We start from the raw sequence: 72,089 nt of genomic DNA, 5'->3' as shown, positions 1-72,089 counted from the left end.
TCAAGAAGATATAGCAGATTTATTGTGTCAACATCAAGTGGCGGCTAAAGGGCTTCTCAAACTTTAAACGCGTTTTTCTCTAAACATTCATTTGCGAATGGCGGGCACGATATCTCAAAAACTAATGACCCAATCGATTCCAAATTTTTACACGTTTCTCTGTGAGTGTATAGCTATCGTATGAACTAGGATAAAGCCAATCGGTGAAGACTTTCCTTATTATTTTTTTAACTTGGTTTTTGGTGAAAAATCAGCGATTTTTCAAAAAGGTCCGCCATTTTGTTAATTTTAGAGCGAAGTCAATAATCCTAGTTCATACAAGAAACAGACATGTACTCTTTCTAACACCGTTGGAATTTTCAGATTCCGATGTTCCAGTGGGGAATTATCATGCCCGCCATCAAAAATAATGACTTTTCTTTAATTACATTAAATATCAAAGCAAATTGTTGTAAATTTTAATTCGCCTTAAATAAAAAAAAATATATATATTTTTAATAACAGTTGAATATCGTGAATTTTTCCAATTGTACTTCGAGAAAACTCGGTAGTAAACATGTATTTGAGATTTTTAAAACAAAATCTTGGTCAATTTCTATATCTACATGCAAAATCTCCAGAATTCAACAATGGAAATTATTGAGAGATGCCGACACAGAAAATTTGTTTCCAGATTATAGTTTTATATCAAAACCGTGTAAAAACAGACTTAGGTGTACTTATAACATAGAGGTATAGGGAATAAAAACATTTTGTTCTGATTGGCTGAATGTCTAAATTTTGAAATGTCAATGCGAAATGAATTTTATTTGCCTTGTTTACAAATTTTGACATATAATGTTATCAAAAAAAGTTGCTTTGTTGTAGAAATTCGCCGATGCGACTACCTAAAATATGTGCCTTGGGTATACCACGTTAGCATAACTTACTCTAACCTGCAAAAGTCCCGTCCGACTTTTGTCTTTTCCTTATTAGATTTTTATATACAATAGTTTTGATTTAGCTATTGTATTTACCAAAACCCAAAATAAAATATATGTTTAAAAACGTACATTTGTTTGAGCACTTTTCATCGAAAAAAACAGCCCAACTAACACAATAAAAACCAATAAGGAAAGTTCAAAAGTCGGACGGAGCCGACCCTTCACCTCTTTCGGTACCAATCTGAAATTTATGAAAAATTTAATGTCAATCATCGAGCAAAATATATAAAAAGATCTATGTAAAAGGATCTATATATAAATTGACTTATTTGAGCAACAGTGGCATCCACCATTTGCTATGCTGCAACACAGTGCACTATCCAAAATTTATCTCGACACAAAATCCAAAACAAAACATTACATGCATCAATCTAGAACTAGTTCAGTACGCTGTGAAAAATTTTATCTCAATCGGATAATGTAAATAGTGCACAATTTATATGAAATCGGAGGAGTTATATCAAAATCTGAACCGATTCCAACAAAACTTCGCATACATAAATTTGGAGCTAATAAAGTACGCTGTGCAAAACTTTGTGCCAATCGGCCTAAATTTTACTCTTTGGTGCTCCATTTAAAAAGAGTCGGATGAAACTATATATGGGAGGTATATCTAAATATGAAATGATTTCACCAAAATTTGGCATGCATCAATTCAGTACTCTGTGCAAAATTTTGTCTTAATCGGACAAATATTGGGAGTTTGGTGTACCATTTACCTAAAATAGGACGAAACTATATATGGGAGATATATCTAAATCAGAACCGATTTTAAGAAAACTTTGCATACATCAATCTGGGCCTAATTCAATGCTCTGTGCAAAATTTTGTCTCAATCGGACAAATATTGTCAGTATTGTGCTCCATTTACATAAAATCGGACGAAACTATATATGTGAGCTATATCTAAATCTGAACCGATTTTCTCCAATTTCAATAGGGTTTGTCCTTGGGCCAAATAAGTGACATGTGCCAAAGTTCATTGAAATCAGATCATGAATGCGACCTGTACATTGTTCACAAAAATACATGTACGGACATGCGTCAATCGACTCAGAAAGTGATTCTATGCATATTCTGAAAAGGAACCATGGGTCTATCTCGATTCCTTTTGCCTATTACAAACATACGCACAAAGACATAATACCCAGTACCACAGTGTGATGACGGGTATAAATATTTCCAACTATGTCATGAAAGTTCAAATAAGTTAATTGACGTTTGTATGCACCTACATATATTAACTTCAAGAGAATACGTGAACAAAAACAAAAACAATTAAATAAAAATATTTTGATCACGTCTTCCTTGTTAAGATGATACATGTTAAGTGGACATACCCTTAAACGAGGGGGAAGTTTTATATTTATCAAATAATTGATAATTGTATTTTTTAAGAAATTCCCTAGTATTTTATTATTAATCATTTTTTTAACATTTAAATTTAATTTGAAACTATATTAAATCTGAAACCTCTTAGATAAAAATATAAACCTTATATAAAACGAATAATTAAACCTGTGTGTAATTCGAAATACCTCCGCAAACTATAGGCAAAGGGTATATATCTGTCGGTAACACCGACTGACACTTTTGTGCTTATTTTACATATTATTTGTTCGCTAATTTTTTCGGCATGGTATAGTGCCATACGTATTGTATCTGATGGAATTAAAATGGAATTAAAAGAGGATAATATAGTTATTGATGAATAAAGGGTTATTTTTTAATCAGACCTCATCGGTTATTTTTGACCAGACTTTGTATATGGGTATTATATTTAAGTCTGAATCGATATTACAGACGCTAAATTTAAAAAAAAACTACGCTCTTGCACATTACTACAATTAGTGATGACTTCTGGGGAGAAGTATTTTCTTTACCAAATACCAGTAATGCCAAATTACTCCTTTTCGGTTGAAAATGATACTAAAAACCTTGTACATAGCTGCACTTTGGATTTAGCTGCCTAAAATAAACCTCTTTGATATTTTGTCTCAGATTCCCTCTAAAATATTCTGTTAAAGCGCACAATTCATACCTACACAATTTAGATAACAGCTCGGAATCTTTGTATTTCTTCCATCAACTTACCTAAAAGCCTCAACAATTTTTGGGTAGCGACTTTGAATATACGGGCTATGTCAAAACATTGCCCTATAATGATAATTTTCTGCGCAGATGTATGGCAGCGTCAAAACACAGAAATAACAAATTACAACCTTTAAATATTAGGTCAATGGCAAAAAATGCACCTCTAATAATCATAGAGGAATTATATTTAATATTTACTACAAATATGTTTTAAAATTTTCTATTTTTTTTATATTTTCAGATTTTTATCTGCTGTCTGTTATTTTTAAATGAAAGTTATTTATTACTTATTTATTTTTATTTATATTATTATTATTTTATTTTATTTATTTACTTATTTATTTATTGAAGAAATAAATTCCAGAATCCAAATATTGCTTTTAGAAAAATAAAAATTTTCAAATACTTATCTTGAACTATATTTAATAGTATAGACCAAATAAGAAATATTGCATTTAAACTCAAAGCTTTTATTAATTTACTACAGCTACAGCCTTAAAATTACTTATCATTAACAATTTTGAGATTTTGCACATCGGTTCCCAATTTTACATTTACAATTTAATTTTGTTCGCGTAGTGTGGCGCGTATCATAATCTTCGTCATCACCATCAATATAGTCGTCGTCATAATATAATTCTTCCTTATCCAAATTTGTATTACTCCATACAGCTCGATTACTGGACACTTCGTTACTAGAATGGTCCTTCGATAAAGAATTATTTATTCCACCATAATTCCTTTTCATTATGTTATTATTATCAATAGCAATATTATTAACCACATTACTAGTTTTTGTTGTAGTTGTAAAAATTTTTGCGTTCACAAAATTTCGAAAACTCTGTGAAATATTTTGCTGTTGTTGTTGCTGTTCTCTATTTGTAGAATTTTTAAAATATTCTTCAAGTTCTGTGGGAAATATTATCGCATTACTTGGATATGCATAATTGAATTGTTTGTAATTTATCAGCACCAATACGAGAAGCACCGGCATTTTAATGCAATTTATTGGTCTCATTGTTTTTTGTATTTCGCAGTAGATATTGTTGGATTTTTATTTTTTTTTTTTTGTTTTTTTTGCTATTAAACCGGTATGATAAATGCACGTGTTCCTATAGCGACTGTTGATCTCAAACTGCAGACTCACTCAATCAATGTTACAAGCCTAGTCGTGCGCTTGAGATCAATTGCAAATCCAAAGAGAGAAAATTCAAGTTCACATTGAGTCAGAGTGAGTTGAAGATATAATTACGAATAATTTGTTTCCATCTATTTAAAAAAAACCTGACAAATTGTTTGCAATAAATTGAATAAATTATAAAAAAACTGGCGGAATGGGCCGACTACTGATGGCCTTACCAATTTCTGGAAAAATTGACATTTGCCGAAAATATTCCCTTAAAAGTATATGCATATAATCCTTGTTGGAAAAATATTCCTTTATAAACCAACGCATATAATATATGAGAACAAATATTCTTTTAAAAATCTAGAACTATAATCCTAAAGGAAAAATATTACTTTAAAAATCCACAACTGTATTCGTTCGCAAAAAAAAAAAAATATTACTTTAAAAATCCATGACTGTATTCGTTCAGAAAAGAATAATAGTCGTCCACACCATCAACCTTGTCGTCGTCATAATATAGTGCTTCTTTATCAAATTTTGTATTACTCCATATAGCTTTATTACTGGACACTTCGTTACTTGGACGGTTCTTTGATGTAGAATTATTTTTTACGGTCACAAAATTTTGAAAACTCTGTGAATTATGTTTCTCTTGTTGTTGTTCTCTATTCAAAGAATTTTTTAGATATTCTTCAACTTCTGTGGGGAAAAATTATCCCACTTCTTGGATAAGCATAATTGAATTGTTTGAAACTTATCATCGTCAATACGAGTATCACCGGCATTTTAATACAACAATTTATTGATCTCATTGTTTACTATATTTCGTAGTTGTTGCATTTTTTACTATTAAACCGGTATGATAAATGCACATGTTGCTATAGCGACTGTTGATCTCAAACTGCAGACTCACTCAATCAGGGTAATAAGTCGAGTCGTACGATTCAATCAAAATCCAGAGAGAGTACATTCAAGTTCACATTGAGTCAGAGTGACTTAAAGATATAATTACGAATAATTTGTTTGCATCTATTTAAATAAAACCTGACAAATTGTTTACAATAAATTGAATAAATTATTTAAAAAGTATGAGAATGTGCCGTCTACTGTTTGGCTTACATTTTGTATGAAAATAAATAATATTTATATTTTGTTTTTGCAAAATAGTCAGGCTGAATCCCAGTTTGTTGATTTTTATAAAAAACAACTATTTATTAGTGGGGAATGTATGGCACTGTTTGCCGAGGGGTAAGGCAGGGAAGACTATAGTTTCGGATCACGCCACTGATCCTCATCAGTTCCTTTAGTTTTTTGTTGGGATATTCTCCCCAGAAGCTATTGCTTCTATACAAAAAACCTTTCATACCCAAATGTCTCTTGTAACAAAGCGAAGTACTTAGCTGACCAACGACATAAACTGCATGAGAATTTCGCTGGAGCCTCACTTCGAGGTTAACAAGGCATTTACAAACAATACCACACCTTTCCCACTGTTGTGTGTTGTCACATCGCGACAAATGCACACAACGACTTTGTTGGTGTTGCTAGTGTACAGCAACAAACCAAACAGTTTAACCGTGCCTGCGTCTACAACCATTTGTACCATTTTGTTTTTGTATTTTGTTTTTGCAAAATAGTTAGGCTGAATCCCAGTTTGTTGTTTTTTATACCCCTCGGCAAACAATGCCATACATTCCCCACTAATAAATAGTTGTTTTTTTATAAAAAACAACAAACTGGGATTCAGCCTGACTATTTTGCAAAAACAAAATACAAAAAGTATCCCAAATAAACCGCCAACACTACGGAAATAATATTTCTTTAAAAATCCACGACAATAATCCATGAGGAAAAGATATTATTGAAAAACCCACGCCTACAATCCATGAGGAAATGATATTCCTGAAAATCCACGCAATTAATTCTTGAGGAAAATATTCTTGAAAAATCCACGCCTACAAACCACGATGAAATGATATTCTTGAAAAATCCACGCCTTTAATTCTTGAGGAAAAAAATATTCCTTTAAAAATCCACGCCTAAAATCCTGGACAAAATCTTCCTTAAAAAACCATTGTTTTGTTCAGCCCACTGTGTCAATTATCATCTTATCTCTTATACTTAATTTTGTCCATTGTAAGTGGTCGTCATTTAGAGAGACTAGTTATATTGTTGCGTTTTCCTGATCTTCTTTGTTACTCAATTTTTGCACGCATTCCTTGCTCTTTGGTATTACGTTTAATAATGGGAATGTTGAGTTTGCTGTTGGATCTTTTTGGTCTAAACGAAGAAGCCATACACCAACGACGTTAATTGTGTTTGTGTTAGTATTGTTTGTAAACCACTCTTTGTTAAGCTTTTTTTTTTTTTGAGGGGATACCCTCCTCCCATTTACGATTTAACATTTGTAGATTTTTAACCGACTGTGAAAACATTAAAAAAAAACAACTAAAGTTGAGAAGCACTTCTGACGTCGCTTGATGGTGACACAATCGATCGGCTATATCTTCAAGAGTTATTGAGATTTTCACTTGAAATTTTAAACGTTGTAAGTTCGAAATAGAAAACAAAAAATAATTTTGTTGAAACCTAAAACCTTCTTATTTCTCTTGTTTTTGGATCAGTGCTTTATATTTGTTGATTTATTTTTTTTTTTATATTATTGTTGTTAGGGAAGATGTTCTCGCTCTACAAGATGACTGCCGAAGACCGTCAAAACTAACGATTTTAAAAGTTCAAAAGTCGGACGGACCCGACTGTATGATACCCTTCACCACTTTGGGTTCATACAAGAGATGCTCATATATACAATATCATTTAGATAGAATAGACATATAATCTTTGGATGACCATTGAAATGGAATCTAACAAAAATTAAATGCGCGAAGTTGCAGATACAGATACAATCTGAAATCTATGAAATCAATCATCAAGCAAAATATATATAAGATCTATATATAAATGAACGTCTTTGGACAACCGTGGCATCCACCGGACGAAAATATATATGGGACCTATATCTAAATCTGAACCGATTCCAACAAAACATCGCATACATCAATCTGGACCTAATTCAGTACTCTGTGCAAAATTTTGTTTCAATAGGACCAATATTGGCAGTTTGGTGTTCCATTTACATAAAATCGGACGAAACTATATATGCGAGCTATATTTAAATCTGAACCGATTTTCTCCAAATTCAATAGGGTTCGTCCTTGGGTCAAATAAGTGATATGTATCAAATTTCATCTAAATCGGATCATAAATGCGACCTGCACTTTGTTCACAAAAATACATGGACAGACGGACGGACGGACATGCATAAATCGGCTCAGAAAGTGATTCAGTGCATATTCTCAAAAGGATCTGGGTCTATCTCGATTCCTTTTGCCTGTTTCAAACATTTGCACAAAGACATAATACCCTGTAACACAGTGTGGTGAAGGGTATACAAAATATTTCTTAACAAATCCAGGTCTAGAATCTTTGAGAAAAAATCATTTAAAAATCCTCGCCTAGAATCCTTGAGAAAAAAATATTCCCTTAAAAATTCACGCCTACAATCCTTAAGAAAACACATTCCTTTAAAAATTCATGCCTAGAATCCTTGAGAAAAAAAATATTCCTTAAAAAATCCTCGGCTAGAATCCTTGAGAAAAAATATTGCTTTTAAAATCCACGCCCATAATTTTTGAGAAAAAAATATTTTTTTAAAAATCCACGCCTGGAATCCTTGAAAAAATCCATTTAAAAACGACGCTTATTATCGTTGAGAAAAACATTGCTTTAAAAATCCATGACTAAAATTTTTGAAAAAAAGTATTCCTTTAAAAACCCACGCCTATAATCCACGGGGTAAAACATTAATTTAAAAAACTCCTTGAGGGGATACATTTTTTTAAAAATCCACGCCTATCAAAGCCTAGAATCCTGCATAAAAATATTCGTTTCAAATTATATTGTTAAATTGTTTTTAACAAATATTTTTTTTTAGTTTCGAGTATTTAAAAATGTTTTTATTACACATTTTATTTATTAGCAGTTATCTTTGCAATTAACAACTATCTGGATCGGCACATCTATTTGCTATTTTACATTTACAATTCGAACGTACTCGAGCATGCCTCGGATCATAGTAGTCATCACTGTCATCATCATCCACAATTTTTTTAGATGTCTTTCTTTGAATTGTGGTTTTGATCAATGATTTATTGTCGAGGGTTTCTTTCGGCTTCTGTATCGTTCCAGTAGTTGTTGAGGTTAATTCGCCATTTTGATCTGATGACTTTGAACTTGTGGGAAAATCATCAACTTCTTTGGGAAAAATAATCGCACCACCTGGACTTGATTGGGCCTCGGAAAATTGTTGAAATATTACACACACAAATACAATGCAACACAAGCAATTTATTAACAACATTTTGTTATTTTAATTATTTTTTTATTATTGTTAATCAATGGGAAAAGGTTGAATCGCTTAGAACACTTTTGTTAAACAACGAACGGTTTTTGTGAGAACGACATTTTATATAAAATCAGATTCTAAAAGCTCTAATTGTTGTTATCCGACGCATTTACATTCAACGTTTTGAATTTTAATATGCCAAATGTATTGCGGTATATCACCAGTTGCAAAAGGGGATTAACTACTAGATATTAGCCAGTAAACTATGAATTCGATTAGCTGTGTGTGGGAATCGATTGAAAAAGATATGTGGGAAGAACTGTATTTTATATAAGCCATGAGAAAATTAGCATATGAAATCCATTGCTATAGCTCGAAAAACAATATATATATATATAAATATCTCGGAACTTAATACGCTACGCTATAAAAATATAAATTTTATTAAAAATTATCCAATTTTTTAAATATTACAAAATGTTAACCCTTTCAGTGTTTTTGTCGAATATATTTGACATTTAAAATTACTCTCTTCCTTTGCAATTTTTCGATTATTCTATATACCGTTACAATTGATGTCTTTGTTTTTGCTGAAAGACAGACAAAACTGGCCGAGGGTTAAAATAGGAATTCATTTTTTTTTAAACTTTGCGCCTTCATATGATTTTAAGTACAAAATTTTAGATTTTTATTCCGACAAAATTTTTTTTGACACTGAAAGGGTTAAATAATTTTTGCACAAGTTTTAAAAACATTGACCATTTGCATTGAATTGGCAGTTAAGTCGAGTTGTTGTTATAATTCCAGCTCTACCATCAACTGGGAAGGACCGTGGACGCCTGGGCAAGGGTCTTCTTCTGACATTCTTATTTTTGTTTTCAATTGCATCAGTTTGACTTATTGTCCATATTATAATGATGAAGACAATTTTTCCAAAAATACCAAACTGCATTTTGCTTCAAACCAAAAAAGGAGCAAAAATTTTTTTTCACTGATCAGAGAACTTTACTTTGTAGCCAACGAAATATAACTGCATATACAGGCGGTTAATATTTAGATGTCTTCTATAAATTTTCTATAATTGTTTATCATCTTTGCTGATTCGCATAAGCCAAAAAAAAATTCAATCTTTGGGTTATTGTTGTTAGGTCCTCTGTATACAGCTTGTGGTCGGGTTATTATTCAGTTTCTTTATTTACAAAAAATCTAATTTTATTTTATATAAAATGATATTTGGTATATAATATAGAAATTAAAGGAAATACTAGAGTACGAGGCTTGTTTTCATATATATATATATATATATATTTTCGTCCGATTTAAGGTAAATGATGCACCAAAGTCCCTAAATATCTTTCGATTTGCACGAAATTTGGCACATCATATTGAATTAAGCCTACAATGATGTGTGCTAAGTTTCGTAAAAATCGGTTCAGATATATTTATACCTCCCATATATATTTTCGTCCGATTTAATGTAAATGGTGCACCAAATACCCTATATAATCTTCGATTTGACGAAATTTGGCGCAGGGTACTGACTTGAGTCTAGAATTATGTGTGCTAAGTTTCGTGGGAATCGGTTTGGATTTAGATATAGCTCCCATATATATCTTCGTCCGATTTAAGGTAAATTGTGCACCAAAGTCCCTAGATATCGTTCGATTTGTACGAAATTTGGCACAGCGTACTGAATTAAACCTAGAATGATGTGTGTTAAGTTTCGTGAAAATCGGTGCCGATTTAGATAAAAGTAAATGGGTTCACGAAAGTCCCTAAATATCGTTCGATTTGTACGAAATTTTACATAGCGTACTGAATTATGTTTAGAATAATGTGTGTTTACTTTCTTGAAAATCGGTTCAGATTTAGGTATAGCTCCCATATATATTTTTGTCCGATTATATGTAAATGGCGCACCAAAGTCCCCATATATATTTTTCGATTTGCACGAAATTTTACATAGCGTACTGAATTAAGTCTAGAATAATGTGTGCTTAGTTTCTTGAAAATCGGTTCAGATTTAGATATAGCTCCCATATATATTTTCGTCCGATTTTACATAAATAGAGCACCAAACTCATAATGTTTGTCCGATTAACCCGAAATTTTGCACAACGTATCAAATTGAGACTTGAATGATGTTATTGGGTTTTGCTAAAATTGGTGTAGACCCAGCCATAGCTTCTATATGTATTTCGAACGGGTGTCTGATTGAGATTAAATTTTTAAAAGTACGGCGAACCGAATAGCGTGTATCAATTTTGCTATAAATCATTTTCCGTAAATTTGTCCCATGGTACGCAGACGACTTTAGGTTGCAGAAAGACATAAGTATATTCCTTGGAGGGAACATTGACATACAATTGTAAGGTTCTAGGACAATTTTTCCTACAGACCACATTTTCGGATTTTAACCTGCTTTTGGGGTCATATTTTGACCCCTACATTTTGTTGTTTGAGAAATAGATCCGAAGTACGTAATAAACAAATAAAAAAGTCTCAGAAGATATTGTCGGCAGATGTATGCCGTCAGCCTATGACATATCGAATGTAGTACACACTGAACCTGAATTTTGTGGAGAAGGTACCAGAGATAATGGACCTATATATTCGAGAGTTGTATAAATATATATTGTTAGTTTAAATATAAAGGTCTCCTAGGTTTTGACCCCCAGGAATCGGTATATATTATGGTTTTACCAAATCGTAGATTTCACTCCTATGGGAGTGGATCCATATGCCCAGAAGGAGTGAATCCATAGGTCTCAACTTTGACATTGGTCAGAGTTTGGTAAATATTTTACAATGTGTATATAACGGATCAAATCGGATACTCCATTCGCTTCATATGAAGCATGGAAGCACTAGAAAGAGGTTTGTATAAATATAACTACTGGCAACGTTTGGATCAAAGAAATGGGCCGATTATTCCCGTCTTCGGACAAGATCTAGGTTAGGATTAAATCTGAATTCAAATCGATTGTTTGAATGGATTTACAAGTTTTTAAAATGTTTGGTATTTTAAGGCGAGGTGCCAGAAGAAGTGGACAGATGGCTCATTTCTTCGAACTTCATGTAAGTTTGGAAGAAAAAATATGATGCCCAAAATGTTGGATCAATTTGGTTACTTCCTTCCAGATAGACCGACATTTTTTAACTAATTTGGCTGTAAATAATAATAAATTTGGCTGTAATAGTACGTTTACATTTAACCGAATTTCGTTAACCCAGTGGGTTTTAATTGTCAATTCCTTTGCCTATATGTCAAATAAATCCTCAATAATAATAAATTTGGCTTCTAAATTAGGGAAATTTTTAGTGTTTTATCTTCCTACCGAAAATTATAATTGGCCCACTTTTTAGAATAACCTCCAATATCTATATTTTGGAATTTACAGGATTTAAACATTTTAAGCGATGTTGGCAAGAAAAAATATGATGCCCAAAATGTTGGATCAATTTGTCAACTATTTCTACCACATTGAAGAGTCTATAGATTTCAGATATTTTGAGTGGACAGAAAAATTGTTCGGTTCAACAGAATTTAAGGACATTTTACTTGTTTGAACACTTCCTTGCACAGATCGAATCATGACTTTTAGGCGATTGTCAAATTTTGCGGGATCCACCCATATGGACATATTTAAAAAAAATTCAAAGAAGAATTCTTGCCTCAAGGAACATGTGATGCCCAATACTAGCCCCTTTCGAATGGAAAATGAACTTATGGCCATAAGTGTTTATTATCAACCAATATACCGGGGTACTTACATAAAATCGATTGGGACCCGAAACCCCCCTGCGATAACAAGCTGACTAATATGGAAATATTTCTTGAAAAATACAGACACGTCGCTTGGAAATGCGTCAAAATACCTTAAAAGATGCGGGTGTTTTATACGGTTATGTCACACATATTCATAAAAAAATGTCCTCTTTAAGAATCCGATGATGCCAAATATTCCGCATTTTCGACGAATGTTTTAGGGTGTGGCTAACGGAATAACATAATGGTGTAGCGTATATTGTATACCGGTATCGGTCCACTGTTTTCTTATTTCCTCTTTTGTTCATTTTTCACCACATTAGCAATTTGAGGCCTGCCCTTTAAAACATCATATAGTAAGTCAAGTTGAACATTTATTGCAAATGAACATTTGTATCCTTATGGTGAAACGTATTAAAAGTTCGGTCAGACCGAATTGTTATATTATTTCTCATTCTCTCTCCCAATTGTGCAATTGCAATAACAAAACAAACCGGTTCACCCCCAACATTATATTTTAATACTTTCTATAACGACTTTGAGCTTTGATCCGCCATAAGTGTGGCCACATTTTTAGTAATAAAACCAATTATGAAACAGGTGGCGGTTTGTTTATTTACAGCATTTATTGTGGCTACTATAATTAAATTGTAATTTGCACTCTTTCAACAATCGTCTGTGTCAGCACAACTACTTAAAATTTTACATTTACAATTTAAACGAGCTTTGGTGGTAAATCGTGGGTCATACTCCTCGTCATCATCGGACGTTACATTTCGGTTTATTGATGCCGCTGGTGAATTTGTAGAACTTATAGATGATCGTCCCATTATTTCTGATACTGGAGCTATAACCGCTTCCGTCTGCGTATCTTTAAAAACAATTGTTCCTGAGCCGTTACGTTTTTTTGGGATATTTGTCATCGTTGGGTTTTGGTTATTATCGACTGTTGCCCACCTACTCTGGAATTCCAATCTGACTGTTGGAGTCATCACCTTTTCTGACTCTGATTCTTTAAACACAATTATTCCCGAACCATTTCGTTTCTTTGGAACCGAATTCCTTTCGGTAATATCATATATCCCCGATCGACTTTGCAACATTGTGGTGTGGCTGTTTTCTTTGGCGTTATTAATTGGATACTTAGGATCATCATTATCTTTTGGAAATACTATAACTGCACTTCCTGCTGCTGGAAACCCTTTACAGTGCTGACTAATATTTATGATGATTGTTACCAATAGCGTTAATGTAAATATTTTATCCATCGCTCACTTCGATTTTTAGTTACGTACAAATTGTCCTACCGATACAACCCGATATTTATGACTGGCCATATTTTTCAATCAATCATTTATCTGTTCGAATAATTGTTACAATGAGTATAGTTGTAATAAAGAAAAACTTGTAAGTCTCTCTCTTTCTCGATAGAGAAATGCATATATTTAGTTGTGTTTATTGAGTGGGGGCATACAAAGTAATTTACATGTTTACAATTCTAGCGGTTACGTCATATACAACAGATCTTACAATTAAAATTAACTATATGGTCACAGGCCACCACAAGAAACTGCCATTATATGTGATAAAATTACATAAGGGGAAATCCCATAAAATTGGATGGATAGATATAACAACAATTAAAAACCTGGTAATTTTTGGCAACGTCGATAAAAGGAAATTTTTCCTAAAACAATTAATGTGCATAAATTGGGGTCGCTACCGTTATGAAGCTGCAATATATTTTACAAGAACGCTGAAAGACAAGAAACATTAAAATACCTACAATAGGGCAAGACCTTTATATGGGGGTTATGTTAAATATAGGTCCTTGATTTAAAAATTTAAAATTTTCTGCGAACAACGCAGAATGTTAAATAACAACAAATTTTGTTTGATATGGCGTTTAGGTCATCAAAAATATCTAAAATGGGGCGGGTTCCTTATATCGCTTGGAAAATAGATCTACAACCAACAATGGGAAGGACACTTATATCTAGGCTTTATCAAAATTTGGACCTAAATTAATAATAGTCGGCAGTAATGAATACCATATTACAATCACTTTGGAGTACCGGACTGTGATACAGGGTATTACGTCTTTGTGCATATGTTTGTAACAGGCAAAAAGAAAAGAGATAGACACATGGTTCCTTTTGAGAATAGGCATGGACTCACTTTTTGAGTCGATTTATGCATGGCCGTCTGTCTGTCCATGTAAAATTGTAAACAAAGTACAGGTCGCATTTATGATCCGATTTGGATGAAATTTGGCAAAGCTCATTTATTTGGCCCAAGAACGAAAAATCGGTTCATATTTAGATATAGCTCTCATATATAGTTTCATTCGATTTAAAGTAAATGGTTCATCAAAGTATCTATATATCTTTCGATTTGGACGAAATTTGGCATAGCGTACTGAATTGAGTCTAGAATGATGTGTGTTAAGTTTCCTGAAAATCGGTTCAGATTTAGATGTAGCTCGCATATGTCTTTTCTTCAGATTTTATGTAAATTGTGCACTAAAAACCCAAAGTTTGTCGGATTGGCACACAATTTTATACAATGTACTGAAGTTAATATAAATTAGTCTGTCCGAATGAAATGAAATTTAGCATATGTTACAGAAAGGCATGTGTATGGGTTGGTGTTAGTCGGTTCACTTATATATAAAGGTCACATATTTTAATTCGTTCAATTTCCCTCGAAGGAATATGGACATGAAATTGTTAGGATACATATGTAGAATATACCCAACATTTTGAAGGGTTTCATATAGTTGGCCCAGCCCGAATTTACTACTTTCCTTACTGGTTTGCAGATTTATTTGAGCTGAGCTAATGATTTGGATCGGACTGACCTAAATATTATATAAAGGATTTCCGTTATGATATCTAGGGGTGAATTAAAAAATGTATTCAAAAGTTATCCTGGCATGGATTTTTTAAAATAATATTTTTTCAAGAAGTTACCGAAGCGTATAAAATATATTTTTCATTTATTTGATATTTTGAATAATATTTGTTTGTTTTTAATATAATGTAAGTATTCGTATTTAAATTTGTTATACATCCACCATAAACGGAAATATTCCCCGGAGACCCCGTACATTTAATCATGTCTATATTCTTTGAAATTTTGCCTATATATTGCTACTTTTTCTAGAATGTTCAGTATTGAAAATATATTATATCGGTCACTATATACCCTATAATGGCAAATTTCAGTTTTATGTTTTTCATTTGATAATTATTGTGAAAATCTACTTTATAAAAAAAAAAAAAATTTTTGATAATTATATTGGGCTAAAAGTAGAAGAGCTGTGTATCGGCATTTTAAAAGTTTACGTCGTAAGGTAACCTAAAAAGGCATAACAATATCTCCCATTTCTAAGACATTTGAAAATATTCAGATTAAGATTTCTCGAAAAACTTGCATTTTAGGTATATAGTGACTTTGGCAATATTACTGATATATAGGTGAGGAATATTTTTGTCTAATTCGTTAAACCTCAGCCGATATTCTTAAGAGGTCTATTCGGCCACCTATTCCAGAAATTATTGAAAACTCATTTAAAATGAGCTTCTGATCTGCTAGAATATTCCACAAAAAGTCTCAGAATGAACCAAATCTCGAAAATCATTCTAAACGTAAAAAATCTTAAAGCTGTGAAAACTTATTTTAGGGTTAAAACCGATCTCATTCAGCTACATACCAATATAGACCGATATCGACATCCTAAAGTATGTATATCCAAAACTACTTCCATATCTCAACACTATCCACCAATTCTAAACGCAACTATACTACATTTGGTACCATTTATTACCTTTTGTACCCTAGTTGTGTATATTTCCAAACCTAATTCCAAATTTCAAGATTCGAGTTCTGTTTGTTTACCAATAAAAATCATTAATAAAAAAGAAATCTTATTTCCCAATTTCAAGATTCCAATTCTAATGGTTTACGCAATTCCAAATTGTACCAAATTTAGTGCACATTAATATAAATTTCCATTTATACCTTCCTCAACAATCCAATACAAATCATATGTCCAAATTTTAAGATTGGTACACATAGGTACGCATTTTCAAAACTTTCTACATCCTCAATCCTACACCCCATCAATGGTCCTAACTCAAAATTTCAGTATTCCAGCACCACCGATTTACCCACAAGTCAAATTGTACCAAATTTAGTACACATAAGTATGAATTTCCAAAAGTTGAACCAAATCCAAATTGTAACATTTAGTACACATAGGTACGCATTTTCAAAACTTTCTACATACCTCAATCCTACACCCCATCAATCCTAACTCCAAATTTCAGTATTCCAGCACCATCGATTTACCCAAAAGTCAAATTGTACCAAATTTAGTACACTAAGTACGAATTTCCAAAACGTCCTACATAACCCAATCCTGCATCTCAACAGTGATCATAACTCCAAAATTCAAAATTCAACGCTATCGGTTCAACCAAATTTTGTACCATTTAGTACCAATTTTAAGAATTTCCTATATACACCACAACAGTGGACCCAACCCCAAATTTCTGATTTCCAGCTCTATCGATTCACCTAAAATTTAAATTTTACTAAATTTAGTACACATTAGTACATATTTCCAAATCAATCTACATATCCCAATCCTACACCCCAACAGTGATCCTAAATCCAAATTTCAGGATTCCAGCTCTATTGGTTCACCTTAAATTCAAATTGAACCTAATTTAGTAAACTAGCAACATACCTCCATACTGCAATGCAGTAGTAATCTTATGTCTAAATTTCAGTGTTCCATTTAGTACACGTTTGTAGTAATTTCCAACATTCCTACGTATCCCAATCCTACACCCCAACAGTGATCCAAAATACAAATTTCAAGATTCCAATAGGTTCACCCAAAACTCAAATTATACCAAATTTAGTACACATAGGTACGACCTTAATTCGCATTCAAAATTTCATTTTTTTAGCTCTAACCATTCACATACTACGAAATTGTACCAAATTTAGTAAATTTTAGTACTGTTCGGATACTTATAGTTCGAATGTCCAAAAAACCCTTTGCTACATCTATTCTACACTGCATCAATGACCCTCAATCCAAAGTTCAGAGTTCTAGCTGCATCGATTCGCCAAATACAAATGGTACCACATTTAGTACTTTTTGGTACTTTTCGTGCCGTTTTAGAACGATTTTCCAAAAAAAAAAAAAAAAAAAAAACAGCCTTATCTGTCACCTTTGGACCAAGAGTTGCCCTCTCCCTCTTCAAGATTCTAGCTTCAGCCGTTTCGTCTGGACGTTGTTGAATCGATAAATTAGTCAGTCAATCACTTTACTCTTTTAGTAGTAATGCTTATATATATTTTTAATTTGTCTTTCCAGATTTTTATGAATTATATATGCTCGAATTTCCGTATGATGACAATCGAAAACGATACACAAATTATTTGAAAATATGGCAGGTCCGCCGATAACGATCTATATATATTTTGGGATTATCCTCATCTCTCAATCACAAAATTCCACAAGGAAGGATTACAATAGAATATAGTCCAAATAGGTAGGCTAAGTTGTTAAGAACATTATTTCTAAAATTATTTCCCAATTTCAAGATTCCAATTCTAATAGTTTACGCAAGTCCAAATTGTACCAAATTTAGTGCACATTAATATAAATTTCCATTTATACCTTCCTCAACAATCCAATACAAATCATATGTCCAAATTTTAAGATTGGTACACATAGGTACGCATTTTCAAAACTTTCTACATCCTCAATCCTACACCCCATCAATGGTCCTAACTCAAAATTTCAGTATTCCAGCACCACCGATTTACCCACAAGTCAAATTGTACCAAATTTAGTACACATAAGTATGAATTTCCAAAAGTTGAACCAAATCCAAATTGTAACATTTAGTACACATAGGTACGCATTTTCAAAACTTTCTACATACCTCAATCCTACACCCCATCAATCCTAACTCCAAATTTCAGTATTCCAGCACCATCGATTTACCCAAAAGTCAAATTGTACCAAATTTAGTACACTAAGTACGAATTTCCAAAACGTCCTACATAACCCAATCCTGCATCTCAACAGTGATCATAACTCCAAAATTCAAAATTCAACGCTATCGGTTCAACCAAATTTTGTACCATTTAGTACCAATTTTAAGAATTTCCTATATACACCACAACAGTGGACCCAACCCCAAATTTCTGATTTCCAGCTCTATCGATTCACCTAAAATTTAAATTTTACTAAATTTAGTACACATTAGTACATATTTCCAAATCAATCTACATATCCCAATCCTACACCCCAACAGTGATCCTAAATCCAAATTTCAGGATTCCAGCTCTATTGGTTCACCTTAAATTCAAATTGAACCTAATTTAGTAAACTAGCAACATACCTCCATACTGCAATGCAGTAGTAATCTTATGTCTAAATTTCAGTGTTCCATTTAGTACACGTTTGTAGTAATTTCCAACATTCCTACGTATCCCAATCCTACACCCCAACAGTGATCCAAAATACAAATTTCAAGATTCCAATAGGTTCACCCAAAACTCAAATTATACCAAATTTAGTACACATAGGTACGACCTTAATTCGCATTCAAAATTTAATTTTTTTAGCTCTAACCATTCACATACTACGAAATTGTACCAAATTTAGTAAATTTTAGTACTGTTCGGATACTTATAGTTCGAATGTCCAAAAAACCCTTTGCTACATCTATTCTACACTGCATCAATGACCCTCAATCCAAAGTTCAGAGTTCTAGCTGCATCGATTCGCCAAATACAAATGGTACCACATTTAGTACTTTTTGGTACTTTTCGTGCCGTTTTAGAACGATTTTCCAAAAAAAAAAAAAAATAGCCTTATCTGTCACCTTTGGACCAAGAGTTGCCCTCTCCCTCTTCAAGATTCTAGCTTCAGCCGTTTCGTCTGGACGTTGTTGAATCGATAAATTAGTCAGTCAATCACTTTACTCTTTTAGTAGTAATGCTTATATATATTTTTAATTTGTCTTTCCAGATTTTTATGAATTATATATGCTCGAATTTCCGTATGATGACAATCGAAAACGATACACAAATTATTTGAAAATATGGCAGGTCCGCCGATAACGATCTATATATATTTTGGGATTATCCTCATCTCTCAATCACAAAATTCCACAAGGAAGGATTACAATAGAATATAGTCCAAATAGGTAGGCTAAGTTGTTAAGAACATTATTTCTAAAATTATTTCCCAATTTCAAGATTCCAATTCTAATAGTTTACGCAAGTCCAAATTGTACCAAATTTAGTGCACATTAATATAAATTTCCATTTATACCTTCCTCAACAATCCAATACAAATCATATGTCCAAATTTTAAGATTGGTACACATAGGTACGCATTTTCAAAACTTTCTACATCCTCAATCCTACACCCCATCAATGGTCCTAACTCAAAATTTCAGTATTCCAGCACCACCGATTTACCCACAAGTCAAATTGTACCAAATTTAGTACACATAAGTATGAATTTCCAAAAGTTGAACCAAATCCAAATTGTAACATTTAGTACACATAGGTACGCATTTTCAAAACTTTCTACATACCTCAATCCTACACCCCATCAATCCTAACTCCAAATTTCAGTATTCCAGCACCATCGATTTACCCAAAAGTCAAATTGTACCAAATTTAGTACACTAAGTACGAATTTCCAAAACGTCCTACATAACCCAATCCTGCATCTCAACAGTGATCATAACTCCAAAATTCAAAATTCAACGCTATCGGTTCAACCAAATTTTGTACCATTTAGTACCAATTTTAAGAATTTCCTATATACACCACAACAGTGGACCCAACCCCAAATTTCTGATTTCCAGCTCTATCGATTCACCTAAAATTTAAATTTTACTAAATTTAGTACACATTAGTACATATTTCCAAATCAATCTACATATCCCAATCCTACACCCCAACAGTGATCCTAAATCCAAATTTCAGGATTCCAGCTCTATTGGTTCACCTTAAATTCAAATTGAACCTAATTTAGTAAACTAGCAACATACCTCCATACTGCAATGCAGTAGTAATCTTATGTCTAAATTTCAGTGTTCCATTTAGTACACGTTTGTAGTAATTTCCAACATTCCTACGTATCCCAATCCTACACCCCAACAGTGATCCAAAATACAAATTTCAAGATTCCAATAGGTTCACCCAAAACTCAAATTATACCAAATTTAGTACACATAGGTACGACCTTAATTCGCATTCAAAATTTCATTTTTTTAGCTCTAACCATTCACATACTACGAAATTGTACCAAATTTAGTAAATTTTAGTACTGTTCGGATACTTATAGTTCGAATGTCCAAAAAACCCTTTGCTACATCTATTCTACACTGCATCAATGACCCTCAATCCAAAGTTCAGAGTTCTAGCTGCATCGATTCGCCAAATACAAATGGTACCACATTTAGTACTTTTTGGTACTTTTCGTGCCGTTTTAGAACGATTTTCCAAAAAAAAAAAAAAAAAAACAGCCTTATCTGTCACCTTTGGACCAAGAGTTGCCCTCTCCCTCTTCAAGATTCTAGCTTCAGCCGTTTCGTCTGGACGTTGTTGAATCGATAAATTAGTCAGTCAATCACTTTACTCTTTTAGTAGTAATGCTTATATATATTTTTAATTTGTCTTTCCAGATTTTTATGAATTATATATGCTCGAATTTCCGTATGATGACAATCGAAAACGATACACAAATTATTTGAAAATATGGCAGGTCCGCCGATAACGATCTATATATATTTTGGGATTATCCTCATCTCTCAATCACAAAATTCCACAAGGAAGGATTACAATAGAATATAGTCCAAATAGGTAGGCTAAGTTGTTAAGAACATTATTTCTAAAATTATTTCCCAATTTCAAGATTCCAATTCTAATAGTTTACGCAAGTCCAAATTGTACCAAATTTAGTGCACATTAATATAAATTTCCATTTATACCTTCCTCAACAATCCAATACAAATCATATGTCCAAATTTTAAGATTGGTACACATAGGTACGCATTTTCAAAACTTTCTACATCCTCAATCCTACACCCCATCAATGGTCCTAACTCAAAATTTCAGTATTCCAGCACCACCGATTTACCCACAAGTCAAATTGTACCAAATTTAGTACACATAAGTATGAATTTCCAAAAGTTGAACCAAATCCAAATTGTAACATTTAGTACACATAGGTACGCATTTTCAAAACTTTCTACATACCTCAATCCTACACCCCATCAATCCTAACTCCAAATTTCAGTATTCCAGCACCATCGATTTACCCAAAAGTCAAATTGTACCAAATTTAGTACACTAAGTACGAATTTCCAAAACGTCCTACATAACCCAATCCTGCATCTCAACAGTGATCATAACTCCAAAATTCAAAATTCAACGCTATCGGTTCAACCAAATTTTGTACCATTTAGTACCAATTTTAAGAATTTCCTATATACACCACAACAGTGGACCCAACCCCAAATTTCTGATTTCCAGCTCTATCGATTCACCTAAAATTTAAATTTTACTAAATTTAGTACACATTAGTACATATTTCCAAATCAATCTACATATCCCAATCCTACACCCCAACAGTGATCCTAAATCCAAATTTCAGGATTCCAGCTCTATTGGTTCACCTTAAATTCAAATTGAACCTAATTTAGTAAACTAGCAACATACCTCCATACTGCAATGCAGTAGTAATCTTATGTCTAAATTTCAGTGTTCCATTTAGTACACGTTTGTAGTAATTTCCAACATTCCTACGTATCCCAATCCTACACCCCAACAGTGATCCAAAATACAAATTTCAAGATTCCAATAGGTTCACCCAAAACTCAAATTATACCAAATTTAGTACACATAGGTACGACCTTAATTCGCATTCAAAATTTCATTTTTTTAGCTCTAACCATTCACATACTACGAAATTGTACCAAATTTAGTAAATTTTAGTACTGTTCGGATACTTATAGTTCGAATGTCCAAAAAACCCTTTGCTACATCTATTCTACACTGCATCAATGACCCTCAATCCAAAGTTCAGAGTTCTAGCTGCATCGATTCGCCAAATACAAATGGTACCACATTTAGTACTTTTTGGTACTTTTCGTGCCGTTTTAGAACGATTTTCCAAAAAAAAAAAAAAAACAGCCTTATCTGTCACCTTTGGACCAAGAGTTGCCCTCTCCCTCTTCAAGATTCTAGCTTCAGCCGTTTCGTCTGGACGTTGTTGAATCGATAAATTAGTCAGTCAATCACTTTACTCTTTTAGTAGTAATGCTTATATATATTTTTAATTTGTCTTTCCAGATTTTTATGAATTATATATGCTCGAATTTCCGTATGATGACAATCGAAAACGATACACAAATTATTTGAAAATATGGCAGGTCCGCCGATAGCGATCAATATATATTTTGGGATTATCCTCATCTCTCAATCATAAAATTCCACAAGGAAGGATTACAATAGAATATAGTCCAAATAAGTAGGCTAAGTTGTTAAGAACATTATTTCTAAAATTAAAATTATATTTATATTTAATATATTTTTTAAATGTATGTATATATTTTTTACAAAGAATATAGAATAAAGAATAATGGATTTACTAAAAATACTAGTTGTTTTTATTTACGGATACAACACCTATGGTAAGTATACATGCCCCTACGCATGATATATAATTTGTGTGATGACATCACAATTTTTCATTCACCTGGTTGTATGCATTTTTTTGCGCAAATTTCATAAAAATACCAGGCGCCCAGAAAAAAATAGAAAGTAGCCCGCCAAAAAAAAATTTAAAAAATTGCATCTGGCAATGCCGTACAAAGAAATTACAAAAATTGTAGCATACTTTTAGGCGCTCGAATTTTTTCGCTAGGCTAGGGTGTTGCCAGACTAAAATTATTCGAAATTTTTATTTTTTTGGCGGGCAACTTGCTACTTCATTCTGGGCGCCTGGTATTTTTGTGAAATTTCCGCAGAATTGCACAATTTTTTGGGATTTTTTTTTTTCAAATTCATTGACAGCCATTATTGTGACATTGGGTTATTTATTGTTACTATGAAACTAATATTGTGAACCCCCACTAGAGATTTTTTAGACATCCATAAATAGACACAAATTTTTAGTATTTTTTTAATTTGTTTTATTTCAATAAACGAAGAAGGTACATAAAGAAATAACTCAACTACATACACTATTTACTTAATAGTAGTACTTAATACAATGGTAGTGTAGAGGAATCAAATTGATGAACGTTGTCAGGCTCAGCTGGATATTTTCTTTCAGAAATTGCTCAAACCTACCAGGCATCCAGAACAGGAAGATAGAAAATTTAACTAATTGGCCAACTGCGGGCTTTTAGCTCCGTAAAATGTACCAGATTTGATATTCGGAACAACATTTTTGGGTTTATATGAGGAAATAGATTTCAAAAAAATCAACACAACTGATTTGGTAGTTCTTAAAGAAAGATGGCTGCTATAAAAATGTACTATGACTGCTTATTTAATATTTAAAGAAATGTTAAAAAAACGTTGATAGTTCCCATTTTCATCGATAATCTTACCTCGGTTCAATGTTTATTGAAATAGCCGCATGAAACAAAAATATTAAAAAATCCACAATTGTATATTAAAAACAAAAAAAAAACATTTTTTCAGGAAGCTTTACAAAGACTGATTTTGTTAAAAATATTTTTTCGGGAATTACATTTTTTCATATTTCCCGAGTAACACATATTTTTTCAAGTAACACATAAAGTCGTGGGTTTTTAAACATGTTATTTTGGGGACCAAATATGGGCGTGGATTCATTCAGATTTTCCTCTAACCATAATTGGAAACTTTATAAAAATCGGTTTAGTAGTTGCCGAGATATTTGTATTTCAATTCAACGGTGGTCCGAAATACACCTCCTGCTCGATTCTGGTCGCCTATTACCTGTAAATGAAAAACCTCACAAAAATCGCTCTTTTAAAAAAAGCAAAAATTGTTTTCATAATGTCTGTTGTTGTATGAAAATTATAGCATACTTGTAGCGGCAAAGGGCAATTCGAAGTGCAATTTCTTGTTGCTTGATATGTAGGTGTGATTGTATGTGATTTATGCACATATGCAATGTAAAAGATATTTACTTACACATACACACACTGCAGCTGTATGAAGAAAAAAATTCCATTTTTGCAAGATCGATTTTTGTGGTGTTTTTCATTTTTGGGTAATAGGCGCCCAGCATCGAACAGAAAGTATATTTCGGACCATGGTAAAATTGAAATTCGAATAAATCCGGAAATACTTAACCCATTTTTATGAATTTTGCAGCAATGGTTAGAGGGAATTCTGCAGTTTTATTACACAATGACATTATATATTTATAACACCTATAAAGATATTTTTTTAGCTACTATCTTTTTGGTAACACTGTTTTTAACAATTTACACACATCCCGTGTTTTGTTTTTCTGTCATACATCTTCAGTTTGGTCCATAATTTTGTGGTGAATCGTCGTAGAAACGATCAACGCTTTTAAATCATTGAATTTCATAACTAAAATGTGTGCTTTGAAGAATGTTCATTGCGCGTGTCTTAAATTTTATGGCTGTATAATCGATACATTGAAGCGGCTATTTTTTACTCCCTTTCATATAGATATATACCGATTTAAATTTCCTTTACGACAATACAATTTGGCTAACGGAGCGCCATATATTGATGCCGTAACCAGAAATTTCATATATGTAGAATTTAATATCCTGTTTTTTGTCTCATAACTTTGGAACTACTGGAGGTATTGTAATAAAATATGTGTCATATGAAAGGTAGGAAGTCAGAAATGTGAAATATTTTATTTGAAAAATTATGTAGGAGGATAAATTTGTATGTTTTCAAAATATGTCAAAGACCAATATTTATCCAACAGAAATTCGAAAACATGACACTAGGCTTCTACTTGTACGCTGGTAAATGCACATTTGTGCTGCTACAGGCGTCATGTCACATAGTGAACTTGAACTTGACGGCTATAGACGCAACTGTCTGTCAACTTGTTAATAGAGCCATGAAAGACATTTCTGAAGCAAAATCCTTTGATAAATGGCGTTCATGTAGGGTCTTGTATGATGATAGGCAACGTCTTACAGACACCAATAGATGTCGCGGACGATGGGTTTATAAAAATTACATACCTCATTTAACACTAGAAAGACTGGCATTTTGTATATACCTATATTGCCTAAAATCGGTCAAAATTACCTCATTCTGAAAGAATTTTTATTGTGTAAAGAAATTTTTTTAAACTTATTATAGCCTACACAACTATGTTGTCAGGGTATTATAGCTTTGTGCACCCCCAAAAGTTTGTAACTCCGCGAAATATTGGTCCTAGACCCACCTTTAGTCTAGATCGACTCAGCTAGTCGAGATATGACGATCGGTATCATATCTCGACTAGCTGAGTCGATCCAGACATGTGTGTCCGTCCGCCCGTCTGTCCGTTATAATTTGTAAACACGATACAGGCCACAGTTATGGACCAATCTTCACGAAATTTTGCATGTAGTATGGGTTCTGGCCAATGAAGACCCCTATTGTTTTTGATACTGATCGGTTAATATTTAGGGGATGAAATGGACCAAAAACTTTATTTTAGTCCAATTTTCTGGTCGCTCCAGAGGGCGCAATTAAGGTCCGAACTTCGCGAATTTTCGCATGGAGAAGGGGGTCGGGCCAAAGAATATTTAGCGGGTCAAATGGACCATGATTTTTGTGTGAAAAATTACAAAATTTGTATTCTATGGCGTGTATATTTACTCCTGAAGGACATGGACCCGTGATAGAAGAGTGGTTGACCTTTAAATTAATACCAATCATATTGTCGTAGGTACTCGGATGCGGGAGTTACACTTAAATATTTACAAGTGCTTATGTATTCACACTTTAGGGTGGATATATAGCCTGATCGCTTTGAAATGATGTTCCAGAGCTATCTCGCATACCGATCAGACATATGTATATATATATATATATAATATAAATAAATTAAATTTATAGGTAAACAGTTATGTAGAAAGAAAGTAATAGCATTATTTTTTTCAAAATAAAATTGCCGATTCTTTAACAATGACCAATATTTAGCCATTAATATGATACCTTGGCTATATAATATGATACAATGTAGAAAATAATTGTAAATATTGGTCTGTGACATATAATAGGCAAATTGTATTTTGAAAAAAAAAATAATGCTGGTACTTACAAACATATCTTTCTACATAACTGTTTACCTATAAATTTTATTTATTTAATTTTATTTATTTAAAGTTGAAGATACGCGCAATGAACTTTCTTAACAAAGCACACATTTTAGTTATGAAATTCAATGATTTGAAAGCGTTGATCGTTTGTATGACGATTCATCATTAAATTTTGGACAAAACTGAAGATGTATGACAGAAAAACAAAACACGAGATGTGTGTAAACTGTTAAAAACAGTGTTGCCAAAAAGATAATAGCTAAAAAATCACCATTATAGGTATAATAAATGTATAATATCATAAAACGGCAGAATTCCCTCTAACCATTGCTGCGAAATTCATAAAAATCGGTTAAGTATATCCGGAGTTATTCGAATTTCAATTCCATGCTCCGAAATATACTTTCTGTTCGATGCTGGGCGCCTATTACCAAAAAATGAAAAACACCACAAATATCGATCTTGCAAAAATGGAAATTTTTTCTTCATACAGTTACAGTGTGTGTATGTGTAAGTAAATATATTTTACATTGCATATGTGCATAAATCACATACATTCATACATACATATCAAGCAACAAGAAATTGCACCTCGAACTGCCCTTTGCCCCTACAAGTATGCTATAGTTTCAATACAACAGCAGACATTATGAAACAATCTTTTGCTGTTTTAAAAGACCGATTTTTGTGTGGTTTTTCATTTTCAGGTAATAGGCGACCAGAATCGAGCAGGAGGTGTATTTCGGACCATCGTTGAATTGAAATACAAATATCTCGGCAACTACTAAACCGATTTTTATAAAGTTTCCAGATATGGTTAGAGGAAATTCTGAAGTTTTATTACACACTGCCATTCCATACTTTTACAATTATAAAGGGTGATTATTTAGCTATTTCCTTGTTGGAAACACTGTTTTTAACAGTTTACATATATTTCGTGTATTGTTTCACTGCCAAACATCTTCAGTTCGGGCTATAATTTAACGATGAATAGTCATACAAACAAACAACCCTTTCAAATCATTGATTTTTTATAAAAATGTGTGCTCTGTTAAAATGGTTCAACGCCCGTTTCTTCAATGTTATGGCTATATAATGGACCCACTTAAGCAGCTATTCCTTACTCTTTTATTAATATAGATATATACCGATTTAAATTTCCTTAACGACCTGGTAATTTAGCGACCACTGTTGTAGTAGTTGAAAAATCATAAATGAAAAAATCATAATGAATTTAATGTCGTGGTCATTTTGTCATAACTGCTAAACTACTGCAGATAGTATAAAAAAATTGTGCCATATGAAAGGTAGAAATTCTGGCTATTTCGTGATTTAATTATAATTAAAATTTAAAAAATATGAAATGTTTTATGTGAAAAATTATTTAGAACGTTAACTAAGTTTCGAAATAAAATTTGCCGTTTCCCTATTTTTGGTGGACCAATTTTTACTAACGTGTACCAAATTTGGTACAATTTGGATTTAGATGAATCGGTAGAGCTGGAACACTGAAATTTAGACATAAGATTACTACTGCATTGCAGAATGAAGGAAATTCGTATTTATGTGTACTAAATTAGGTACAATTTGAATTTAGGGTGAACCAATAGAGCTGGAATCCAGAAATTTGGATTTAGGATTACTGTTGGGGTGTAGGATTGGGATATGTAGGTAGATTTGGAAATATGTACTAATGTGTACTAAATTTAGTAACATTTAAATTTTAGGTGAATCGATAAAGCTGGAAACCTGAAATTAGGAGTTAGGGTCACTGTTGGGGTGTAGGATTGGGATATATATGAAATTCTTAAAATTGGGAGTAAATAGTGCCAAATTTGGATTTAGGTGAACTGATAGAGATGGAATCTTGAAATTTGGAGTTATGATCACTGTTGGACATTTTGGAAATTCGTTTTATGTGTACTAAATTTGGTACAATTTGACTTTTGGGTAAATCTATGGTTTAGGAAAACTGACATTTGGAGTTCGGATCACTGTTGGGGTGTAGGATTGAGGTATGTAGAAAGTTTTGAAAATGCGTACCTATGTGTACTAAATGTTACAATTTGGATTTAGTTGAACTAGAATCTTAAAATTTGGAAAAAGTATTTCTATTGGATTGTCGAGGAAGGTATAAATGGAAATTTATATTACACCATTAGGGCTGGAATCTTGAAATTGGGAAATAAGATTTCTATTTTATTAATGGATACTGCATTTGGAAAGGTTTGGATTTTTGTATACATATAGAACTCTAATCTTGAAATTTGGAATTAGTTTTGGAAATAAATACAACTAGAGTACTAAAGGTAATAAATAGTTGCGTTTAGAATTGGTGTGTAGTGTTGAGATATGGAAGTAGTTTTGGATATACATTATTTATGATATATATATATATATATATTAATTGTTCTACATTTTGGTCTATTTAAAGGAGTTTGGGAACGTTTTTTTCTAAACGGTACATCCCTTAATTTGGTAATGAGGTCGTTTTGAATCAATTTGAAAATAATTGTGTACTCTGGTTTCACTCTTTAACAAAAATGTACAATATTCGTCAATTTTTTGCTATAATGCCCCTATTTTCGGTATATTTATTATTACGAAGTGACTGTATCATGACATTTCGGTAACATAGTGCATAAATATCTCCACAGGACATATTTCATATATGATGAATTCACACCAATTTTACACTAATTTAACATCGCCATGCCATGGGTAGCTGTGGGTCTACCTTGTTTCATCCGGCATGTTACATTCAAATTCGCAAGGACATAATACCATGTACTATAGGGTGTTGTAGGAAATAAAAACATATTTTTTCACACTTAACAATTATTTATTTATTTTTTTTCTATTTTTCTACCACATTTTAAAAAATAAATCAAAATACCTTTTTAATAATAAAATAATAGCAGAGTTACTTAACCATTATAGTCTCCCATATAAACATTAACACTGGTCGGTGTCTGCACATACACTTCCAATCAAACAACGACAATTTGGCATTGTTCTAAAAAGAAATCTTGGATCATAATCCTCTTCATCACTTTCGTCAAGTACTCTTGATCGCCTGACTGAGGGAGGCTGAGTAGAATTTTTGTTTGCTGCAACTGATGACGTCGTCTGTGGTTGTAAATTCTGAAAATGAATCACTGCTCCCCCAAGTCCATTGTGCTTAGGGTTATTTATAGCTGAACTCTGCGGTATATTATCAATCATTCCCGATCGACTGTGTATTGTGTATGGGATTGTTGTATTTTTACGCCATCTAGATCCATAATCATTATTGTCGTCTGTTGGAAAAATTATGGCACCTTTTGCAGGATATCCGTTACAAATGCCGATGGTGGAAGTTATTATGCAAATTGTCAAAATATTGACTCTTAAGCACATTATTTAAAACAATACTTATTTATGTAAATTTAATTGCTGCAGCGTTCAAGTGATTAACGCAACTGTTCGATTCTGACTGTGGTAATATTCTAAAATTGTTTTCGTCGAAAGATTTTTTTCGTTTTTTAAATAAAGCGATAAGAATTGCACTAAAGAGCATATATTGCACTGAAGAGTATTTCTCTCACAGCTGTACACTTTGATGCTATATCTATCTAGCAACAACAACGTGGTCATCTCTATAGCTCTATGAGAAATTTCGAAAATATTTTTGCAGTACATACATATTGAGTATAAAAAGAGTCATATAGAAGAAAAAAAATTTCTAGACGAGTTTTCAATAAGAGTGTGTACCTCAGTTTGTTTTCATTATACCCTTCACCATTCCGTGGTACAGGGTATTATGTCTTTGTGGATATGTTTGTTAAATCCGAAAGGAATCAAGATAGACCCTAAGTCCTTTTGAGGATAGGCATAGAACCACTTTCTGAGTCGTATTGTGCATATCCATATGTTTGTTGATGTAAAGTTTTATATCTTTGCAAATACGAAATCATTTCGAAATAGCTGGACTTCTCAGTAATTTAGATCATTAAGCTCAACTCCAAAGAGTATAAATAACTCACTTAAAATTTAATTCAAATGATCACTGCCACTACAAGGCAAAATTCAAATAACAAAAAAAATCAGCTGAGCACGGCTGGGTTCGAACTTAGGTCCTCAGAGCAACAAAAATGTTGTCAGACCACTTAACGTTCTGAGCCATCAACACACTTCCTAAAAGGTTACGCAAAAACATGTGTACACTATGGAAGCAATTGTAGGTGTTGTGGATAAATTATTAATCGCTAAAACGAAAATCTGCTTTAAAAAGGACTGTTTCAAGGATGAAGACAAATGTCGAACCTTGACAAATTTGAATTTAATTCGCATATGTAAGTTTCGTATCAGGGCGAAATAAATACAAGTTATCAACATACGACCTTTGTAAAGCCACATAGCCCAATATGGCTGATGATCCGCTTAACCAACGGCGAAACGCGTCGTATAATGGTGAGTATTTAGGTTTTTCTCCTGGCTTTCCTTTTCATTGCAAAATTTAGATCATTAAGCTCGACTCGAAGAAGTATAAATAACTCACTTGAAACGTAACCCAAACAGTACAAAATTTATGGCACAAAAACCATAGCCTTACATTTTTCATTTTCGACATTTCAACTACTGTATCAATAGATGTCGTGCGGTCGCAAAATCGTCAGGTAAGGTATTGGTCAAATTGATATAAATATTGAACGGATTGTGATATTTGGAAATTAAAACTGCTATATGCGGTTTCCCTAAAGACCTGACGATTAGGCGAATGCAGCGCCATCTATTGATTCAGTAGATTGAAATGCCAAAAATGAAAAATCTATCCATCTGTTTTTTGTCGCAAATGTCCAATGGTTCGGAATTTAATGCACAATTTGCTGTAATTGGAAAATAAATATACATAGGAGCTATATCTAAATCTGATTCGATTTAAACGTTGTCTTATTTCATATTTTGGTGTAAATTCCTTATTTTTAATTATAGCCTGACACGTCAAATGGCATCTTAATCGAATAATAAATGTGAACTGTACTTTATTTACAAAAATTCATGGAGAGACGAATGGACGGACATATATCCACTCCGAAAGTGATTATACAGCTGTGTTCATTAAAATAGTAGTGCAGTTGGTTTGTAAGTACTGAACTGTAAAATTGTTTAAAAACACTAAATTTTTTCTGACTAAATTGCACACAACCCATTTATTCCGGAAAAGATATTTTTTGGTATTAAAAAAAAATAATAATAAAATAAAATAGTCAAAATTTGTTTTGTTCAAAAAAATAGTAATACGTAACTTCAAACGAAAATAACTCAAAAAATGTCGGATAAAAGCAATAGTTTGATACACGCATAGCGTTGTATTATTTTATATTTTAGTGTAAATTCCTTATTTTTAATTACAATGGAACTAGAATGGAACTAATCGAGAAAAACGCGTTTAAAGTTTGAGAAGCCCTTTAGCCGTCACTTGATGCTGACGCAATATTTTATATCTTCAAATTCCTTGTAGATTTTCTCTTGAAATTTTGTAGGGACATTATTTCATTTGTTTAGATTCGAATTAAATAAAAAAAAAATTGATCCCGAGATTGGGGGGTCCCTTAAAGCCAACTTTATACACGATATATACAGTGGTGGCCAATACATATGCAACTGGACATCACATATTGTAAAATGACTCATAAAAGCAATTTTTGTTCCAAGCAATACGTTAATAATACATCTATATTCCTCTGCAGTAACTTAGACACCGATCATATGTACCAGAACAAACATCTGGTTTTGATTTTGTCGATTTTTTTATGTTTATCGATAATCTAAAAATCGATATGGACAAAACATATGCAACTCTTCGATCATTTACGGATAACGGTATTTTTACCACTTTTTCTCACGTGTTTTCATAATATATTTGTTGTTAAAAGTAAAAAAAGATATTTAATTATGGCGCGGGATAAGTTCGGAATCGAGCTAAAAAAACGTATTATGGCCGATTTTTCCGAAGGAATGTCACAAAAAAATATTTCACTAAAATACAAGGTGCATAAAAGTTCGGTTTCTCGCATTATTGCGAATTTTAAAAAGAATTCGGATGTTACGGTACAACACCGCGGAGGTCGACCTCGCAGAACAACTAATCGTACGGACAATTTAATAATCCAAAATGTGAAAAAAGATCCTTTTATTACATCCTCAAAAATTGCTGCAACACTCCCAATACAAATTTCTGATCGGACTATTCGCAGACGTCTAAATGATGCCTCCCTTCCAGACCGCCGCCCAGCAAAAAAACCTCTTATTTCCATACGTAATCAAAAAAAGCGTTTGCAGTTCGCAAAGGAGCATTTAAATTGGACAGAAATGAAATGGAGAACTGTATTGTTTAGCGACGAATCCAAATTTAACATCTTTGGTAGCGATGGTATGCGTTATGTACGGCGACCACCTAATAAGCGGCTCCAAGCTCGATACTGTACAAAGACAGTGAAACATGGAGGAGGCAGCGTAATGGTGTGGGGGTGTTTTTCTGCTGCAGGAGTTGGTCCATTGCATAGAATTAGTGGAATAATGGGTCAGTACATGTACAAAGACATATTGGAAACGGTAATGCTACCATATGCAGAGTATGATATGCCATTGCGATGGATATTCCAGCACGACAACGACCCCAAACACTCTTCAAGAGTTGTTAAATCGTGGTTAGCACAAAATGATGTTGCAGTAATGCAATGGCCACCGCAATCACCTGATTTAAACCCCTTTGAGAACCTTTGGGAAATCGTCAATCAAAAAATCAATCGTGAAAATTGTACAAATTCGAATATTTTGTACAACAGGTTGGAAGAGGCCTGGAAATCGATTTCTCAACATTTTATTGACAACCTTATATCGTCCATGCGTCGCCGATGTCAGGCTGTAATTAAAAATAAAGGATTTGCTACAAAATATTAATATTCTTGCACAAACAATTTAACAAAATGATTGGTTGCATATGTTTTGACCAACCAAATATTAGACTATATTGAATATCTACAAATTTTCTATGTTTTCTTTGTTATAAGTATGGATTAAATTTTAATTTCTGTTAACCAATAAAATGAACTAAAAAAATTTATAACAAGTTCCGTTTGTTTCCTTTAGAAAATATTTTTTTAGAGGACTTCTTAAAAAACTAATATTTGTTGCATATGTTTTGGCCACCACTGTATATGGAAGCTATGTCTGCATCTGCACCACTTTAAAAAAAATGCAACAACGTAATTCTAGTCTCAATTTGATACGTTGTGAAAAATTTCGTGTCAATCGGACAAACATTACGAATTTGGTGTACCATTTACCCAAAATCGGACGAAAATATATATCTATATATATCTATATCTAAATCTGAAGCGACATTATTCTATACTCCATTCAGTACGCTATGGCAAATTTCGTGCAAATCGAAACATATATAGGGATTTTGTTCCACCATTTATACTCAAGATAACCCAAATTTGATAAATTTTTATTTCTGGTACACCTTCAGCAGCTGCTTAAAAATTTCACAAAGAAGAAAAATAAAGAAATACTCAAAATATATCTAATATATTAATTTTTTTAATGACGTCTACTTACCTTAATTACATATATTTCTATGTAATACACAGTAATGAATTTCCTGCGTACTAATATCATACCTATATCATATAACGCATTGTGTCCACTTCTATTATGCTCACGTGTCACCTACATATATACACACATTTCACTTAAAATGTAAATGTTCACAATGTGATTATACAAGAATTAAGCCGTTTAAATAGCATATCCTTTTGAGGAAGCTTTACAAAGGACCACATAATACTATTTGAATAGTTAAGATGTAAGACTTCCAATGTGAAACAGATTTACAAATGATACAAATTGCACAAGACTAATTAAGAGTAAATGCCGGCAGAAATGGTGGATGTACAGCTACAATTTCCAAAAATCAGTGGGCAGAAGATTACTGTTCCTGGTAATGGATGGTAATCAGATTTTAGTGAAATGCATGTTTGTAGCAAATATGCATTTACTAATTGATGAAAGATTAAAATAAAATATTTAACAGGAAATTAGCATTAATTAAGAATTAATATATCTATAATTGGGATTCTTTAAAGTAATTTCAGATCCCTATTGATATATATTTGTCATATCATTATAAAATTTAAATTCAAGTTTTCGTGTGTATTTTTTTCCTTATTACCACCAATTAGGAATATTAAAAGTGCATATAAAAATTAAAAATAACAAAAAAATCTTAAAAAACTAACATGAATCGAAGTGAAAAGAAAACAATACAAAAAACAAATTAATGTAATATGAAGTGATTAACAATAAAATATTAATTTAAACTTCATTTAAACTATCATTGGGATTTGCCGTAGTTGTGGTAGTAGTAGTTGTTGTTGTTGGATCTTCGGAACCTTTGACAACTAAGGCATCGCCGAAAATGGGTTTGAAGAACAGCACAAAGCGGGAGTAGCGGCGTGCGGAATTCTGTTGAAACAAATTTAATAAAAAATAAAAAAATTATAATTAACGGTTGGTTACGCTAGCAATTTAGAAAATATAGCTTAAAGCTTTACTAATTGTTAAAGCTTTTACAAAAACTTCAATTTGAGATATGCTTTTACGAAATATACGCTATAAGTTTGCTATAAAAATCTTACCATAATCAATCGGGAAATTGTTTGAGAAATTCTTGTCAGGGATGAAAACGACTGATTGAACAACTCATCGGGAAAATCCAGTGACACATTGTTTCGGTCAAATTCAGGCGTATCATCGGGATAGTTTTTAACACCGGCCCTCTTTACACGTATATGTTCTTCCTGAAAATATAAAAAAAAATATTTTGAATTTATTAAATAAACAAATCCACAAGTAGCTTTAGAAAAAAGTTTACGAATATGAACAGCAATAATGATGAAGTTTTGGAATTGTCAGGAAAGTTAGTTCGAGGTTACTGATATAAATAGATTTCTAGGATGATGATTTAAATGCCACCATAATCAGAAATATAAATTATGCTGAAACCCTTACATGGAGACTGAGTCAAAATATGGTTTATTAGTGGATAATAAGAGTAAAAGCAAAGAGTTTTTCTTATATTTGCTATTGAAAACGTTCAAAAAAATAGGAAAGGTTCTTTAAATGGGTATTGGTTAAAAACATAGATTTATATTGACAAAATATTAAATTTAAATTTAGGTCAATATTTTAACGTAGCCTCATATAAGGGTGCCGAACGATTTTTGTATTTTGAAGATCTTGGTCTCATTCTCTAATTGAAGTGGTCTTTTTAAGCTCGGCTTATGGAACGAAAGTTCGGTCACAAGCCAGCTAAGTAAGTAAGTCTATAAAAATGTTATTACATTATATTAAAAAAGAAGTCAAAACTGCGAAATAAATAACTTGGCGGGTAATGTGGACCAGCATATGCGATTAATGTGGACTAGTAAGTTAAAAAGCAGGTTGTAAATAGTTCGTGATAAATTTATATTTATTTCAATCTTGGGTAACAATAAATGCAAAAATATATGAGTTCCTGTTTTGGAATAGCTCCCATTTAAAGGGAGCGCCCCAATTTGCGGTATTTTGAAGGTGCTAGCTTCATTTCCCTTCCGAAGCAGATGTAATTTGGCTTATCGAGTTTTCAGATTGTAGAATACCTCCTCGCAAAAATGTTTTAATATGAGCCCATGTTACGAACTATTCCCCATAAAAAAATCCAGTTTTTATAGTGGTCCACATTATGTAATTCTGTAGACCTAAGCAACATGTGACCCCTTACATTATAAATTAATACGTGTAATGATGACAGTGAAGTTGATTTTTAGCATGAGGAGGATGGATTTTTATTTCCAATAAAATAAAAGCAATCAGTCCATCAGCCGTAAGTAATGGCTCTGTTTTTTAGATCAGAAGATAATGTGGAAATCATGTCCTTGTGCCTGTTTGGATATATTTTACGGATATATGCATTTGACGCTAGTTTACGATGAAGATCATAAAACACGATAAAATACTTGCCCATATTCATTGTTGTCGTTAGCTATAGAGACAAAACTTGCAAACTCTTTATTTTCAGGATGTATATAAATAAAGTTTGATGGACACTTCCGGAATATGCCATTCAATTCAGATAACAATCTAATATTGTGTTTTGCCAAAATTCCAAATTAACTTGTGCAAATGCTGGAGAAATAAATATCAAGAAGGTCATTTGGAAAATTTGTAAATATCATATGAAGCTAAAGGATCGGATATTCCCTTAGCCACATTCATTCATCCAAACTTCCTTGTGGTACCTCCCCCACAAAGTGCCAAAATTTTAAAATTTGTAAATCCTATAGCAATTGAATTATTTGTCATTTGTTACTACATACGTTACCTCTCCTTCTCTCTCAACGAAATGTGTGGGTTATAGTATGACCCCAACATAATATATCTGATTTTTTTCCAAACATAGTAGCGGGTTAAAGGATATTTTTCCAGGGACCACGTCAGCTGTAAACGTAGACAAAAGGTATTTTAATGGATCCCAAGAAAATGTTTTCAAGAACAATCACAGCTGTGGATTTTTATACAGGGTATTATGTCTTCGTGCATATGTTTGTAACAGGTAAAAGGAAACCAGATAGACACATGGTACCTTCCTTCAGTCATTCCATGTTAAATTGTTAAAAAAAAGTACAGTTTCCTTTTGTGATCCGAATTGGATAAAATTTGTTCAGATTTAGATATAGTCGGTTCAAATTTAGATATAGCTCCCATATATATATTCGTCCGATTTAATGCAAATGGTGTACCAATTTCTCTACATATGTTTCGATTTTCACGAAATTTGGCATAGCGTACTGAATTGAGTATAGAATGATGTATGCTAAGTTTCCTGAAAATCGATTCTGATTTAGATATAGCTCCTATATATATATATATATATTCGTCCGATTTAATGTAAATGGTGTATCAAAGTCCCCATGTATCTTCGATTTGTACGCTATTCCAAATTTCAGGCAAATCGAAGATACATCGGTTCATATTTAGATATATCTCACATATTTATTTTCGTCCGATTTAGTGTAAATGATGTACCAAAGTCCCTATATATTATTCGATTTGCACGAAATTAAGCATACCGTACTGATTCATGTCTTGAATGATGTGTCTTAAGTTTCGTGAAAATTGTTTCAGATTTAGATATAGCTTCCATGTATATTTTCGTCCGATCTAATGTAAATGGTGCACTAAAGTCCCCATATATGTCATTAGATGTGCACGAAATTTGGCATAGCGTACTGAATTGAATCTAGAATGATGTGTGCTAAGTTAGCACAACGTATCATATTAATTCGAAAATTAGCACAACTCTATCAAATTGGTGCATATAGACATGACTTTTATTATACTGTTTTTTTTATATTTCGTATAATTGGTGCAGATTGTATAATTTGAACAATGAGGTATACCGAATAGCACGCATCAAGTGTGTATTAATCGATTTATATAAATTTGTCTCATTGTACGCAAACGACTCTAAATCTGTCCGAATGAAATTGAATTTATTATAGGTTGCAGAAAGGATTGTATGGATTGATTTTAGTCGGTTCACTTATAGATAAAAATCACATATTTAAATTCGTTCAATTTCATGTCAATGTTCCTTCGATACCTATATGTTAGGATCTATATGTTGAATATAACCAAATTGGTCGGCCCGGCCCGACTATATCTTTCAAGGATCTAAAAAGCAGTATGCTTGCATTTGTAATCAAATATATCTCCCCAAGGAGTATTACAACAATAAGAGTGGGGTTGTCAATGATGAAGCGAAAAGTGTTTAACCCTACGGTCCATAACCGGGTACATTTGTACCTTTTTTTGAATAAAAATGCTGTAAAATTTTTAATAATGGAGATATTTGGATCAAATTTTGAGGAATCATTCTTGAGGTATTTTCACACATAATCGAAGAAAATAATTATAGATATTTTCCATATATATATAATTTTTAAAATTTTTTAAAGTTATTACCTACGTAGATCAACAACCATGGTACATTTGTACCCATCCAAAGATAGCTCTGTAACTCATTAAAAAATTGGACTATCGTGAGGTTTTTTGTTTTAAATTAGTCTATATGGATCTGATCTAGATGTAGGAACTCAAAATTATATACACATTAAAATAATATATATTTAAATCCATGCTTAAATGATAATCTATCTAAAACAATCATAGTAAATTCGTTATAGCTTTCGAATGGGTTAAACTTTTTAAATTATTTTTTATGGGATCTTATTTAGGTGTTCCTCAACCCCTCTGTCAATTTTTGTGGCCCTAGACAACATGGGGCCATCAGGGCGACTTGTGGAAGTCAGAAACTACCCTGGTTTTCCATTGGTATACAGGGACAAAAACAATTGATGAAAAATACAGTACAAAAAAATCAGAGTGTTTTTAATAAAAAAATAATTATAGTAAAAAAATTATTATAAGATTTTGTTTTTCATAATTTTCTCCTTTATTTCAATTTACAAATACAAAAAACAAAATATTAACGAATAAAATAAAAAATATACAATATATTAAAAATTAATACGAATAGTAGGTACAAAAAATAATAGGAGAGGAAAGAATCGGAAAATTGCTTATATAAAAATATTTACAAAGTAATGGGCGTCTGTGTGACAATGTGTGTGTGTGGGCATATTGAAAAATATACACAATCGTAATAGATTCAGTTTGTGATACAACTAATTATGGTAGATGGAAGTAGGGATCGAACAATTTGCTAATTTTATGAATGATTTCGACGTTCGCAGGGAATTGTCTTCAAAAACAGCAAGCGAACAATGAAATAATGAATACAAATCAAAAAATCTAAATTATATAACTATTCAAATTTAACAAATCACAAATTTTGTTTAGTTTGATGTGTTTTTAACCATAATTTCTAGATTTCTATATGAACACTTATTTATGTATTTTTTAGATTTGTATGTGCATTTTTAGTGGTTAGATGTGTTATTCAGCACCTTTCTTGTGTGGCAGATACAAGAAAGTTCTGATAATGATGTTGTTGTTGGTTATTTAATAACCAGCCTCATCGGAATCGGGTGCTGGAGTAGTACCACCAGCAGCACCGCCACCTGAAGATCCCTGCAAGATAGGTCCAGAGAAGCCCAAGAATTTCGACACAACATTGCCCAAACCAGCATTGGGATTGTTGGAGTTGCCACCCGACGAACTGCCACTGAATGCTGTAATTGTGGTCAAAACACCGGTGGTCAAGTCATTGGCAATGTTGCCGACGACACGGATTTTGGGCGAGACAACGGCGGTAATCAAGGATTGGACATCATTGATGGGCACTGGCTTTGGAATATCCCATTGCTTGTTCTTCTCAATGTTGGCACGATCCAATTGGTCAAGGATGCGAATGTTCGTGTCCAAGAAACCATCGATTTTCTATAGTTTGTCCCAAGAGATAAAAAATGGATTTGGAAGAAACAATGAAAAAAAGAGAGAAAGAAAGAAAAGAAAAAAACAATTATTGAAAGGCGTACTGAAACTATTTGTGAATAATTTTAGCAAAGGGATACTTACGCCGAAGACATAACCTAAGACAGCATTTTTGGCCTCAAATGTAGCACCGCCAACTTTTCTTTTGTTACGATCTAATTCATCGCCCGATGTGGCCTAAAATGAATATTCAAATGATAGTTGAAGAATGGATACATTATAAACTCGAGTTGGTTTCAAATTTTAAGAAATCTATATAACCCCATTTCCAATCTCTCTCTTGCACAAAAAAAAAAAACAAAATCGAAAGCCATACAAAGCATTGAGAATTTATAAGCTAAGCAATTGGATTTTTCAAAACCGTTTCTTATAAAATTAATGTATGGTAAAAATTGTTTAAAGGGATGTGATTTTAAAAGGAAGGGATTGCAAATATAAAGGATAGCCCCTGGTTAGCTTGTCGTCAATTCAACAGGGTCAATCAGTTCAATCAATACACTCTAATTTTGAGGGATATTTTTGCCCAAGAACTGTTACAAAAAGTAAGCGTGGGTTTTTTGTAGATTTTTTTATACCCTCCACCATAGTATGGAGGGTATATTAATTTTGTCATTCCGTTTGTAACACATCTAAATATACATTTCCGACCCTCTAAAGTATATATATTCTTGATCAGGGTAAAATTCTAAGACGATCTAGCCATGTCCGTCCGTCTGTTGTAATCACGGCATCTTCCGAAGGAATTGCATAGGGTTGTCTTTTGTCTGCAGGCAGGTCAAGTTCGAAGATGGGATAAGGGTACTTCCCAATTTTCGGTATTTTGGGGTTCTTGAGCGCGTTTTTCAGCCGAATTCGCTGAAATTTGGTACATTGGGTTGTTATTGGGTACTAAATGTCTCCACAAAAAAATTGTAAATATAGGTCCACTTTTTCTGGTAGCCCCCATATAACGGTACCTCCTAATTTTCAGTATTTTGGGGGGTATCGGTCGTATTTTTCCACCGAATTGGCTGTAATTTAGTACTTTGAGTTCAAAATAGGTTCCAAATCCCCCACAAAAAATTATGAATATAGGTCCATTTTTTCTGGTAGTCCCCCATATAAGGGTACCTCCAATTTTCTCTATTTTGGGGTTCTTGAGTGCGTTTTTCAACCGATTTCGCTGAAATTTGGTACATTGGGTTCTTATTGGGTACCAAATATTTCCACTAAAAATTATAAATATAAGTCCATTTTTTCTGGTAGCTCCCATATAAGGGTACCCCCAAATTTCGGTATTTTAGAATTCTTGAGCGCGTTTTTCAACCGAATTCGCTGAAATTTGGTATATTGGGTTCTTATTGGGTATATTGGGTTCTTATTGGGTATATAAAAATTATAAATATAAGTCCCATATAAAGGTACCCACAAATTTCGGCATTTTGAGGTTCTTGAGCGCGTTTTTCGTCCCCATATAACCCTATTTTTTATATTAATATAATTATCTGATTATTCCGCGTTTTGTGTTTGGTTCTAACACTCTGTTGTAATCATTTCACCTGCGAAGGATATCGAGATAAAAAAACTAGAACGTACGGTTCGATAATGAACTATATTAAACATAGCGTCTAGAACCAATATTTCGATGAGGCACATTTTCACCGTGTGAAAGTGTATACATACTAATTAGCCATAAGGCTGAGGATATAATTTTCTATTAAAAATTATTGCTTACATAATCGGTTTGTAGAATTATCGGTATAGGCCCATTTTTTGGTATGTTCCCTATATTTTCAATTCAAATACCTGCCAGTATATCTATGGTGGAGGGTATCCAAAGTTTCCAAATTTCTTCAAGGATTATCACAACACAACATGGATTTGTTAACCATATTTGTTTCCAAAGAATCACAGCGGTAAAGGTGGAATAGCCCAGCAATAAACGTAGATTTTTAGAGAATAGTTTTCACATATTCATGTCTCATTAAGGATATTTTTCAAAGGACCATTACTAAATGTTGATTTTTAAGGACAATTTTGCAAAGAAAATAAATGAGTATATTCTGGATGGACTGTCACAACAATATTAGTGGATTTTTGGAATATTTTTTTTCTAAATTTTAATAATTTCGTCTTTCTTTTATTTTCATATACAAATCATTTATTTAAATGGTCTACAGATCATTATTCTTAATTGTTAAATATCCATTTTATCTCACATTAATGAGATTAGCTGTCATCCATGTTGTCATAACATGTACTCAAATGTTTCATTTTTTTATTATTTATAATTAATATCAAGGATTTAGTTAAGACTAGATTAAAGCCTAGATTAAAAACTAAACACTTGCACTCCATAAATCCATGGACAACCAGAAGCCGCACCCACCTTTTGCTAAATTCATATTTCAGTTTTACAATTATGTGTTTCAAAGTCACATTCTTTGACATTAACCTTAATGTGGACCGAGCAGCCATAATTAGCTTAAAACAACTCTTTTTTATATCACGCTAAACTGAAACGTTTTACTAAAGATATACACAGAAAAAATGGTGAATATTTATCAAGAATTTCAATTAAAATCAGGTCAAGTTTAACAAGCAAGACAAACTGAAATGAATTCAATTTTGTTTTATGTTTTTGTGTCTATAATTATGCATGAATTTCAAATGAATAATTAAATGCGAACAAACAAATATGTATGGCATTGCAAATTGGTTTAAATTTAAACATAAAACAATAAATGCGACAACCATTAACAAATTGATGAAATTAATTATTTATGGCTAGATGGCTATGTCTTCTTTAAGAGTAAGAAACATTTCGGTATGTTTCATGGTTTAATGATATGTGATGTTATTGAGATGGATAAAAAAATCATAAAAATGTAACTATGTTAGTGTTTAAATAGTTTTAATTATATTTTAGACATAATTTTCATTTAAAATCTTCAATGCCGAAAAATTTGAATGCGTGCGTCTTTGTTTCACGTACGTAGCTAAGCAATGAAGTTATAATTAAAACAGTATTACTTGATAAATGGCTGTATTAGAGAAGATGAACACAGGTTTATTTTGGAATATGTTGCAACAACCATCATATCTTTACGAATGGATTTTCAGTCTCCGTTTTTTCTACCTGTACAATAAGTTTAAAATGTTCAAACATTTTTTCAACCCTAGGCAATCCCTATAAGCAAGGATTAAAAAATAAATTCAAGCCAAATCTATGCCAACGGCAAGTAAGATAGCGATGCTATGTTTAAGTCCTATGATCCCAAGAGGAATAACAGATTTTTGTAAATATATTTTTTAAACACTAGCCTCCACTGCTAGTATGTTTTGTATAAGTTTATGTATAGCCTCCAGATAAAGGTCAAGCCTTTTCCAACCGAAACGACTATGTTTTAAAAATGTGTATTACAAAGTGACGGTAATTTGCCATTTTGGGACCTCGGTAGACAAATAACTTCTGCACAGTACATTTGCGATATAAATCTATGTTTCTTCATACCACGCGTAAAAAGGTCACATGTAATTTGAAGTATCTTCCAGAAAGTGTGTGGACAATTTTCCAAACTGAGTGTGTGTATTTTTTATATTTCTTTATCTCCTGGCAGCAATTTACTATGACATATTTAATATTTAAATTATTTTTAGTAATCCAGTTAAATTCGTAGGCAGAATATTGATTTCTTGTATTTTTGTACCCCGTCTTGTAGATCATTCAAAATTCGATTACTGCCCAAGAAAATAAGGACGAAAAAACCTACAAGGACCAGAGATAGAACAGGGATATGTTTAACAAAAATATTCCTCATGATCTGAAAAATAACCTGCAAAAGCTACAAACGGAGATATAAAGGGTTTTCTTCATGAACACTAGAGTCATGAACAAAAAATTCGATAAGCCACTATTACGAATTTTTCCTTCGGTGTTTTTAATAAACGCTTACATTCCAAATAAGAAATTGTTCATCCCCCAAACATGACCTCGATTTTACATAACAGTTTTATTTTGTGAGGCCCTTAGGCGAATATAACGAAGAATATTAGATATTTAGATTTGTTAAAAATATTTTTAATAAGAATGTTTGCGGCTTCAGAGGCCGCAAATATAAGCCGAGCATCATTTACATGGAGAAGGGGATCAGGTCAAAGACTAAGCATGCTTATTTTGATAAAGATCGGTCAATATTTAGTGGATCTAATTTTCGGTGATGATCAGAGATATACATTTTGGGATCGAAATTTATTGTGTTTTTTTTTTCATGTCGAGTTTTCAATTATAAGTTGAACATCACAACACAAACCACAGTGAAGGGAATCTGGACAAGTAATTAGAATATTGAATATTAGTAATATTCGGAAAATATGTCAGTGTAAGGAAGAGGTGCTGTTGATCTCTAGATCTGCAGAGTATAAAAGTTCAGTGGAAATTGTATTATATGGTCGGCCTCGTCCGCTAATTGTTTTTTTTTAATATTTTCCCTTTGAATATAATTTGTTAAAGGACATTGTAGACATTTACTTCTTCTAGGAATATCGGTCCTTTGGTGCGCCTTTTTGTAATGTATTTTCTAAAGACTTTCTAACGATTTCTAAAAAATATTTCTCCAAAGAATATTTGAATTTTAGGCGTGGATTTTTAAAGAATTACATGTTGAGGCATTACATGTTTTTAGTTTTTCTAGGAATGTCAGACCTAAGACCTTCTTAGAGCGTTATGCTTTTTTTTTTTTTTTGAATGCCTTTATATGTTTCTAAAATATTTTTCCTCGGATTATAGGATTTTTAGTCGGTCTTTTATGTAATTGTAAGGGTGATTTTTTTAATAATTGGTTTTTGAAAGTCTTCTTAGAATGTTTTACAATTATTTCTTTAGAAACATTTTTTTTTTGGAAAAGTCCTTCACGCTTAATTAAATATGAAATCTATAAAAGATGTTTATTTAAAAATTATTTCAATAAGGCTTTTATTTAATTTATTTTTATTTTTGCGACGAAATATCAATCTGGCCAATAAATATCGCAACATGTAAAAACCACAAAGATTTTTTATACATTTGTCTTAGTAATTTCAAGGCTTCCTTAGAAATATAAAATTTAAAGACGAGAATTTTTTTAATTATTTCAAGAAAACCTTTAAAAAAATTATATATATGCCTTAGTAAATTCAGGCCTATAGGGAAGGAACTTCAAAACACAATTCATAAAGTGTTTTAAAGTTCTTTCCTTAATATTTTTAAAATTATTTGTTTAAAGCCTTATATTATAATTCAAATATGTTTTCTAAAAATATTTTTTTTACGTTTTCAAAAAAAAAATTTACAAGAATTTTAGGCATGGATTTTTTCAATTATTTTATAAACACTTTCTTGAGATTTTCTTAATATTTCTCCTAGGAATAATTGCTTGGATATTTGATCACTGTAAAAAATCTTCATAACAGATTACCCTGTTACCACAAATAACAAATCTACACCATTCTAAAACACATTAATTACAATGTAATGCCATTACCATCAATCTTGAAACCAAAAGTTAACGATCTCAACAAGAAATAAATAAAACTAGGTCATTGTGACAAGTGAATTTTAAAGGGTTGTTACCGGTTTCCCTTGAAACATATTATAGACTATTTTATTTCCTCGTTTACAAATTTGATTAAACATAAACCACGCATGTTTTGTAATTAATCCACAGAGAAGACAAGCAAAAAATTCCCAAAAGAAGATGTAAAGATAAATACAGACGTAAACCAATTTTATGTGAACAAAAACAACCACAAGAAGAAAACACAACGACAACTTCATTTAAAGCAAAACGCACAACAATAAAAACAAATATGTGTCAACATAAATAAAAAATTCAAAAAGAAATATATGTAATATCATTGTTGTTGACATCATAAGCCAATCAGCCAGCCATCCCGCCAGCTAGCCAAAACAAATCACAACATACCATCATCAATATCATATCATATTGTGGTGCTAACCTAACCATCATCTATCTATCTGGATGGTATCAGAATCAATGACCTTGATGTTGAACGAACAACAACATAAATATAACTCCCCAAAGTAAAGCACAGCTAACAAAAAAAAACCCTACAACTAGTATTGAATCAAAACAACAACAACAAAACGTTGCAGAGGAAAAAACCCCACCATACAAAGCCATATAAATGTTTTGGCCAAATATTGGTGCTGCTACTTCATGCAATATACCGAAAAAAAAACGTTAACGAAAAAGCAATAACAACAATAACCTGAACATTATTGGTCAGTTGAAATAATTTCGTGGTAAACAACGTTGGCGGCACAGAAAGCAGGCTAACTGGCCAAAGCTAACATCAACCGAAATGTATAACCAATAAACAAGAAACGTAATAATGATCGTTCGGCACACACACATACACACCAAAATTAAAAAAAAACGTTATTGTTGTAGTTGTTTTTTTCATACATGTATATAAAGAAGTGAAATATGTTTGTTTATCTTGATATGTGTGCATGTGTGTATGAGTGAGTGATTTTATTCACGAACAGTGGCTATGACCTACGTCAATATCTTTTGGATTGTCGTTTGATTTAAGTTAACCCTCTTTTTTCTGGCGTGACACAAAGTACACTACAGAAAAAGTGGAACGATATTAATTTTGAAAACTGGTTAGATAAAGTCTTGGGGGGATAGACACTCGGGCCTATAAGCAACTGTAGTTGTAGTTCTTAGTTTTATAGGGATCTAATGAATAACAATAAATTTTAGACCTATTAGCTTTTAATTTTAGAACTCTTTTACAAAATTCGAGGCTTTTCAGGCAAAAAATGCGGAAATTTGTTAAAAGTATTTTTTTGATGGCCCTTAAGACTTTTAATAAAATATATTTTTCAAAAAAATACTTAAGGTAGACTTTTTAAACGTATTTCTGTAATTTTTAAAAATTAATTTCTAAGAGGGTGGCATGGCTCAATGGGGGTCTTAAAAAATTGGTACCTAGGGGATTGTGAAAATCGACTGCTAGAGTTTTTTGCAAATAGAGAGCAGGACTTCTATGAGAGAGACATTATGATAATATCTTTAAAATTGCAACAAATCAAAACAAAACGGTGCATATTCGGCCCAAATCGGACATTCCGAAATAAAGCCCTATACTTCATAAATAAATAATGGATTTCTTTTTCCCAACCTAATTTGTTTTTTGTGATTTTTTATGATTTTTAAAAAATAAATTTTAAAAATTCCTCAAAAAATCAAAAAAAATCTACAAATCCAGATTTTTAAATATTTTTCGTTATTTGGAAGGTTTTAGCCATATTTTTTAAACTTGATGGATATAATTTGGCATACCGGTTTCGTGGAAGGTGTACAGAATTATTACAGAGCTTCATTATAGGTCCAAGTTTTGGCTTAACCCCACATATAGAGGTCCGGCTAATTTTCAAATTTTGAAGGTTTCTTTACCACATTTCCCAACCGAAAGAGCTGCAACTTGACATACCGCATTTTTGAAGGTTGTTATATATCTATGTGCGAAAGAGCTGCAAAATGTTATTCCGGGCTCATGAAGTGTAAACATATTTGCTGATCATTTTAAATATACCAATAATTTGACTTAACTCCCATATATGGGTTGTACCCTATTTTCGGTACTTCAAAGGTCTTTGCCACATTTTAAAACCGAAGTGACTCTAATTTGACATTTCAGAATCTTTGCTGAAAATGTTCGATATAGGACAATGTATTGTCATATAAAGTCCTCGTCCGAATTTTCCTTTTTTGATACTTGACCACGTTTTGTCAAGTTCACACGTGAAATTTTAAAAATAATTTTTTCAACCACTAACAGACCAATAATAAAAAAATAGTTTGGCCATTACCAACGAAGTTTGTTTCTTAAGTCGTTTGTTATGAAATTGAGCATGACTATAACTTGATGTATATTCGCGTAATGATGACATATTCATTAGTTATTTTTATTTTTTTATTGGTAATAAATATATTTCCATTAAATTAAATTTAAATACTTAAGACTCAAACGTGTATACTAAAAGCATCTCCCCTAATTGAAAACGAAAGACTTAAGACACAAACGTGTTTTAGTTTTGACATTGACCCAATTATTGAACAAATCAAAAATACAAATTTATTGTACAATATATAGATATATAGGGCAATACTCGTGTCAACAACACACACACTCTTTTCAGCAAACATTTTCTTTTGGCATTTCCATTGTTTACTCTTTCGCCCAACAGCAACGGGTATTTGCGCTGTGTTAGTTAACATATCTATGTTAAAAGTGAACGCTTGAAATATTTTCAATAGAAATTATGCAATTTCTTTTTTTTTTTGGTTTTCTTCGGTCTTGCGTTTTTGTTTTTTCAGCTTATTTTCATTGTTTTCTTATAGTTGATTGTACATACAGATAGACAGACTAGTGTGTAGTCATCGCCAAAAGCCGCTATCACTACCACCAGGCATACCACCATTAAAACGAAAGTGCATATGGCAAATTTCCGAAAACAAAACTACGCTACATGACAAATCTTAAGAGTTTTTTCAGTAATTTTTCGTTTTTTATGTATTTTTTTTTTTCTGATGACATTTTTAGTTGTCTTTGCACCATTAAACATTTTCTTTTCCTCAATTTAATAAAAAAAATCGAGTCAATTAAAATTTGTACATTTATATACCGCTCACATACATTTTTTTTTGCCAAAAAAATCAGTAAATAATTATTGTTCTGTTATAAACGTCACCCTCAACAGTTTAGTTTGTTAGTCATAGTACGTTTTTTAGTGTGTGTGATTGAAAACTAAAATTGAAATACCCCGAATAACATTGATTTTGAAGGTAAATCAATAGTTTATCGTTCGTTAGTTTTGTTGATTATATATGGAGAATTTTGATGTAGACATAAAACTATAATAATTTAATTTATTTACGCACATTATTCTAATGGCCTATGTTGTGTAGACTAGTAGAATTTCAAATTACATTAAATATTGAACGAGTAATAAATATATGTTTTAGAATGTGATATCAATTAAAAAAAAATAATTGAAGCAAGAGGTGGGAGTATTTCTAAACTATTTAAAAAATTCATAGTCATAAAGGTCAATATATTTTCTATAAAATGTTTTAAGAATATTTTTAAAACTCACAAGCAGACCACTGGTTTAGGGTTTTTAATGTTTATTTCCAATTCTATCCATGGGTGAATTTTTAATCAACTTCAGGCCAACATTCATGGATGTTTTAAAAAATTTGTTTTCAAATGCTTTGAGGCTTATACATTTTGGAGAACATTTTTAAACTTTCCTCCACTAACATCAGACTAATACCCTTGGATTTTTAAGAATATTTTTTCATCACTATCAGACCAATAACCGTGGATTTTTGTACCCTCCACCACAAGGTCGAGTGTATATCAAATTTGACATTTCTAGACAAATTTAAATATTCGTATGAGAATATTAAGTATGAAATATTCGTCGGAGAACCCATGAAGTGTATTTATTCATGATCAGAATAAAATTCGATGCCGTTAGTCTCCCTGTCCATGTGTTGAAATCACGATAGAATTTGCAATATTTAAGATAGAGCATTAAAATATTGCACTCGTATTTGTACTACCCCCAGCATGTTTAATATATACTGGCCCAAGTTTTAGTATGGCTCTCATATAACGGTATAAAAAATTTTTCTGTATTTTGAGGGGTTTTAACTGCTATTTTTTAACGAAAGGGACATAAGTTTGCATACCCGATTTTTTCGGAGGCAGAAAAATATTAATGCAGGTCCATGTTTTGACCATACAAATGTCCCGTCCAATTTTCGGCATTTGGAAGGTTTTAGCCATATTTTCCAATCTAAAGGGATGTAATTTGGAAAACCGGGTTCTTGGAAGGTTCACACCATCTTTGTAGAGCAATTTTACTATAGGTCCATATTTTGACCGCACGCAGCATCGCCCCCATTCCGGGCTCATGAAGGGTAAACAGATTTGCTGACAATTTTCAATATACCTAAGTTTTAACATAACCTACTTTCGGTATTTAAAAGGTTTTAAGCACACTTTCAAACTGCAATGACTGTAATTTGGCATTTTGTAACCTTGAATCTTTGCTGAAAATTGTTTAAACAACGTCAGACCCATGTGAGTGGATTTTCAGAAATATTTATTTTAACCACTTTCAGGTCAGGAACAGTAGGCGTGGATTTTTAAGAATATTTTTCTCAAGCTCTGTCAGAGCAGTAGGCGTGTATTTTTAAGAATATTTTTTCTCAACCACTATCAGAGCAGTAGGCGTGGATTTTTATGAATATTTTTCTCAACCTCTGCCATAATAGTAGGTGTGGATTCTTAAGAATATTTTTTTTAATCACTGTCAAGTCAATAGGTGTTGGTTTTGTTTTCACTATCATGCTATTTTTTTTTACAAAATAGTATACACTGATTGAGAGCCAACAGGTGTGGATTTTTTTAAAGAATACTTTTCAATGACAGTTTTTAATATCTGTAAGGATGTAGACCCAATGGCTTATTTTTTAAATATTTTTCAAAACCAACAGGCATGGTTTTTGCAATATTTTGGTACTTTGAAAAAGTGACCTATACATGTGGCCACTGAAAACGAGAAATCCCAAATTCAGGCAATTCGGTTCCAAAATTTGATTTTAGGGATAGTATCATAACCTTAACGCGGAATATGTGATGCTGTTCTTGTCAGGATTTAAATTCATTGAAATACGTTGATCCACAGTGCTTCATCTCTAAAATCCATTAAAAACAAATTTCCTTTCAATATTATTTCATGCCCCTCCTTCCCTCCGCTTCTCTTCAAATCATTCAACTCTTAATTAATTTACGTTTCCAAATGATCTACTTTGTACTTAATAGCCAATTAAAAAACAACAGCCGGACGAACAAACAAACATTTACCAAAGGTGCCGCCATTAAAAATTTTGGATTAGGGGTTACAGCCTTCAATACAACAATTGCAGATCATTTATTAGTTCATTGTTTTATTTTGTTTTTAAATATTTTTTTCTCCGCTTTATGTTTGATTACAAAATCCAACTTTCAAATATCGAATAAATGTACCCCAGTACCACGATTTTTTTTTTCAGAAAAAAAACTAAAATAAACAAAACTTCAATAAACAATGAATGCAATGGCCCATTAAACTATATCCACCACACTCCTCTTTACATCACTGACATTCACTTTTGCTTTTGTTAAAGAAACCCACAAAAAAGTATTCGATTTGTTACTCCTTTATTAAGGCAAAAAATGGGCAACAAATTAAGAAAAATAAACAAAAAAAAAGTAAACCAAATGAGCAGGCAAATTCGCAAGTTTATAAAAATAAAGTTAAATAAAGCTCAAGGAAAGAAATGATACACATAACCGGAATAATAACAATAAAGTGTATATTGAAGTGAAAACATACAATAGGAAATTGTTACTACACCAAAGTAATAAATTAATAAAAATAAAGGATATAGTTTCTTAAACGATTATTTGGAGTTTTACATTGTCATATACATATATAATATGGGGAAATTACAATCAAAAATGTGTCGTACGTTTAAGCTGTTATTTTTTTGTGAATAAGAAGTTTCGTGTTGTTAGGTAACTATTTGAAACTACACTATTTTAATTTTACATCAAATCAAGGGATCATACAAGCAGGAGAGGGCAAAATTTGTCCATCCTAGAACATTATTTATTAAAAAGTATTCAAAGACAAACTAGATACCTTCTGTATATACTTATATATACTTATCACATAAGTTGGAATGGGGAAAATATCAACAAGTTTCCAATGGGACCTTAATAAAAAATACAAGCTTTGCTAAAAAAAATGTACTGTAATTTTGAATTTCCTTCCCATGTTTGGGGCATATTTTCCTTCAAAACTAGCATCACAACGATCCATGGGATTATAAATTGGGATAATAAATGTATTGGTATGGCGTGCATACGAAGATTAGTTAATTAAATTGAAAAGATTTTTCACACAGAATTACATAATTTGTTTAGGATGACCATTCTTCCCCAATCATTGATTCTGTGCTAATTTCTATTCATAAAACAGAACAGGCCCATTATACGCGACGCTGTGATTTAATAAAGAGAAATTGATGAAAACAAGTTTTTGGATCGGCCAGGCAGAATGCTGTATATCATTGTATAGTTATGAGATGAGCATTCAAAAAACGGTTCAGATTATTATGTAGGAAATTTGGGTCGATTGTGAAGGTTTTTCACACAAACTTAGATTGACACAAACTTAGATTGACAACATAACGAAATTCGTGCAGATCTATGCCAAAAATATTGACCACTTGATAAGAACTTTGTTCAAATCATGAACCTTCATTAAACATTTTTTCGAAGACATTTATTAATCATAGAGATCTCCAAATATAATATTACAGCCACCTTAGTTTGAAAATACGCCAATGACCTTCAACATACCGGGGCAATGTCAAAACATGGACCGATATTGACGATTCTCTGCAAAATATTTATTTACCCACAAAAATCCAGAAAGTCTAATTATAGCAACATCAATTGAAAATTATCGTAGGACCCTGAAAATACCTAAACTGAGGTGAGACCTTTATATGCAGGTTATGTCAAAACATGGACCAATATTGGACGTATTTTCGAAGAGAGTTTTTACTCATAAAGATGCCACAATGCCAACTACAATCCCTTCGATTTGAAAATCGGCTATGGCCATTCAAATAATTAAAATGAGACGGGGAGTTATTGGAAAATTTGGGTCTAAATGGTAAAATTTTCGGGAAGATATTTACCCACAAAAATCCGGATAGTCTAATTATAGCAACATCAATTGAAAATTAGCGTAGGACCCTGAAAATACCTAAACTGAGGTGAGACTTTTATATGCAGGATATGTCAAAACATGGACTAAATTTTGAACGTATTTTCGAAGAGAGCTTTTACTCATAAAGATGCCACAATGCCAACTACAGCCACTTCGATTTGGAAATCGGCTATGACCATTCAAATAATTAAAACGAGACGAGGGAGTTATTGGAAAATTTGGGTCTAAGTGGTAAAATTTTCGGGAAGATCATATTCATATTGTTATTCACCAAGAACTCGTAAAGGCAAATTACTGTCAATTTGATTGGAAAATTAGTTAGGAACATAAAAGATCTAGAATTTTAGATTTGTATCATATTTATGGACACATTAAAATACCTAACATCGCGCGGGGTCTATGTGAAAATATTCATACTTCAAATTTTCATACTTCTTCTCGATAAAAAAAACACACACACACATTTTTTTTATAATTTGTAGTTCCTTGGCCTGGTTTAGACACAAATATCATTGGGTTCGGAAAAACAGTACAATCCCGGGTAAAAAAATAGTTGTCCTCGCCAAAAAAATATATAATCATTTACCATATCATAACATGAAGTGTATATTCATTATTTATTCCGCACCTCTTAATATTCTACGTGATCTGGTTGTCTATATATTGACATCATATGGCCGATTTTCGGGTAGATATATGTCGGTATCAATATTTATAAAATAATTTTCTTGAAAACTTTTTGAGGAGGACGGACGTATACAGCCGATATTTCCACTAAAACTTAGGTTAGGTAAAAAAATAAGGGGTTCAATCGATCTGATTATGGGCAAAGTTTAGACCAATGTATAGGGAAAACCCTGAAGGGATGACAAATGGAACCACATTCATATTAGATATAGATTTGGTAATAATATATTAATGTTTCAAATGACATTTACAAATTTTTTGATAGTTGACCCTTTATGGGAGATCAGTTGCTTATTTTCCTACTTGATCTAGGTTTGGTAAAAATATTACGATGTGCAAAATTTTGATCAAATCGTACACTAATAAGTTTAAAATAAGTTTTTCAACATGTTGACCCTTTATGGACAAGCAACCTGCAGGGATGACTAATGGATTTCATTATCAGATTTGATCTAGGTTGAGTAAAAATAATATGGTGTGCATCGGATACTAAACAAGTTTAAAATAAGATTTTCAATATTTTGACTATTTATGGGGAAGAAGCCTGAAGGGATGACCAATAGGTTGCATTATGATACTTGATATAGGTTTGTACAATTTTTATGATGTGTAATTTGGATTCTAAATTAGCTCTACATGTGATTTTATAATTTTTCTAAATGATCCCCCTTTGTAGGTGAAGAGGCCGATTTTCTAAATCTACATCAAGTTTGTCAATGAGGTATCTTTTCATTGTATAGTTTGTGATGAATGATCGTAGAACATTTCACTAACAAAATTAGTTTATTAAAACTGTGATTGAAACTGGCAGCTTAAAAAGTAAATCAGTAAGCTTGTGTCTGAGTTTATTACACGTTTTTTTTAACTTTTTACTAATAAAAAAGTTTATTCACAGTTTTAATAAACTATTTTTATTAGTAAAACGTTAAAAAAAACGTGTAATAAACTCAGCTTAAAAAAATAAAATCAATACTAGCAATCAATGTAAATTTTTATAAAAAAATACAATTAAAGATGTTTTGCCGTATTTTCGTCCAATATTTACTTTTTTAGATTTATCGGATTTCAAATTTTCATCATAATTGTTTTTATAAGCACTCTTTGTTAGTAATGAAATATGTTTCGCAAAAAATGTTCACTTCAAACATTTATATCCACTATTCGTAATTTTGTTAACCAGGAAATAGCAAGAAGAAAAATTTCAATGAACTTACCTCAGCATTAATGGGATTCAAATCGGCTTCATTGTCGGCAAATTGCAGGGTTACCAATGGTCCATCATCATTGTCGGCTGCCCGTATATAACGTCCTGGCATAGCTGAGCTAACATGGAATAGGCCCAAAGCTAGCACAAAGGCTAAACTGCATTTCATTGGTTGCATTTTTGTTAATGTGTGTGTGGAGGGTTTTTTTCGTAAATTTATATTTTTTTGGAGGTGCTTTTTGATTTCTCTTTACACTAGTTGGCTCGAAGCTTGATTGCTTTACTGGTTGTCGGTTTGAGATTCGTCAAGAAAAACAAAAAACGGAAAATGCATTAACTTTTATTCCTCAATGGCGTTTTATTTTACACTGAAATGAAAAAAATGGGGAAAATTTTTTATTAAAAAACCTTATTTGTTATTGATATTTAAAAGAGAACTTCAAAAGCCTTACTGGGTTTGAAGGCCTTGCTTTAGTTTTTTTTTATTTTTCTTTATCTAAAAGAAGTTAACGAAAAAAATCTGTATTACCAAAATCACAAACACGACACGCTTAATTTTTGGCAGGAGCAACTTGGTGTTAGCGGTGGTAGCTAAATTTTACGTTATTACTGCGTTCAGTAACTATAAGCAAATGACTGCAGACATAAGTTTTGCCAGTGATTTAGCAGTGACCAAAAATTGCGCTTACAACGGCCCACAGCCTGTTGGTACACTAACACCATCACACATTGGCCATAAAATACATCAACACCTCACACCTTCTAGCACTCAGCCCCCAAATTATGCCATACGGCTGGCTGACTGGTGGCTGCAACGTTGCCCCAAAGCACAAGGCAAACCACCATAAAAACCAACCATCCATCGAGAGTCCAAAAAGTAGGGGAGGCAATTGATAGATAGATATGCGGGTATGGAAACTATTAAAGGGGAGCAAAGAGGATGACATTACAACTTTTGATGGTATTGGTAACAAGAGTTGATTAAACTTCCAGAAGCTCAATTGACTGTCTGCGGTGGTGTTTAAGTGTGTGTGTGTGGGTTTTTTCTTCTCATTCTTGTATTGAACCAAATGCGCTTTTTGGCTAAGAGTATTAAATCGGCTAAGGCTAAAAGAGCTAAGCCACACTGAAGAGTTAGTAGTCGGGTTAGCTACTCTCTCTTTTTTAGACCCAAACCAGTAACAACAACCAAAAGTCTGCTTATTCGAATGTCATTGATGATCAATAAACATGGCATGGTGGCTTAATCAGTGTAATGGTAGTAGTTTGGAACTCGTCACTCTCTCTCTTTCTTATGAAAACTCTCGATTTCATAGTGAAAAAAAGTCACTCAAATAAAAATTGAGTGATTTCATTTCAAGCTGACCAACATATCTGGCAGCTGATAGATATTTCAAAAGCTTTACCAACGCCAACCAAACACCAACACAAAGGCGCCATGAGAGCGTTGTTGTTGCTGTTGTTCATTACATACACAAACACTATAGCTGGAGCGTTTATCCACTTTAGCTTGACAATTTGCATCTTATGAATGCATTCGCTTGAGAGAATTTTGCGCCATTTGTTGTTGTTTAAATTAAGCATGGATTTAATTCGCACAACTTTTCATTTTGATATAAGCGTGTGTGTATGTGTATTTGGTTTGATTACTGCGCGAATCCAACCTTATTGACCCCATCCATAAGTCCATCTCAATTTTTTTTTTTTGTTTCTTGTTGTTATTATTGTTGTTTATTTGATAATTTAATTATGTGACATTAATAACCCAACTCGTTGTGGTGGCCGTTTTTTGTGCAATCATCAAATGTCGCTACTGCAACTTTTTTGTTGTTAATGTGGCGTTTATTACTTTTTTACATAATTTATTTTTGTTTTTGATCAAAGGTTCTAAGATATTGTTTTAAGATTTTTTTATAAAATATGCAAGGTGTATATTAATTACACACTTAATAAACGTTTTATAGAATGAATTATGTTAATTATACATTTAATAATCTTTTAAAAAATGTGCTGTCGTTGAGAAATTTATTAGCAGTCGAAATAATCCACATGTATTAAATAAATAAGGATGGCACTTATTTAGAAATTATTTGATTCTCAAAGTTAAATAAATAGATTTCGTTATGTTCGGCCGAACGAACTTTTTATAACATCCACGGTGTATCGTCTGAGATTTAAAATATTTTTTCAAGGGCTGTCAGACGAATGGGCTCGCATTTGTTAAGAAACTTTTTGAAGACTATATGAACAATAAGAATATTGTCATTAACGATTATCAAACAAATATGAGTGGATTTTTTTGGCATATTTGTTTAAGGACTGGTATGATAGTCCTTAAAAATGTTCTTAAAAAATTATTGATATTCTTAAAAAATTCTCGCTTTTTGTTCCTATATTCGTAGATTTTTCAGAATATTCAGTAGTTTTGGTGGGTTTTTGGGATACCATTTGTATTTTGTTTTTGCAAGATAGTCAGGCTGAACTTCTCATTGAGGTCGTATCGCTGGTAACGTAAGAACTTCGATTTGTTACAAGAGAGAAGAAGCTAGAAATAGCTTCAGGGGAAAATATACCAATAAAAGATATTTAAAAATTTTTATGGACTATTGGATTTATATAGTGGAATTTTTAGGAATATTTTTTAAGTTATTTAACGTATAAATGATTATTAAGTGAGGATTATGTATGAATGTTTTGCATGGATTTTCAGATTTATAAGGATGGGTTTTGTGAGAATGTCCATTTTTAAATACTATCAGACCAATAATAGTAGAATTCTCTAAGAATATTATTATTACGATACCAGTAATTGTGTATTTTTTAACCACAATCTATAGATGTGGATTATTAGAGAATATTTATACCCTACATAACTATGTTGTCAGTGTATTATAGTGTTGTGCAGCTCCAAAAGCTTGTAACTCCGCGAAATATTTGTCCTAGACTCGCCTTTAAGTTTATCGATTGTCATATCTCGACTAGTTGAGTCGATCCGTCCATATGTCCATTATAATTTGGAAACACGATATAGGCCACAGTTATGGACCAATTTTCACGAAATTTTGCATATAGGGAGGGTTCGGCCCAATGAAGACTTAATTTTTGTCGGGTTTTCTGGTCGCTCCAGAGGTTGCAATTATAACCCGAACATCGCGAAATGTTACATGAGGGGAAGGTGATCAGGCCAAAGAATAAGCAGGTCAAATGGACCTGACTTTTGTGTGAAAAATTACAACATTTGTATTCTATGGCGTATATATTTACCCCTGAAGTGGAGAAGTTGATAGAATATCCAAAAGCAGTAGTTGACCTTTATATTGATAACAATTATATTGTCGTAGGTACTCGGATGTGGGAGTTACACTTAAATATTTGCAGGTGTTTACATATTCATATATTATGTAGTAACCCATTACCACGCTAAAGTGCTTTGAAATTTCCCATGAGGATCCAAATATTATCAAGGAAAACGCCTATAATTTTCGATGATGATGAGATAAAAATTTTGGGATGAAGTAGACGAAAACATAATTTTTTGTGTTTTTTTTTTTTTTTTGAGTTGATCTGATCTATACGCCACAATTATAAGCCGAACATTACAACACAACATAGGGGAATCTGGACAAGTAATTAGACGGGCTGTACTGAATATTAGTCTTATTCGGAAAATATGTCAGTGTAAGGAAGAGGTGCTGTTGATCTCTACCGGGCAAGAGGTTGCAAATATCGCGAAATAGTGCCCAAGATCAGAATATAGAACCACAGAAAGATAGATTTCGTGAACGTTGTGTAGGGTATCATATGGTCGGCGCCGTCCGACTGTACTGTTCCGCTAACTGATTTCTCTCAATATTTAACGTATCAAATGAAACAAGCATTTTGTGTAAAAAATTAAAATATTTGCATCTTATGTCGTACATTTTTATTCCGGGAAATATGTTCCAAAAAAGTTGCCAGTATATAAGAGAGGAACTTACACTACTAATAGACGAATATGGGAGAAACACTAAAATATTAGGTTGGGAAAAAATAAATACTTTTTTTGGCAAATATTTTAAAGCAGTTATGGTCGATTTTTAGCTCCTGGGCGATGTTACGAACATGCAAAAACACATTTTCACATAACCTTTGCGAGGTGCATCTTAAACATCAAAAATTGCACATAACTGGAACCATAGACGCCATTCACAATTTTAGCCGCTTGGCTTCATTTTCGCCATTGTCAAAGAAAAAGTGTAAAATGTACCGAATTTTATGTTGACTTCCATTTTTAACATCCTGTAACTCACAACTGAATGTACCAAACAAAAAACAGCAAAATTATTTTTTACTGCGAAATGCCACCCTTCCAACGAGCATAAACCATCTGCCGAAAAAATAATGGATTTTTCCCCCAACCTAATATATTTATATTACACCACCATCACAGTAGATGTTTCCAATATCGCGAAATATTGTCCAGGCTCGAAATTTGAATCCGGAGAAAGTTAACGTTCAGTGGTAGTCCGCCTTTATTGGTTTTAAGAATACGTTTTCAAGGGCTATCGGACCAATAATCTTGTTTTTTAGAAATTTCTCTGGGTCTACCAGGTCCATACACTTGAATTTTATTTTATTCCAACCATTTTAATTTGTAATCAAACTACAGCCCAGTTACATATTTCGACGATAATATTGTGTAAACATAAGTACAGGTCACAGTTCTGCCCATAGTCGATCATATTTGGAAATGATCGGTTAATAGCTAGTGAATATTTTTTAAAATTACATTGGTTAAAATTACTATATAGCATGCAATATTGATAGAGCTTTCGGAAATATAACGGTACCTCGAATACTGGACTTCTTGAAGATTTTGTGCACGTTTTTCGAACTAATCAGCTGTAATTAGGTATTTTCGGTTCCCACTGGCTAGAAATTTTTTCAACTAAAGATTATTAATATGGGTCCACTTTTAACACTACCCCCTATATTTCAAAATTTGGGAGTTGAAATTTGGGTGCATTTTACAAACGAATTGGTTCAAAAACCACCCCACCAAAAAATTAATATTAGTCCATAAGGATAGAAAATTGTCCTACTAAAAATAGGTCCATGTTTCGGGGTTGCCCCCAAACAACAGAACAGAGTTGACAGGCATTGGGGAGGTACCAGAACAGAATGACCTATAGACACCATCTTCGGATTTAATGTATGTTTGGAAAAATGTTACGATTTGCAGGTAGGTACCGGAAGGTGTAGACCATCGGTTCACATGCTTCAAGCTTGATTTATGTAAGGTAAATATAATATATTACCATCTGCAAAGTTTGGATAAATTACGATAATCCATCAATACATATAATATTTAAAAGTTTTCAAAATGTAAAATGAGAAGTGGACCGATAAGTTCAATTTTAAACCACATGGTTAAAATATTATGTTGTTAAAAACTATGTTCAAATCGATGTGCAAAGTTTGGATGTAATCGGTCAATCCCTTCGAAAGTTATCGTGTACACCAGACATACGGACGGACCTTTGTAAATCGACTCCCAATTATCTTAAACGGATTTGGTCCAAAGGAACATGGGGTCTAAAACCAAAGCGAAGTGAACATCCGATGTGGTTAATATGTTACATACTTATATATATATATATAAATTATAACATAGATTTAGTGCCAATTATGATTGTATTCCCTCTAGTATAGCAGCGCAAAAACGATCAGAACATAATTTTTCATTTCTTTACTATGTAGGCACTCTGTACAAAATGTCACCTTGGTATACCCTTTATATATGTGAATTAGATCTATTTCGAAACCGACTAGATTCATGTGTAAAGCTTCGTTCCAATGTTAAAAATTCGTCTTCATTTATATGAAAGCAATATATCCATATCTAAAGCGATTACTACAATTGACATGGTCCCCGATGAAAATAAGGCTGTAAACATGATACAGATATACATAAATTGACTCAACGAGTAATTTGCTTTGAACACAATATCCCGTAATCCAAGTAGGATAAAAAAGTCACATGACTATGAGACTTTTCGGGCAACAATTCCACAAATATAAAAAATATAGAAAATATCAATGTTATTAAAAACATTATTTGTAATTATCTTTGGACGATGACCTTTCTGTATTACCATTAAAAAAACCATTTGACCAATCAACTAATGATTTTCCATAATTTTCTAATTGGTGTATTGGGTTAGAAGTCATATATGGTATGATAGATATGTGTTGACATCCATTCATTCTCTAGTCCAAGTTTTTGTTTTTCTCAAAACATCTTTTACACTACATCGGCACATGTGTGTATAATCGCACATTTAAATTTGAACTATAAACATAGATATCATCGACATCATTATGAGCATCATCCATGTCATCACCAGCATCATCGCCATCTTCATCACACATGTGTGCGATTGTGTGTGTGTTACAATTTCATTGCCGTCCGTTGAATCAACTCATTTGCTTAACGACCTTGAGACTATTACCGGTTTTTTTCTTAATATGAACTCTATCGTTTCTTTTTGGTCTTTTATTCTTCTATCCATCCGTTAAAAGCTATTGATGGTCCGAACATTTGTTTTTATGAAAAAGATGGGTTTTTTATTTAGACTTTTAGTTCATTAATAATGCCATGTTAATCAATTTCGTATCCATAACCCAAATTGGTGTTGTTTTCGTCTATCTGTCTGCATGTCTGTCCACATTTGTTTATCATCTAACTATCATCATGATCGTCATCACGTATGGATTTGTATCTGCCTTATATTTGTGAACGCCTTCTTCTCCTCTTTTTATTTACGATATTAATGGTTTTGCAAGGCGTCGATTAAAATGTTGTTGTGTACGATATTCGAGTAATTTTTGCAACATCCAAATAACCATAACTGCATAAAATTCAATTAAAAAGGGCGTTTGGAAAATGTAAAAGTAACTTTTTTATTTGCATGCCATTGTCACCAATATTTTGGCACATCCGTTCAAATGTTGAAATGCCGAAAAAGGTCACATGATGGTATGTTTGAAGGTCTACTTGTTGGAGGAAAATGTCGTGGTGAATTGAAGGGAACTTTTACTTTTAATATTAATTACGATCGTTACCATTTAACTAAATTACGATAATTACCACTCATAAAATTCAGGGGCACATACATGAACTTCGAAGTAACCAGCAGAAAACTACCAACGTTTATGAAGTGACAGGGGTGGATTTTTTAAAGAATATTTTTCCAATGGCCAATATAAGGAGTGGATTTTTTTAAAGAATATTTTTTTCAATGACCAATATAAGGCGTGGATTTTTTAAAGAATATTTTTTCAATGACCAATATAAGGCGTGGATTTTTTAAAGAATATTTTTTCAATGACCAATATAAGGCGTGGATTTTTTAAAGAAGGTTTTTTCAATGACCAATATAAGGCGTGGATTTTTTAAAGAAGATTTTTTCAATGACCAATATAAGGTGTGGATTTTTTAAAGAAGATTTTTTCAATGACCAATATAAGGCGTGGATTTTTAAAATAATTTTTTCTAGGGCCAACATAAGGCGTGGATTTTTAAAATAAAATTTTCCAGAGCCAATAAAAGGCGTGGATTTTTTAAAGAATATTTTTTTAATGACCACCAAAAGGCGTGGATTTTTTAAAGAATATTTTTTTAATGACCACCAAAAGGCGTGGATTTTTTAAAGAATATTTTTTTAAAGAATAATTTTTCCATACCAGGCGTGGATTTTGTAAAGAAGGCGTGGATTTTTTAAAGAATATTTTTTCCATGGCCTATTATAAGGCGTGGATTTATTAAAGAATATTTTTTCCATGACCTATTATAAGGCGTGGATTTATTAAAGAATATTTTTTCCATGACCAATATAAGGCGTGGATTTTTTAAAGAATATTTTTTCCATGACCAATATAAGGCGTGGATTTTTTAAAGAATATTTTTCCATGACCGATATAAGGCGTGGATTTTTTAAAGAATATTTTTTCCATGACCAATATAAGGCGTGGATATATATAGGCGTGGAGAATATTTTTTCCATGACCAATATAAGGCGTGGATTTTTTAAAGAATATTTTTTCCAAAATAATTTTTTCTAGGACCAATATAAGGCGTGGATTTTTTAAAGATTTTTTTCAATGACCAATATAAGGCGTGGATTTTTTAAAGAATATTTTTTCCATGACCAATATAAGGCGTGGATTTTTTAAAGAATATTTTTTCCATGACCAATATAAGGCGTGGATTTTTTATTTTTTCTAGGAAGAAAAATATTTTTTCCATGACCAATATAAGGCGTGGATTTTTAAAGGACCAATATAAGGCGTGGATTTTTAAAATTTTTTCCATGACCAATATAAGGCGTGGATTTTTTAAAGAATATTTTTTCCATGACCAATATAAGGCGTGGATTTTTTAAAGAATATTTTTTCCATGACCAATATAAGGCGTGGATTTTTTAAAGAATATTTTTTCCATGACCAATATAAGGCGTGGATTTTTTAAAGAATATTTTTTCCATGACCAATATAAGGCGTGGATTTTTTAAAGAATATTTTTTCCATGACCATCATAGGCGTGGATTTTTTAAAGAATATTTTTTCCATGACCATCATAGGCGTGGATTTTTTAAAGAATATTTTTTCCATACCAATATAAGGCGTGGATTTTTTAAAGAATTTTTTTCCATGACCAATATAAGGCGTGGATTTTTTATATTTTTTCCATGACCAATATAAGGCGTGGATTTTTTAAAGAATATTTTTTCCATGACCAATATAAGGCGTGGATATAATATTTTTTCCAGACCAATATAAGGCGTGGATTTATTAAAAAATATTTTTTCCATGACCAATATAAGGCGTGGATTTTTTAAAGAATATTTTTTCCATGACCAATATAAGGCGTGGATTTTTTAAAGAATATTTTTTCCATGACCAATATAAGGCGTGGATTTTTTAAAGAATATTTTTTCCATGACCAATAAAAGGCGTGGATATATATAGGCGTGGAGAATATTTTTTCCATGACCAATAAAAGGCGTGGATATATATAGGCGTGGAGAATATTTTTTCCATGACCAATAAAAGGCGTGGATTTTTTAAAGAATATTTTTTCCATGACCAATATAAGGCGTGGATTTTTTAAAGAATATTTTTTCCATGACCAATATAAGGCGTGGATTTTTTAAAGAATATTTTTTCCATGACCAATATAAGGCGTGGATTTTTTAAAGAATATTTTTTCCATGACCAATATAAGGCGTGGATTTTTTAAAGAATATTTTTTCCATGACCAATATAAGGCGTGGATTTTTTAAAGAATATTTTTTCCATGACCAATATAAGGCGTGGATTTTTTAAAGAATATTTTTTCCATGACCAATATAAGGCGTGGATTTTTTAAAGAATATTTTTTCCATGACCAATATAAGGCGTGGATTTTTTAAAGAATATTTTTTCCATGACCAATATAAGGCGTGGATTTTTTAAAGAATATTTTTTCCATGACCAATATAAGGCGTGGATTTTTTAAAGAATATTTTTTCCATGACCAATATAAGGCGTGGATTTTTTAAAGAATATTTTTTCCATGACCAATATAAGGCGTGGATTTTTTAAAGAATATTTTTTCCATGACCAATATAAGGCGTGGATTTTTTAAAGAATATTTTTTCCATGACCAATATAAGGCGTGGATTTTTTAAAGAATATTTTTTCCATGACCAATATAAGGCGTGGATTTTTTAAAGAATATTTTTTCCATGACCAATATAAGGCGTGGATTTTTTAAAGAATATTTTTTCCATGACCAATATAAGGCGTGGATTTTTTAAAGAATATTTTTTCCATGACCAATATAAGGCGTGGATTTATATAAAGAATATTTTTTCCATGACCAATATAAGGCGTGGATTTTTTAAAGAATATTTTTTCCATGACCAATATAAGGCGTGGATTTTTTAAAGAATATTTTTTCCATGACCAATATAAGGCGTGGATTTTTTAAAGAATATTTTTTCCATGACCAATATAAGGCGTGGATTTATTAAAGAATATTTTTTCCATGACCAATATAAGGCGTGGATTTTTTAAAGAATATTTTTTCCATGACCAATATAAGGCGTGGATTTTTAAAAGAATATTTTTTCCATGACCAATATAAGGCGTGGATTTTTTAAAGAATATTTTTTCCATGACCAATATAAGGCGTGGATTTTTTAAAGAATATTTTTTCCATGACCAATATAAGGCGTGGATTTTTTAAAGAATATTTTTTCCATGACCAATATAAAGCGTGGATTTTTTAAAGAATATTTTTTCCATGACCAATATAAGGCGTGGATTTTTTAAAGAATATTTTTTCCATGACCAATATAAGGCGTGGATTTTTTAAAGAATATTTTTTCCATGACCAATATAAGGCGTGGATTTTTTAAAGAATATTTTTTCCATGACCAATATAAGGCGTGGATTTTTTAAAGAATATTTTTTCCATGACCAATATAAGGCGTGGATTTTTTAAAGAATATTTTTTCCATGACCAATATAAGGCGTGGGTTTTTTAAATAATATTTTTTCCATGACCAATATAAGGCGTGGATTTTTTAAAGAATATTTTTTCCATGACCAATATAAGGCGTGGATTTTTTAAAGAATATTTTTTCCATGACCAATATAAGGCGTGGATTTTTTAAAGAATATTTTTTCCATGACCAATATAAGGCGTGGATTTTTTAAAGAATATTTTTTCCATGACCAATATAAGGCGTGGATTTTTTAAAGAATATTTTTTCCATGACCAATATAAGGCGTGGATTTTTTAAAGAATATTTTTTCCATGACCAATATAAGGCGTGGATTTTTTAAAGAATATTTTTTCCATGACCAATATAAGGCGTGGATTTTTTAAAGAATATTTTTTCCATGACCAATATAAGGCGTGGATTTTTTAAGGAATATTTTTTCCATGACCCATATAAGGCGTGGATTTTTTAAAGAATATTTTTTCCATGACCAATATAAGGCGTGAATTTTTTAAAGAATATTTTTTCATGATCAATATAAGGCGTGGATTTTGTAGAGAATATTTTTTCAATGGCCAATATAAGGCATGGATTTTTTAAAGAATATTTTTTCCATGACCAATGTAAGGCGTAGATTTTTTAAAGAATATTTTTTCAATGGCCAATATAAGGCATGGATTTTTTAAATAATATTTTTTCCATGACCAATATAAGGCGTGAATTTTTTAAAGAATATTTTTTCATGATCAATATAAGGCGTGGATTTTTTAGAGAATATTTTTTCAATGGCCAGTATAAGGCATGGATTTTTTAAAGAATATTTTTTCCATGACCAATGTAAGGCGTGGATTTTTTAAAGAATATTTTTTTCCATTACCAATATAAGCCGTGGATTTTTAAAGAATATTTTTTCCATGACCAATATAAGGCGTGGATTTTTTAAAGAATATTTTTTCCATGACCAATATAAGGCGTGGTTGTTTTAAAGAATATTTTTTTCCATTACCAATATAAGCCGTGGATTTTTAAAGAATATTTTTTCCATGACCAATATAAGCCGTGGATTTTTTAAAGAATATTTTTTCCATGACCAATATAAGGCGTGGATGTTTTAAAGAATATTTTTTCGTGATCAATATAAGGCGTGGATTTTTTAAAGAAGATTTTTTTCAATGACCAATGTAAGGCGTGGACTTTTTAAAGAAGATTTTTTCAGTGACCAATGTAAGGCGTGGATTTTTTAAAGAAGATTTTTTCAATGACCAATGTAAGGCGTGGACTTTTTAAAGAAGATTTTTTCAGTGACCAATGTAAGGCGTGGATTTTTTAAAGAAGATTTTTTCAATGACCAATGTAAGGCGTGGACTTTTTAAAGAAAATTTTTTCAGTGACCAATGTAAGGCGTGAATTGTTTAAAGAAGATTTTTTCAATGACCAATGTAAGGCGAAATATTGGTCCTAGAACCACCTTTAAGTATACCGTTCGTCATATCTTGACTAGCTGAGTCGATATGTGTTTCCGTCCGTCCGCCTGTCCATTATAATTTTTAAACACGATAGAGGCCATAACTGGAGAGGTCCATAACTGGACTCATCTTCACGAAAATTTGCATGTAGGATGGGTTCTGGCCAATGAAGACCCCTATTGTTTTTGATAAAGATCGGTTAATATTTAGGGGATGAAATGGACCAAATACTACATTTTTGTTGGTTTTTCTGGTCGCTCCAGAGGCCGTAATAATGGCCCGATCATCGCGAAATTTGACATGGAGAAGGTGGTCGGCAAAAGAATAAGCTTTGCTGTTTCGATAAAGATCGATCAATATTTAGCGGGTCAAATAGACCCTGACTTTTGTGTGAAAAATTACAACATTTTTATTCTGGGGCTTTTATATTTACTCCTGAAGGATATAGACCCGAGGAGTTGATAATATATCCAAGAGGAGTGGTTGGCCTTAAAATTGATAAATTGATATAGTGATGTGTCTACTCAGATATTGGAGTACACTCAAATATTTACAGGTGCTTACGTATTCAGATATTATTTAGTAACCCATTACCACATTAGAGGGCGGAAATATCGCGCTGATCGCTTTGAAACTTTCCATGAAGTTCCAATTATGATCAAGAACAACGCCTACATTTTTCGGTGATGATCAGATTAAAATTTTGGGATGAAATGGACCAAAAACTTAATTTTTTGTGTGTTTTCGAGTCGAATGTAATCCGAACATCACAACACAATCCACCGTGAAGGGAATCTGGACAAGTAATTAGAAGAAAATGTAAGGAAGAGGTGCTGTTCTCTTCCCTCTTGCCTCTAATCGGGCAAGAGGGGGCAAATATCACGAAATGTTTCCCAGACTAGGAATAAACATCCGCAGAAAGTAAGAGTTCCGTGGTAGTTGTGTAGGCTATCGAATGGTCGGGCCCGTCCTACTATACTGATCCGCTCACTGGTTTGATCTGCCTTCATATTACATATTTCATTCACAAGAAGGAATCCCACAAACTACACCTAATTAAAATATTTTCTTCTATCAATATCGTGATCTCAAATCAAATTTACATATTACATTGTAGTCAGTACAATAAGGACAACTGCCATTTAATTGAAAATAAAGCACACCACTTGAACCGATTAATTTCGAAAAAAATCTTGTTTGCCAACAATATTCCCAATTAATATGCCATAAAACATTATTGCGAATGTCACACATCGTCCAATCATCTGGCTTATGTGTGTAATTAACATTTAAGAAAAAACAACCGAAACAAGTTGATGCTACGCGTTTTCAATTAGATTTGAAATTCAATTATTGAAAAACCAAACTCTATTAAAAACTTCTAGATAACACAACGCACAAAAAACCGAATCTAGTGAATATTCATTATGGATACCAAATTGGTTTCCTTGAACTTAAAACGCATTAAAATATCTTTGTTCTCAACAAAATATTAAATAAATAAAAAATAACTTGCTAATAAATGACAAACGATAACTTATTTGAATGACATATAAATTAAAGTATATTGCACGCACAAATGCAAACACATACATATATATGATCACTAATTATTTAATGTCATATCGTAATAAAAATGCCTGGGTTATCAAATGCAAAGTCTGCTAATTATGCACCGAGAACAAAGTCTTTGCATTCGCGGGCAACAACCGATGGCGGTGAATGATCAAAAAGATGACTTCTCAGCATTGCAAGGACTTATTAATTGTCGATTAATTTTCAAAGTGATAATTTTATAGTTTATTGCAATTGTCAAATAGTTATGCTGTTAATTATTATTTTCGTCTAACCTCAAATACCTGATGAGGTGTTTCAAATTGCCATCATAAATTTCCACTGTTATTATCACACATTTATGTTAATGTGATACGTGTGATGCTGATATTAAAATAATGTGCAATCAATTCAATTAAATGTTGTACATGTCAAATGCAATGTTTTGAATGTTTAGGGAATGATATTTCAATCAGATTCTCAGAATATATGATATAATTGTTAAAGTTCTTGGGTATGTTCTATGTTCACATTCTATTTTAAAATGTTACCACTTCAAAATACCTAAAATCGGTCTATATATATTGTGAGAAATATTAATTGTATTATTGTTAGAAAATTGGTCCAATGACAAACCCTATTGAAATAAGAGCAAATCGATTCAGATTTAAATATATACATTATATATATATATATATATATATATATTGTCTTCAGATTTTATGTAAATGGTGCACCAAACTCCCAACATATGTTCAATTGAGGCAAGCTTAGCGTACTGATTTTTATAAGTAGTGCAGCAATGTCCATATATTATGAATTAAGTCTAAAATGACATGTGTAAAGCTCTGTTGAAATCGGATTTCTTTCGATGTAAAGGTTTGTCCGATCCAGACGAAATTTGGAATACCGTACCCTATTAAGTCTATATTGGTGTGTGTTATGTTTTGTTTAAATCAGTTCATCCGATTTCAACTAAATGGTGCACCAGTAACCAAAAATACTCCGTAGCAATGACATTTTTCACGGGGTGGCTTATATATATTTATACCCTTCACCACATTTTGGTACAGGGTATTATGTCTTTGTGCATACATTTGTAACAGGCAAAAGTAATCGATATAGACCCATGATTCCTTTTGAGAATATGCTTAGAATCACTTTCTGAGTCGATTCACGCACTTCCGTCCGCCCGTCCATGTATTTTTGTGAACAAAGTACAGGTCGCATTTATGATCCGATTTGTATGAAATTTGGCACAGTTCACTTATTTGGCCTAAGGACGAAACCTATTGAAATTGGAGAAAATCGGTTCAGATTTAGATATGGCTTCCATATATAGTTTAGTCCGATATTATGTAAATGATGCACAAAACTCCCAAATTTTGCACAGCGCACTGAATCATGTTCATACTTATGTATGCGAAGTTTTGTTAGAATCGGTTTAGATTTAGATATAGCTCCCATATATAGTTTCGTCCAATTTTATGTGAGCGATGCACCAAACTTCCAATATTTGTCCGATTGAGACAAAATTTTGCACAGAGTACTGAATTATGTCCAGACTGATGTCTGCGAAGTTTTGTTAAAATCGGTTCAGATTTAGATATAGCTCCCCGATATAGTTTCGTCCGATTTTTTGTGAATGATGCACCAAACTCCCAATATTTGTCCGATTGGGACAAAATGTTGCCCAGAGTACTGAATTAGGTCCAGACTGATGTCTGTGAAGTTTTGTTAAAATCGGTTCAGATTTAGATATAGCTCCCCGATATAGTTTCGTCCGATTTTTTGTGAATGATGCACCAAACTACCAATATTTGTCCGATCGGGACAAAATTTTGCCCAGAGTACTGAATTAGGTCCAGACTGATCTCTGTAAAGTTTTGATAAAATCGGTTCAGATTTAGATATAGCTCCCATATAAAGTTTGTTGAAATCGGTTGAGATGTTTATATAGGTCTTTTATATATTTTCGTTCCATTTTATGTAAATGGCGCACCGAAGGTACACCATTTACATACATAATTTTACTCGATTTCATACAAATGGAACACCAAAGAATCCAGTCTGCCCATTTGAGATGAAAGTTTTCATTGATTTCAGAATGGTATGTGTATTTGTTTTTTCTTTTTTTCAATTGGTTCAAATATCTATCTGCATAGCACATTTAATTTCGCAGGATTCCATCTCAATGGTCCTCCAAAGATTCTATATCTGTTCCATCTACAGGATATTGCAGATATTAACATCTCTTGTAGTCGGCCCCGTCCTTACTGGTTTATGTTGCATTTTTGCGGTTTCAGCCGCATTGTATGCCAAAGTGAATATAATTTGGTATTCAGATTCTTGGAAAATAGGAACCATTTTTACAGTTTTAGCCGAATTTTGCCATCGAAATATAAACAATTTGACACTGCGGGTTCTCCTTGGGTGAAAAACCTCCCACAAATGTGGGGTCATTTTCAAAATAGCTCAGTTGTTTTTAATTGCCCAGGTTTCCAAACTGAGTCTGTAATTTATACTTAATTTTCATGATTAAATATCCTCTTAGCAGAAAATCCACCATAACATAGTCTCCACATTTATCCACTCTAATGATAAAAAATATAAATTTCAAATTCTTATTCCATTGCAATAAAAATTATCATTTCGCCATTGCAATTCAATTAGCGTTTGTTACAAATCGATGTGGTCATGGCAACTCATTATTGATTATTGCATACAAACGGGAATTGACATGTGATGACATATATGCAAGCATTTAACACCCTTCTATAAATCAAATGATTATTGGAATAACGTCAACAATCTAAATGGGATCAATCTGGTGTCAAGTCAATTCAGTCATAACCATAAAAGTTGATTGACCGACTTTAAAAGGGAGTGGCTATGGTGTCGTCTATGCGCCAGCCACTACAAACTATCGAAGATTACGAAAAATATTTTATTGGACTATAAATAAAAATTTAGCAATATTTTACCATGTGATTTGAGTTATTAAAATTAAATATTGATCAATCGTATACAATGGGTGGGATGTGATAGAAACACTGCTAATGATGAAGATGTTGATGATCTCAAAAATCTGCATCTAAGTAGCAACTCATCAATGAATTTATACAAATTTGGGAATTTTTGTAATTTTTAGTTTTAGTTATTGGATTTTATAAATTTACAAATATACATATATTTAAAAGTTAAATGGTGTTAAATTTGCGGTTAACATTTGTCTGGGGCCCATTGTTATTTGGCGTGTTGATTAGTTTTGGGGATATTTCATTCGTTTAACTTTAAAACAAAGACATTTTGCAAATTAGTTTTGTCTGTTTTTTTTCTTAGTTTATTTATGAATAATATTGGGAATTTTGTTTATAATGGAATATATAGTGGATTTGGTGATTTTTTGTTGTTCAAAGACCTTGTTCGTCTTTAAGACGTAGACGTAGTAACCTTGAAAATGAAACAAATGTGCAATTCCCCCAAAAAATGCAAACCTATTTGTCATCATATTCAAAGCAAAAAA

General features: G+C 32.2%; 2 protein-coding genes across 2 annotated transcripts; both read right to left on the bottom strand.

Annotated features, from left to right (window-relative positions):
- Positions 1–35,095: 35,095 nt before the first annotated feature.
- Positions 35,096–37,903, bottom strand: LOC133321067 (uncharacterized). Its single transcript, XM_061530168.1, has 3 exons — positions 37,877–37,903; positions 35,419–35,580; positions 35,096–35,245 (listed from the first exon to the last, which is right to left on the bottom strand). Exons 1-3 carry the CDS (start codon positions 37,901–37,903, stop codon positions 35,096–35,098), a joined length of 339 nt encoding a protein of 112 aa, XP_061386152.1.
- A 1,937-nt stretch (positions 37,904–39,840) lies between these two features.
- LOC133321066 (uncharacterized) lies at positions 39,841–55,187 on the bottom strand. The gene is made up of 3 exons (XM_061530167.1): positions 55,025–55,187; positions 40,361–40,453; positions 39,841–40,222 (listed from the first exon to the last, which is right to left on the bottom strand). Exons 1-3 carry the CDS (start codon positions 55,181–55,183, stop codon positions 39,845–39,847), a joined length of 630 nt encoding a protein of 209 aa, XP_061386151.1. The 5' UTR covers positions 55,184–55,187; the 3' UTR covers positions 39,841–39,844.
- Positions 55,188–72,089: the final 16,902 nt, after the last annotated feature.

This window comes from Musca vetustissima, unplaced genomic scaffold (assembly GCF_032173495.1).
Source record: "Musca vetustissima isolate MV318-11 ecotype Yass unplaced genomic scaffold, APGP_CSIRO_Mvet_v1 utg29643, whole genome shotgun sequence".
Lineage (NCBI taxonomy): Eukaryota > Metazoa > Arthropoda > Insecta > Diptera > Muscidae > Musca > Musca vetustissima.
This window is presented reverse-complemented; position numbering and strand designations above follow the sequence as displayed.

Excerpts from the sequence above, each read along its gene's own strand:
- LOC133321067 (XM_061530168.1), bottom strand. The coding sequence starts at position 37,903 with ATGAATCAGTACGGTATGCTTAATTTC. Across the intron at positions 35,581-37,876 it reads AGTACGGTATGCTTAATTTC|GAAGAACATATACGTGTAAA; the intron begins GTGCAAATCGAA and ends TTATATTTTCAG. Across the intron at positions 35,246-35,418 it reads CAATTTCCCGATTGATTATG|AATTCCGCACGCCGCTACTC; the intron begins GTAAGATTTTTA and ends TTGTTTCAACAG.
- LOC133321066 (XM_061530167.1), bottom strand. The coding sequence starts at position 55,183 with ATGAAATGCAGTTTAGCCTTTGTGCTAGCTTTGGGCCTATTCCATGTT. Across the intron at positions 40,454-55,024 it reads TGAATCCCATTAATGCTGAG|GCCACATCGGGCGATGAATT; the intron begins GTAAGTTCATTG and ends TATTCATTTTAG. Across the intron at positions 40,223-40,360 it reads TCTTAGGTTATGTCTTCGGC|AAAATCGATGGTTTCTTGGA; the intron begins GTAAGTATCCCT and ends GACAAACTATAG.